Source organism: Cinclus cinclus, chromosome 1, assembly GCF_963662255.1.
Source record: "Cinclus cinclus chromosome 1, bCinCin1.1, whole genome shotgun sequence".
Classification (NCBI taxonomy): Eukaryota; Metazoa; Chordata; class Aves; order Passeriformes; family Cinclidae; genus Cinclus; species Cinclus cinclus.
Window position 1 is genome coordinate 134,498,636 of NC_085046.1, and position 69,154 is coordinate 134,567,789.

The following is a 69,154-nucleotide window of genomic DNA, read 5'->3' on the forward strand; positions in this document are numbered from 1 at the left end:
GTGGTGTCCTGCTGATCTCTCAGCTCTTTCTCAGCAGTCTGGGCTCAGGTTGCACAGTGGGACATGGCTGAGCTGGCCCTGCTGTGCCCAGAGCAGACTGGCTGCTGGGTGCCAGGCTCCTGGATACCACTTTGAGTTTGCCTGAGCTTTGGACACTGGGCTGTAGTGCCACATCCACCAGAGCTGCATTCACATTGCCACTACGGTCCCGTGCCTACAGTGAGTTCCACGCTGGGAACAGGAGCCCTTAGATGTGGCTGGAGCTGTGGCTCCATGGCCTTTGGGCTGGTGGATTGAGTTCAAAGGAGACAAGGAGGAGGGGGAGGTCTTTTGCATAGGATAAAAAGGATTTATTACTTTGGAGAATCTGGGGGGCAAAAGACAAAAATGGAGAAGGTGCAACAACTTAAATATGGGGGAGGTTCAAGGGGAAGGTACAAATTCTTAGCAAATTGGAGAAATTCTGAGGACAGATAAAGGGTGGGGTTTACAAAGGCATTGTCCAAGGAGAGAGATAGGGGGGAAACTGGGTGACATGGACTAATGAGACATCCAGTTTTAGGGGATTTACAAAGAGAAATTCCAAGCAGGGTGCTGGCACAAAGCAGGATTGACAGATTGTTTAGGATCGATTGACGAGGTAGGTGGGAGCATATAATTTTGGACTAAACCATTAGCTTGGGCAATAACAGAACATACCATTAAAAAGAAACACACTGCAACATGGGAGGAGACACCTCCTGCCTCACTGTGTGCCTCCAGAATGCTGAGCACTGAGCTGTGTGGTCTGATGGAGCCTTGACAGAGCCCAGACAGCTCCTCCTTGCTGCACTCCTGGGGTTGCCAAATATCCCCACAGGTTTCTGCCCACTGATGGGGAAATACCAGCACTGTGCTGTCACCATGCTGTGAGAGCCAAAGTCACCATTTATTTCCCACCGTGGTCATACCTGAGCTGTAAAGGACATGACTCTCACTGGGTCACCCCACAAATTGAAGATCACGGCCCTGAACCCTCTGTGGCTGCTGAGTGCCAGGTGTCATGCATGTGACTGACTCCTGTCATTGCCTTTTTCAGTTATATTTCTGGATGGTTCTTCTCTTCACTTTCCTGCACACTTGCATGGAAAGACAAAATCACCTCCAGGAATCAGACATTAGATCTGGGAGATGTAGTCCACTTGTACATTCAGTACAGACAAACCTAAAAGTACTAATTATAGAACGAAGGAATTTAAAGGGAAAGTGAGATAATAGACTACCCTGGTGGGAAGCCCAGCTGAAAATCAGAGGCTGCTAAGGAGAGAAATAAAGAAATCACCAAGGAGATTTTAAGCAAGGGATTTAAAGGACAGAGAATAGCTCAGAAATAAAAGGGGACTGCAGCATAATATGAGTAAATAATAACTTGACCCATAAAGTTGGGGAGGGGGTGGTTATACCATATCTGAAAACAAAAATTACTCTTAGCTGTTGGAATACACATAAAACTATGGATGAAAGAAGAAAGTGAAGGCTGCAGTTTCTGACAAGGCAAGGACACACCGTCTTCAGTAATATATATATTGCTGGTGACAGAATGAGGTTTTATAGAAATTATCAGGAATAGTACACAGGGATTATATATTATCAGCATGAGTTAAAGAGTTTCTTCAACAGAAGCATCAATGATGTGTGTTCACATTAGAGAGGTAATGCTGATAATTTATGGAATTTGCCTGTATTAAAAAGACTAAACATAAAAAAATAGTAAAACCTTCTTCTCTTTGTAGTGTTTTACGTTCACATACTATAAAGTACATTAAAAAAAGCTGAAATTAGTATTCCCATTTTAAAGGCAAAGAAGCTGAAACATGGGAAACTTGTGTAACTTGTTACAATCCAGGCAACACAGAACCAAAATCAAGGCACCAAAATTAAGATGAAAGAATTGGGCCTTGAGCCTTGTTCCTCATTCCACCTGTTTTAGCTAACAGCAAAAGGCAAGCAGTGACTTAGGAGGGAACTCAGTTCTTTTCTTCATACCTGAGGGGAGAACCACTGGCATGAGGGAGGAGAGACTTAGAACTATCTTAAGCTCATGAATCATCAGAGCATATGTCAGGAAGGTGGGATTTTGAAGCAGAGGTGGGGTCCATGCTGATTGCTGGTGGTGGCATTTGTATCTAAATTAGCAGCCACAGCAGTCCACGTTTGACAGCATTCAAGGCAAAGCTCTCCTCCTTCTTCTTCTCTTCCACAGTCCTTAAGCTGACTATCATGGTGAATTTGTGTGGAAGAAAGCCTTGCCCATGTGTCTAGTCCTGGTCCCATCACAATCACTACAGAATTTTTGCAATCAGCTTTAAACAGTCCAGGATTCCTTACTGTCCTTTCTCATCTCTTAAAAATATTGAGGTTCCTTCTAGAACAGCCTCTGCAAGGAGTTGTAAAAAAACCCTGGTGGAATACAACACGCTAAAACCTGTGGTAAATAAACAAAATGGGGAAAGTAAGACTAATCACTGTAATACAGGCCCTGACAGATCTTTCAGATTCTTCCAAAGGGCAACACTTCTTCTACAATACTGAAGAACAGTGAACTAAGTGCTACAAAATAAACTGCAAGAAGCTATCCTTCTACAGGGCCACGTGCATTCTATCTATGCATTTTCCTCTCTGACATCCAGTGATTCGGTCCTGTTTACTTTCCAAGGGAGTGTGATCAGACTGAAACTGGAAGGAAAAATATTTGATCGTTTTAAACAGTCAAACCTTTAAAGTTCAGCCTGTCCCCTGAATTTTGAGAATGCAACTAGAGGTTTTTAAACAAGACCTCTATTGATGTCAGTGGCAGGCATTGCAGACCAAGCACCACAGAGCAATAAACATTTAATTAATCAGATATGGTCAAGGCTTTTAAAATTCTTTTTCTTGTCACATAGGCACTGTTCATATTCCTAAAGAAGTTCTACTTGCTGTCCTCCTTTGGTAGCCTTGGAAGAAGGAGCAACATTTCTTCTTAAGGCTGAGCTTAACAGAGGTATCTGGAATCAATAGTGGAAAATAAAACATGACCTGATGGTTTTGGTTTTATTTCAGTTAGGAGGCATGAAAGGAAATATGATGTCATGCTCTATATTAAACCAGCTCTCTGAAAGCTTTTAATTGCAGTGTGTTTTGAAGCTGTATATTCAAAGAGTGATGGCACACTGTGTTGGCTCCTTCACAAACAGAAGTCTTAGAGAGTCACGTGCTGCTAAAGAAAATGTTTTACACTTTTCTGTTCTTGACACATCAGAGTCAGTTTTTTATCTGGTTACTGTTATGCATGTAACAGAACTGCAGTGATAGTAAAGTCTGTGACATGCAGGCAGGACTGCGGGCACAGTATGAAAAAAAAAAAGGCAGTCTCTTACTTGAGCAGTTGAAGAGCTCCTAATACATAATTTATGGGAAATCAATATTTTTTTGTAATAAATACATACACATGTCTACCTATCCATTCAGGAAAACAAAGATGTCTCTATTCCACTGTTGGTGAAAAGCAGAAAGCAAGACCATAGAGGCCTTAGATCACATTAGCTAATTATCAAATCTTCCTCTGGCAGTGTCTGGGGAGCCAGCACAGATGGGTTGGTTTTGCAGGAAGGTTGGCTCTTGAAAAGAGGAAGATCATTTTTAGCTTGTGGCAAAGCCTTGGTTCCTGAGCAAACAGGTCTCCATTACAGAGCCCTGAATGCTCTCGCCATTGCAATGGGGTTTATCCCCATGTGAGACAGGGCCACGTAGCTGAGTGTCTGGTGAGAAATGCCTTGGCATAAAACCTCCTTGAATGGGATCAGAACAGGAGTGTTGGTGTGGAGGAGCCTAGAAAAGGACTGTGGTGATCCAGGCACCCCTGGGGGAGTCCCTAGGGTTGATCAGGGCAGTACCTGATCAGGCTGAGCAGGCAGTTTGTGGGTGCAAAGAGATCCCTGCAGATAGATAGCTTCTCCTGGACAATGGGCATCTGGCAGGGGATGAGCAAGGAGGGAGAATTTGTTCTTACTATATGCTAAACATATTACTGTTTTGTCTTTCCTTTAATAAAGATTTGTTTGTTTGTACATTTTCTCAGAGTTCTCATGAGGGGGTAAGTCAGACCTAATGAGGGCATGGGGTTTTCTGGCACTTCTTGGGTGAGGGTTAAGCTTGGTTTAATCGTTTGCCTCAGGAGATATCAAATACATTGATGCTACTGGTTTCTGTTCTTATTAATCACCTGGCTGAGGATTATATGTACACATATTGAGGTAATAGGAGTTCTTTGGTTAATCTTACTTTGGAGGCATCCATGCATGTATACACACATAGGTACTCACAAATAGCTATGCGGAGTTTTTCCATGGAAAGTGGGAGGTTTGGAAATGAATTTCCACTCCTTTTACTCCTAGTGACACACTCTCCCCCACATGGTATTATACATAAAATGAACCATGGAGAGCTATTTTCCCAAGCAGACGGAAGTGATGTTTTTTTGAGGTGGATAGCTGCATTTCAAAGCCAGAAATCTGCATGGAAGATATTTGTGCAGTGCCATCTGGACAAATTTTTAATTAATGTGAAAAATGAAAAATTAACAGAGGGACTAACAGTTTCTTCATGTTCAAAGACATAATCCTGCAGGGAAAAAAAATACCCATGGTTATACTTCCAAAGGATTAATGAAGAGCATCTAACATGGGTATATAAAAATGAAATCAGACTAAGAAAAATATTTAAACATTTATGATTAGTTTTATTAATTGATTAATTTTATTAATTTATAACAATTTTATTTTCTTTAAGAAAAGATAGCAAGAAAGGATAATGGCAAGTAGATGAAGATACATTTGTGTGTATTCTGAATGAGGGATTCTTTCCATCTAATTAAATAATAATTATTACATTAGAGGAGGAAAGAGGAAGAGGAGTATCACTCTGTTTTGGGGCACATAACAGGAGTTTAGTTATCTGTCCATTTACATTGCAATCACCCTTTTGCTACCTGAGCATCAGATGGTAATAAAACATGGTAAAACTGGAGACTGAGTTTTCTGCCTGTCTTCTGAAGTTTTGAAATACAAAGTGTAAGAAATACAAAGTGTATTTAAATTACATTGCTTTGCAATCTTTGAGAAATATTGTCACTTTTTAACAACTGATCTGCTTCTTCATCTGATTTTCTGGTCATATTTTTAAACCAGTAGCATTTAAATCCCTATTTTTGGATGATAAGAGAAATCAAAGGGTACTTGTGACCATGAAAGATTTTACTCAATTTGTCTCAGAACAGATATATCCTTCTATATCCGTATATATATCCACATATACTTCTTGTCTGCTGAAACTTGTTTAATGAATTCCAATCTAAAAGGGTGTTTTTATATTCTGAATTAAAATTCAGTGGTTTTGTGCTACAAATCTGTCTTTTCCTTTTTTCTTCCTCACAATTTTCTGTAGCAATTTTATTAATATTGTAACAACTTTAAGATCTTGGAATAACATTGCAACTCCCAGTTAAACTGAAATGATACTTCTTCTGTTTTTTTTTTTTTTTTTTTATGTTAGAGGAGAAACAAGGAACTGGTAACTCTGCAAGTGTGAACCCAAAGGCGGAGGGAACATATGTCTCCCATGGGAGCAGGAGTGAACTGATTCAATGTGAGTAAAGGATGGTAAGATTTCAGCATAAGGCAACATCTCAACTTAAAGTGAATCACTCTCCAAGTTGACCAGAAGTTGGAGTAGAAGGAGAAAATATTATGAGCCTGATATTTAGGTTATCATGAAGATACTTCTTTACTCTGCACTAGCACCATTCTTTAAATTACTTAATAAGCACATGCATCTATGGCAGTCTAAATTTAGGAAATGTACTTAAAGCACCCAGACAATGAGTGTTCAGGAGAAAAATCTTAATTTATTTCTAACATTATTCAAGTTTGAAAATTACATTTTGTTTATTTAGCATGTTAAAACCCATGAAATGTTGTCTATGGATTAGTGCAAGATGTTCTGTGGCATCCAGAAGTTCCTACCTCCTTGGGGATCTTCATTCTGTGCAGATAGCTAAGACTATCTTCTATTTCCTGCTGAAATTTTCTGACTGTATCTTAAGCGTGGATTTTTCCCTGACTTGCTCTACTACTCAACCTCAAACTGATCTGGATCCAGTGGAGTCAGGTTTGGCATTCATCGGACTAAAAGTGGAGCTGGGGCACAGACTTCTACTTTGAACCAGCTGTCCTGATGAAGGTTGTAACTGGGAAGATCAACACAGTCAACAGAGTTAAGGATGAGGTTCATCTGACCAAGTCTAGGCACTTATTTTAGAATTAGGTGAATAGTGCACCTAACTGACTGTGATGGCTGCTCACGTTGCTCTGTCACACACTGTTGTTCTTACTGTAGACAGATGTGTTTAGATCAATCCCACCATAATTTGGTAGTTATAATTAATTTTCAGGGGATTATGGTAAAAATCTCATTTTATGAATACTGCCTGCCTCCTTGTCAGTAAACCTTCCCAAACCCCAGGCCTGATCTGGAGTGAGGTGGTTTCAGTTTCTCCATAGCTTGTCTTCTCTTTCTCATGGCTCACCGGTTTTCCCTGTTGCTCTTCCCTCTGCTTCTTCGGTGCTTCCCTCATACATTGACTATGACCTTACAACAGAGAAAAGAGAATGTTTTCACCTCTCTGAGCCACCACAACACAACAGATGTTTTGCTGAACTGAATCTATTTTGAGCCAATATCTGAAGCATTGCTCTGAGTAAGAGACCAGGTCTTCTTGTGAAACCCCACCTGGGGTAGTGCATACAGTTCTGGTGTCCCCCAGCATAGGAAGGACATGGAACTCTTGCAGCAAGTCCAGAGGAGGGCCACAAAGCTGCTTAGAACACTGAAGCACCTCTCCTATTTAGACAGGCTGGGAAAGCCTAGAGAAGAAAAGGTTGTGTGGGAACCTCACAGCACCTTCCAGAATCTGAAGGGGGTTTACAGTTGAGCTGGAGAGGAACTCTGTGCTCAGAACTGTAGTGACAGACAAGGAGTACTGGGTACAAAATGAAAGAGGGGAAGTTTAGGTTAGATACTAGGAAGAAATGTTTTACCTTGAGGGTGGTCAGACACCCCTCTGGGAATAGGTTGCCCAGAGATGTGGGTGCTCCAATCCTGTCACTGTTCAGAGCCAGGCTGGATAAGGCCTTGAGCAGCCTGGTCTAGTGGGAGGTGTCCCTGTCTATGGCAGGGAGTGTTGGGACTAGATGATCTTCAAGGTCATTTCCAATCCTTTAACATTCTATGATTCATTCTATGATTCAATGGTGAAATGGGTATGTGGCAGTTCCTCTACAATCTAGAATTATGCATAAAAAAATAGCAGTTTCACTGTTTTGCATTAGTGAATATCGACCAAGGACTTCTGTCCTACTCACTGCCTGTTGTTCCACTGTTGAGTTTGTAAATTCCTCAGGGCAAGTGTAGGGTTTGTGTTCATCATCACCTCATCATCCACATCCCCCTCTAAAAGATGTGTGGGTGGGTGAAAGACAGAAATTACCTGACTACTTTGCTTTCTCTCTCTCTAAATATATATATTTATTCGTTCGTATTTGATCCTTATTCTGCAGAGCATAGATGCAGCTAATAAGGATGTGAGCAATACTTTCACAAATTCACTTGTGACTATAAATTTGAATTATTTGCTATTACGACAAAAATGAGTGAATGGATTTTGTATGCAGGTGCAGAGATGCCATTCTGAGATGTGAGCATTAAACTATGGAGGTTGCCAATTAGACAAGGTGTTAAAACATATGTATAGTTGCCAGCATATGTATAGTCTTACTCTACTTATGTGTTTATAGTGCCTTTTGGATATGAGCCTAGAAATTACATTTCAAAGTAAACATACATTCTTATACTAAATTGCATTTCTGTTTAACAATATTTTTTTCTGCTTACATCTTTAGCTTTTTATTTTTTTTCCATAACAAAAATATACTTTGAATTATGAATATATATTGATGGTCCAGCATCACATAAAACTTACTTATTACCCAGGCCATACTGAAGCTTGGTCTGAGATTTTCTATATGTATGGACAAATGGTGATTCAGTCTAGATATATTGAAAACATGCAAGCCTCTTGCAAATTATATTGGGTAAGAATATGTAAAAAATTGTTTAAAATTAGTCTTGGAAAGTATAGATCGTGAAAGTACTTTGTTATAGATGATGTTACATCATAAATATTGGTGTACATTTAAATGCGCATTCACTTTCATGAAGGTATTGCAGGGATGATTTATGCATTTCTGGAAATGCAAACACTCTATTTTCTACCAGACTGGAGGTAATGCCAAATGCCTGCTCATTCCAATACATGCTGTTTGGATCTTTGTCTGCAGCAAAGCAGAAGCTTGATTTAACTTCTGTCTGCAGGGTCCATTCTAACACTGATTACTGGAGAAAATAGCCTTACTTTCAGTTGAATTTAACTTTGCAAATATTTCTTTGTAACTGGAAAGTAGAGGTGAGCAAGTAGTTACATTGTTCTCTTCTGCCACTCTACTCTGTGTAATGTTTATTCATTCTTCATTTAAGAATAAATTCTTCTGCTGTTGTGGAAAAATGCTGCTAAATAAAGCTTGTCTTGAGGCCATGAGGTTATCTGAATATTGTTTTGATGGTGCTGTTGTTCTCAGTCTTCATAAATTGTAGGAATTTATTTCTAAAATTGCAACCTGGAAAAAAAAATATAAAATTAAGCCACTATCTTTGATTTCTTCATTTTAGGTGATGCTTCTCTAGAAGCAGGAGATGTAATTTGGAGGAACACTTGAGGCTTCAGAAAATAATTTCCTGTAGAAACTTACAGAAATATTCATAATATATTTAGATAGATGGTAAAATATGCTTTTTCAAGCCTCTTAGAAAAAAGTTATTTTATATAAATTTTATTATATTTAATAATAAATCATTTGTTTAATGAAGGGCCTCTGGTGTTTTGATATTGTTAAGAAGAATATATTTTATAAGGGAGGGAAATTGTAACCATTCTGCAGTTAGAGTTTCATTGAGAACTCTGACCAGGTTTTTACCCTGCACAGAGAAGCATGGTGAAAGTAAAGTGGATAAATACTGAACAGTGAAGAAAGACAGCAGCCATACAGAGATACAGGGTTAAAATAGCTTCATGGTGATGTTCAAATACCTCTGAAGATGATGTTAAAGGAAAAGACAGAGTGAATCATTCGGGTATCTAAACACAGACTTCCAGTGTTGGTTTAGCTACCAAAGAGCAGTCATAAGAGCAAAACCCAAAGTGTCTAGAGCAACAGCTAGGTGTAACACCCTAATGTATCTAAAATGGCACTAGACATCCATCTGGCAACTGAATCCTACCCAGAGAGCCTACCTTGATTTGATAAACCATTCCAATACCAGTTTAGAGAACATATTTAAGTGGATAAAAGATCACATTTAACCTGAAGATCTCATTTGTTCAAGGTAAAAAGAAGTTCTTGAAATCTTGTGTCAAAATGATTATCATTGTCTGAAGAGCTGGAGGAAGTTTGGAGGCCACAAATCCAAAATATTAATTTAACCAGTGATGCAAGACATGCCTGGGGCCTTGATAGCATCTCCTTTCATTGTGACTGAGTGTCTAAACAGGCTCATATTCTGCTCACAGAGCAAAGGTCTTTTTCCTTGAAGAATTCTTAGTTGCTATCTTATAAAACAGGGAGAAAGAAAAACATGCTCAGAAATTATTGGGCAGCTTGGTAGACTGATGCAGTGAGAGATCAAATCATGCCTAAGAGAGAGGAATTAATTTAGCTGAAAGTTTGAACAGGTATGGAAAGTTCTGCTGCTGCTGGGTTTTTTGGATGAGTTTTTTAAATTGTGCTTTTAAATTCTTGTCCATGGCATTTAGAGCACTCACTGGATATCCTACAGCATGGAATTTTTAAATAGGAATAAGTAAACACTACCTTATTTGATGGAGCAAGGTGATTTTTCAATAAATATGAAAAAGCCATGTAAGTCATCTCACAAAATATCATGCTGGCCTCTTACGCTAAGGCAAGAAAAAAATTATTGCAGAATACCAATCTTAATGGTTACCATCTTCTAATAGATGGTAAATCCCAAATGATAAAATAATAAATTTTTACCCAAAACAAGGCACAACGCTCTAGGACAGCATGTGATGTTGAGGTCAGCCAGAAGCCAGATGTGAAGGTGTCCTTTCATTGTCAGTGTTGAAAAAGACTGGGAAAAAATCCCTGTTGGAGAAGATACACTGGATAGGCAAGACCACCTTTACTTGATGCAGAGAAATGTCCTTCCCTGGATCTGCATGGCTAAGAGAATCCCTGTGTGCTTCCAGGAAAAGAGAGAAGCCAGTGGATCTTTGGCAGTGGTGATCCAAAATCTGTGGCTTTGAAAACCTCTCTGGGGCTTAACTGATGGCACAGAAGTTCACCCAGGGCAAAGTTAGATTTTGTTGACTGGATACACCTCAGCTGGGCAGGTATGAGATGATGGGGGAAGGGGAGAATGGGAAAAAGTGGAGAAGGAAGCAATTCATATGAGTGCTGAAAGAATAAATATGAGGTAGACAGGAATGGTCTTTTCACCCTTACTGAGACCCTCACGTTTTACTCATTGCTGTCTGCATTTGACTTTAGGCCTGTGTCTGATATCAGCAGCACATTTCACAAAAGATCATCTTGCTTTGCTTTTCTACTCCTCTAAAAAGGAAGAATTAAATGTGAATGTGTATTTTAATATTATTTGGTCATTCCAATGCCACTACCAATTTAGATGCAGTATACATTGTCTTTTGTCATTTTTATGCGATGCTATTAATGTGTGGATTTCTGCTTGTAATTTATTTAGTATAATGAAGGCAAATCAGCACAGAAAAGCCCAAACAAATGACTAACAAAAATTTATATTCCAATTCTAATGTCTGTATTAATATAAATTCAAATTATTTCATTGCAGCTATTGAGTTATATGCCTACATCTATATATTAAGTGTTTGTTAGTAACCAATGATTCAACCACATTTTGATTTTCACATGCTTGTCCTCATCCTCTTTAAGCCTTTATAATGCCAATTATGTTTGTAACATGTAAGAGAATGTTATTCCACTGAAGAAGATATGTCGTTACTACCATTTAGTATTGCAATGGGTGTAGTTTTTCCAGTCCAGAAAATTTCATGTTGACATTTTTTTCAGGCAGCAAATTAATCAGACAGAAGATAGAGTGGAATTTAGGAAACCCAAAACCAAACATCTGCTAATGTTGTTATTGCCAGCTTCTAATTCAGTATTGACAAGAGTATGTTTTTCACAGTGGAAGATTTTATTTTCCAGTTGCTGGGTGCTCTGAATGAGCTCAGAATGAAAAGCTGAACATGCATTGTTGACATCCATTCTGTGCAATAGATGTGCTAAAATAGTGGTACTTCTTACCCCCAAATCCACCCCATTGCCTGAACATTGCTCCACTGATAAGCTTGTTGATACAAAGTGCAGAGTATGATTTTCCTCTCGGTCACAGGGTGACTTGCATTTGAAGTTTTTTAAAGATGTTATCTGTGCTGTGAAGCAATCCCAAGGTGTCACAGGAAAATTAGAGGTTGCTTTAGCAAAGTGAAGAGATTATTTGATCTACCTGCTCATTTTTCAATTTCTCAAGCACATTTGAGAATTAATAGCCTACTTTAAAGCTTGCAGCTTTTTTTTTCTTTTTTTTCATAGGGATTCTGAAAATGGGGTCTGTTCCTAAGACTTCTGTACAATGACATCATAGACTAACTTTCTTCTAATGGTTTGAGGATCCTAAGCACACACAGGCTCAGGTACTTTCTTGAGTCTTTTTCCCCTGCCTGCAAGTACCTCCTCAGAGTGAATCAGAAAGTACAAGTGTTTTTGTGGGGTTTCAGCTGGCTTTATCTGGTCTCTATTCTCCCTGTTGTGCCTGGTGGACACCACTGTGATTTTACTGTGTGCCTGAGCTCTGCCAGGAGCACCCCTTGCTATTTGCTGGGGAAAAGGTGCAGCACATGCAACTGTACAGATCTGTGGTGTTGAGCAAGGACAATCTGAAGTGGAAAAGAAAGCCACAATATTGTTCAACGTTGTCATGGGACAGTTCATGTTGGATTAACTGGAGAGGAAGAGAATTGCTTAGTCTAAATTTATAAGGAGCACAAAATAATAGGACAGCTGGAGATATAGGGCATTCTAGATGACAGTGCCATTTTGAACACATGCTACAGTTATTTCTGCCTTTTTGAGTACACTCATGCAAGCCTCAGAAGGGACAATGTTTAGAAATTCACTTACACTGGGGTGAGGTGGAGTTATGACCATGTCACTCTTCGGCTCCTGCACAGTGCCCCATGTAATCTTCACACAAATGTTCTGCAGGGACAGGGCTCTGGTACCGCTGCAGCAGCAGCAGCAGCAGCAGCTCTGGTGTCCAGGGACTCAGTAAGCACCTGGTAAGGCAGCATCACCATGCCATTTATGGAAGGGGTTTTTTCAACATATATATGGAAGATATGTACAACATGTTGGACAGTACCACTACATTTAGGCCTGAAGTTAATGGGGGCTGTCATGGCTCAGTGCCTCTGAAAAGAAGCAGGTTGAGGAAGCTAATGATGGGCTGTGGTACTAGGTAATTTAAAAAAACTAGCCCTGTTTGAAATAGCCTTTGTTACTTATGTAAGTGTCCAGGCAATGTGTACAGGCAATGAAAATATTGCAAAATGCAGCAAATAAAGATAAATGCTGAAAATACTACATATATTAGTTAATATAGTAAGTAAAAATAATAATCAGCATATTTATTAGTTAAAATTTTGCATTTCTTACTAAATACTATATAGTTTTTATCCTAGAAAATACTAAATACCAGTCTTTTTACTGCTAAAGCAGTGGGCAGGCAAACCTAGGCAGGACTGTGGCTGACCAGCTCGGAATGGCAGTGGGAAGGTGGAGCTGCACAGCCCAAGAAACCTCCGTGAGGAGAGCAGAATGCTGCACAGTACCATCCCCGGACTGTATCTGCAGGGAAGGATTTTCCCAGCCTTCATATCCTGGAATCAGTCACTCCCAGCCATCGTCTCCTTGAATCCCTGCTCCTCCCGTGGGCTGTGCCAACCCCAGCGTGCCATCTGGTGCTGACTCTGTGCCACCATGGCAAGTCTGCTCCCAGGGCTGGAGGAGTTTTCTTATCCCCAGTCCATCTCAAGGAATTCTGCCATTTAAAATTATTTAAAGCAGATGATGACCAGATAAAAACCAAGGGTGGGAGGCTTTTAACATTGCACGCTAAAACTGTGCAGTGATTTGTGTGAGCCAGTACCAGACCAGTGCTCCCACTGGCACTGCCTGAGACTGGCAAGGGACTGCAGAGACCTCTACAGTGGCCAGGGACCAGCAGCAGCTGCAGCAGAGATGGACTCTCCTCTTGCCTCCAGGCAGAACTGAAAAACTACTTTTGTCTCAGAGGATGACATGGCTTCATTAGTCAGTGTCCAGAGTAAAATGGTAATGCAGGACTATTTGGAAACATGTAAGAAGCATTGCCTGCTTCATGTGTTTAATGTATGAAGAAACTATCCATGATTTATTTAAGATTCTGGCTTCTTTTTAATTTTGTTTTCAATTAGTTTGCTTCATGAGTACTTATAAATAGATTTTCCCTGAAAAATGTAATGACTTCAAGTGAGTAATAGGTAGTTCAGTGAAAAACAAAAAGAATGGTGCCTTCCAATAATAAATTGGTAATGAAATTCTTCTATTAAAATCAGATATGAGACATGATTTATATGTATTGCCACCATTCCTAAAAGAATATTCTTATCCTTTCTCCTGAAAACCTTCAGACTAATGGCATGGTGTCCAAATGCAAACTTTACAGTCATTGCAAAAGGGAATCAGAGGTAGTTCTAGCCTTTTTTATATTTCCAGATAAAAATCTTATTAAAAAAGAAAAAAGAAGAAGACTATACAGAATCATAGAATAGTTTGAACTGGAAGGGACTTTTAAAAGTAATCAAGTAATCTAGTTCCAATCCCCCTGCAATGAAATCAAGATCTTAGTGTAATCTGCTGAAATTATACATACATACATACATATATATATATATATATATATATATATATATATGCATATGTTTCTTCAGGCAAAATCTACAGCTAAGTTAAAGGGTTTTTTGGGATGAGAAGTATTTTTATCATAGAAAATTGTGAAATAACACTTGTCTTTTTGTAAAAAAAAAACAAAACAGAAAGACAAATTGTCACAGCTAAAGATTATGTGCTGTAGCTGGGTAAGTTATTCATTTATAAGTGACAGCCTTCAGATGGTTTTAGATTCTTCAGAGAGCCCACCTGGTACTTAAATTCTCTCTTAAGGTAAAATTTTAACACTTTTTCATCAAGGTTCTTACATTCTGGCAGCCAGAGATAGACATAAAAAGCCAAGTAAAAAACCAAAAAAACATCCAACAATTGCTAAAAATTTACTAAATTGCCTAAGTTACATAGATGTTACGTGACTGAATTAGCTGAACACCACTGAAGTTAAAAACATAATTAACTGAGGAGTTTATTGACAAAATCTTTCTGTGCTACAGAAAACCTCGGAAGTGCTGGAATTGGTTTAATTGCTTGAGGTACCTTAAAGGGAGCAGGTCTTAGCCGCAGCTTTTAATTTCAGAGCTAATTGAGCAAAGGATACCAAGAGGCCTGTATTGCCCTTCAAATTGTCTACTTGTCTTATTCAAACTTATTTCACATGCTGATTTTCTGGCATGGCCAAGCTTAGACCCATCTGCTAGAGTGCCATTGTGACTCTTCACATCATAAACCAATGCAGCAGTTGCAGATGAGCAAAGCACCAAGCCCACTTCAATATATGTTTCTGGGATAAATGTGCAAAACATGCATATACAATCCTGTCTGGAGCAACGAGCTGCAAATTTTGCCTATGTGCTTCCTGAAAAGGGCCACAGCAGGAGCATTTGGCCTCATACCATTAGTGAACAGTTCTATCCTTAGCTGCCTTTGCTGCACATTTCTAGTTTGGGGTTTTCACGGAAAAGAATCAGTTCTCTGAATGCACACATTTGTTTGGGAGCTCAGCCCTCTGCACAACCACTCTCTGAAACAACTAGAAATAAATGAATTTTCAATGCACTTTTCAGTACAGTCTTTCTTTGTCACTCTGCAGGATCACTTAGAATAGCAAAGTTTTGACATTTTTGTCAAAATCAGAAAATGCCAAAACATGACTATCACATGTTCAGGATGACTCATGCCCAAATCCACGACTTCCAGCCCCAGCTACAGCAGAAAGTTCCTTCTTCCGTATTTTCTCTCTCTCCTGTCCTCCTAGAAAAAAGGCAAACAGTACTATTTTTCTTCTCTTCCTCTCCATCTACCCAATATAAATGACCATTACACAAATGCCCCTGATCAATATTTCACCAACACAAAAACAGGAGTTCAAGAATTCTGAATAAACTAGCATAAAGACAAATGAATAAAAAAAATAAAACTGATTATCCTGAAATGCTCCATGGAAAAAAATTTAAAATAAGGAGATGGAAATAATTCAAATGGCAAGGAGAAAAGTCTATCTGTTAACTAGTTCAGAGATTATTTCATCAAACTCCAAATCTGTATATGAAAACCCATTCTGAAGCAGCTCCTAAGATGGACATTTAAGTAAAAAAGGCTCTTCAGATAACCCCTTCAAGGCTAACTACTTTCTATCTGATTCTAAAGGAAAAGATTGGCATCAGGGCTGGTCAATATGCACCCAAGATGGCAGTTTAAAATGTGTGTGAAAAACCCTGTGACAGAAAGGATGCCAGTGGATAGAACAGGGAAAGAAGCTAATGTATTTTTGCCTAAATACCATGCTTGGGTGATATAGTCCTGTTTCGTATCCTCAGTTCCTTTTGCTTGTCATGGGGATATTCTGTGGCTTGCTGCAATGAGTATCTTCCAAGAGGAAAGGATTGCCACCCCACCCAGGGACTGTGATATAGGCTGTGCAGCACATGGTATGGGGTGTCCCCAGAATCAATAGATGATGCAGTAATATGGCAGAAATTCATGAGAATAAGCAGAATCCAACTCCTATGACATCTACAATCCCAGTTTTCCTAAATAAAACAGTATAAGACGGATAGAAAATGTGATCAGGCTTCAAATATGTTTTCTGTGAGGGCCAGGAGGAATGATTCTGATAAGAGGGGAAAATAGAAAGGATGTTTTTCTGAGGTATTTATTATACTTAAATATGCACAGAGATAAAGTAGTCCTGAAGAAGTAGAGGGTTTTTTTTTTTTAATTTATTTCAGCATATTTCAGCATCTGACTAAACTCACCAAGCGTCCCAAAATACCCTTCCAGACCCATATAATTGGCAGTAGGGTGGCTTCAGATATACCAATTGAAAGACAGTGAAGTTCAACATTTTCATTAGGAATCATTTGTCTACATGAGAAAAGAAACATTAAGAGAGCTGGTCTGAGCTATGCACTGTAGTTCAGGCCCTGACATTATTCACTGTCCATGCCTATTCCAGTTGCCGGGGTCCTAATGGCACAACAAACCAATTAGTGTCATGTTAGTGAAAAAAGAGATAAAGTCAACACAGAATATAGGATTGGATCACCTTTGTGCTTGTGATGTGTGAATACAGTTCATTTTTTGCAGAAGTCGTGCAGTGTTGTTTGTGCTCGCCCATGGCTGCCACATTCAGTTCAAACACCTGCTCCTTCTAAGGCACGATGATCAGCAAAGGTTCATTAACTGAAGATATCGCTGACGACCACAGAAGAGGCTGTTACTGTCTCAGGCTTTAGCCTGGGACGTGCCTCATCGGACTGTGACCTCTTTAGCTCAAATGAGCCATTTTTGATGCTCAGGCTGGTTGGTATAGCCTAAGCAGGGGGACAAGGGCTCACACTGAGAGGTTAATAAGCCCAGCACAGAGCATAAGGCCAGTGCTCTTCTCCTCCTGATCCCATCACCACCTCCACGACCCAGCTCAAGGAGTACAACCTTTATGTAATATGTGGAACTTAGGATTGGAAACAGCCTCCAAAGAGGGACATTTAGAAAACTTGCACATGACAAGGCAGAAAAGTTCCGAGGCTTCTCATAAATTCTGCCAATTGCCCAGACTATCTCTCTAAGGAAGACTTTGAAATCCATGCTAGGTTTTCATCCTGAGCAGAACAATACTTCTTCGCAGCATGTTCTGGCTCTGGGGAAAAATACATTTATATTTACTGAACACTAAGAAGCATTTAGCTAGCTTAAATGATATGAAAGAGAAAGATGTATTTATGCCCCAAGGTTTTACTTCTCTTAATGTAAGACTTGTATTAAAAACACTCTTCACATTTAGAAACCTGACAGTTGCCTGCATTTTGGCCCAGGGATTCACAGCTTGGGGGTCTGTAATGCGCTGGGGAACAGGAGATATGCAGCAAATTGTGCCTTTCTTTCCTGATGATCAGCACTTGCACAGAGAGCAAGGAAGGGTAGTTGTTTTTTGGTTTTTTTTTCCTGAAATTTTATCTCCTTGCAGTTTCCCAAGGCCCATAAAAATAATGATGAAGAGATCAGCAATCCAGTTACAATGGACTTAGTTTTGGGTTTTTTTTTTCCAGTGAGGGAGCCTCTGGCCCTTTGTATTTTAAAAAATAGAAGAGCAAAAATATTAAAAAGGTACAGTTAAAATGAAAATATGCAAAATAAAATAGAGCTTGTCATTTAACTCCTGGAGTTTATTATACTTAGAGTGATCTTGAACATATTTTCGTCTCCCTTGGGTCTCACTAGTATCCACATAATGGAGAGAAAAAAATAAATGATTCCTGCAACTTTTAAAGTGCCTCAAATTTGCTGTGACTTTTGCAAAAATGAGGAAACTAATAATCATCAAACACCAAGAGATGAGTTACATTACCCCCATCTGTCTACTACTACTCCTATGTGAAGAAACTGTGTAGCATGTGGTAACTTCAGCTAGTCTTTGTTATGCTTGCTTTATTTACATACAAATTTATGGTTTCTTTTCTTCTGCTTTTTTTTTTTGTCATCATCTCTCCTCAGATTAGGCAAGTTGAGAAATAGAAATGATGTTGCACTACAGATATTGCTATCATAAATGAAACCTGCGGTGAACTCCACCTTCTTATTTCAGATTGGACATGGAAAATTAATTACATCTCTTCCCCTTTCCCTGTAACAGTACTTTTCCACCTGTGATGGATGATGCATGCCCAGATATTTTAGTGGAACACATGAAATCAAGAACAGAAATTATTTTAAGAGCAAATATTAAACAAAGATAATAGTGTAACAAATGTTTTCTCTTTAGAGGGGCTTAGCCTTTCACTTCTGAATGTGAAAATGTTAACTTGCTGTAGTGATTCATGCCCTTGTTTTTTGGACTGATGCATGGGCTACAATCTTATTCAGAGGTTTCTCTATGAGGAAATAAGATCTACTGCTGAGTTGATATCAAAACTTGAAGTAATAGGGTACACAATTTGTCTAACCATCCTGTACAATTACTTGGGGTTTGGTAGCCTTAAAGTGCCCTAGAAAGAGAAAAAAAATATAAATACAGAGTGGAAGAATTCTTCCTACCATTAACAGTAAGTTTAATTCCCTCCAGCTAGTCCAGGTCATCTCTGGTATGGATTTGTCTGATGACTAAAGAGTTGTTACCATTATGTTGTCCCAAGGATTGTTCCCAATTTGGAATTTCAGAGTCTTCGTGGGTCATCAGATATGACTGTGGATGTATTTGCACCAAGCTTACATCTTTTGCCTCTCTGCACCTCTCTGAATGTCACCCTCTTTCCTTCTCCGATTAAATTTTTTAGGACAGCATCTCTCATTTGAGTGAGCATTGTTGAAACCTACAAGAAGGTCCTTTCTTTTATAGCAGCAATAGAACACAAATACAGAAACACACTGCAGCATGAGATTACTGTTGTTCTATTTCTCACATTCCTATTGAGCCCTCTAACTATTGCTTGGAACAACAATTTGTTTTAACACCTTCCTTGTTGCTGTTTTAACATTTTCACCTCTAATATTTGAGTAATAAAAATTCTCTCACAATTGTAGTTGATCATGGCTTTTGAGCTCTCTCTTGTCTTATTATTCTATCTGTTAATTATAGATATATATTGAAACTATAGGTTTCCATGTCAACAAGGTTTCTTTCTTTCCATCCAGCAAGTGAGCTCTTCTTGAAAGCTGTCCAGCTGGCTTTGGGTTTTTTACCTTGGACTGAGTTTGTGGTGAAAGTAAAAGGCTTGTATTCCTTTTTAACTGTTTGTGTGGAGGTGGGCTGCATTATAATGAATGTGGGAATATTACTTTATATTAAATATTTGTAATAAGCTGAGGCAAAGGCAGCATCTTTCAGCTTGGCTGTCCTTGGCTTCAAGTATTTTGTGTACCACTGTAGTAGGGAAAAGAGGAGCAATCTCACACTCAGGAGTGTGTGTGGGGAGCTGTAACTATGACTAGGTTCTTCATAAAAAGTGAGATGCATATAGAGAGAGGGTTCAACAAATCTGTCCTCTCTGGTTTATGTAATTCTAAAATTTTTGAACCATCTGTGCCATAAGAAATGTTCTCCATTCCAGAAACAAAACTTTAAAAATACCAAAAGAGTGGTGGAATAAAAAGAAAAAATATACTTGGAAACAAAAACTACACTCAGAAACATTTCTTAGGCTATTTTCCTGAGTTTGGCAGTTCTTGAAAGAAGCCTGTTTCCAGACAATGTCAGATCAGGGATTTCCAATCAGAAAAATATTTGTTCTATTCTCAGTCAGATGGTTTATTAAGACAGAAAGGTGGCTGGCAAGTTAGAGACCAAGGCTGAGGTTGGTCAGAGCTGGGGCTAAGGTGGTTTGGTGGGGCAGCAGATCATGCTGGGGATCCTCTTTGGTACCAGAGCTCATCTCCAGCTCCCACTGACTGTGGAGACAAGGAACACCTGGGCAGCAGAACCCAGTGGGAAGGGCTAGGATGGAAAGTGTGTGGTGTCACCACCTAGCAATGTGAAGGGTGACACTCAAGCTAAGAAAAATAAAGTTTTAATCATTCTGCAGCCTTTTGATTAGATCAATTTTATTATATTTATAAAATGCAATCTCTGTGTCCCACAACACCTGTACATATGTAGTTAATGATACAGGCTTTGCCAAGCATCCAAGTGAAAGGCAGTGAAAGTGTGGGGCTTTCAAAAGTATGCCTCCTCCTGCTCAGGGTGAAATGTTTCATTCCTGCCTAAAGGAATAAAGAGAATTAATAGATTAGCTCTCATAAATGCAGGATGAAACCCACGAATAAACTCTATGCCAATGCATTTGTATGAACAACTAATGTAGTTGCAAGCAAAACACATCACAAATTAGAAGTGAAGGGCTTACAAGGATATTCATAAATGTAAATAACTGTAGAAAAAAATTTAAATCTTTCAGAAACACAACTGAGGAAATGAAAAGATACAAGTAATTCAAACAAGCATCAAAGGCCTGAATTTCTGAGGAGCTGGTGCTAATGAAGAAACAATTGTCTTCACAGAGCAGCCATGTTAATGAACTGTGCTTTACAAATGATAATGAGGTATTTTTTATGAATGCCTAATAAAAACAAAACTGGTGAGACAATGAATAATAATGAATAATAATGAAAACTGAAAATCCCTTAGAAATTAAAGGAATTGTGAACAAATATGCTTATGCTGTACTGAGAGCAATAATTACTTATGCACTCTTTGCATTTTCAAAAGCAAGAAATACAAAGTCCTAATTCTCCACAGTATTTAAAAACAAGTTTAAAGCAGAGCAGCAGATTAAATTTGGGTGCTAGCAGGCGGAATGACTTGGTATCCATGGAGAGTAACATATATCCATAGATAACCAAATGCAAGATCTGATGAAGGAGCATGATGTATGGTTGCTATACTGGACCACATGGGAAGCCAGGGGGCAAATACACTGTGTGTGTGGCTGGCACTGGGCAGGTCTGCCCCAAAAGTTTGGTAATCACAACTGCTGCAGATAGATGCTGCAGACAAGGGTATGAAGTGGTTTGAAAACTCCCAAAATACAACATGGTGTTTCCAGTCAAGAGGTCTACCAGACTACTCTGCTCTGAGCACAGGTAGGATCATACAGACTCCTGCTCACAGACTATAGATTTTATGGACAAAAGCTAGGGATTTAGGAAATATTAAAACTTCATTTAAAATTTGTTAAGATTAAAGTATTTTGCAGTGCATTCAAATATATTTTGTGAGCATCTGTAAGCATGGGAGCAGTTACCTGGCATTTTTTTCCCAGAGTGACATTCAGCTGTATTAATGTCCTTGCACTGTTAAGGCTTCCTATTTTCGAACTTATAGTAAAAATATTGTTCCTTACATCAATGTTGGTGCCAAGCACTCCTTAAAAATAAAATACAGCTTATCAAATCAAAACCTCAGAGAAAATAAGGCCAGAGACTTGCTGAGCTACCACCAGGTGTCAGAGTCTGCCAGTGCTGGTTTCACAACAGCTGCTGCAGCTGGAAATAAGGCAGGGGGGGAAAAGGAGAGGGAAGTGGCTGTGGTGGAGGATTCGGGAGTGGAGGGCGGTTCTTTGCAGTCTTTTCTGTAAACCTACTGTTTTCTAGACAGAGGTGTAGGGTAGATACTGAGGCACTCAATATTCTTTCTTAAACACTGAAACCTCTTACATGGGAATAACCTTATATGAATTGTTATGGCTACCAAAGTAGAAACAAATATATTTACCAGTGAAATGTAAAAAAATGTATCATATTAGTGTGGAATTTAAAATTAGTATCTTTGTGGGAAGCCACTAAGCTTTTTTCTCTTGGTGCTGAATCACATTATTTTTCTCCAAAAATCTCTGTTTTTTTCTAGAATTTTTTTCCCCTGTTATCTTGCAATATGGTTTTGAAAGTCTATTTAATCACAAATTTTTACTCATCTATATGTTATATATACATAGATGTTAAAAAGATGTTAAAAATAAACATATATATATATATATATATATATATATATATATATATATGTTAAAAAGATTAAAATAATATTCTACCTCTTCTTCCTCTGAGCACCTTTTCTGCAGAAGAGAGCAGTGCTCTCTCTCTGGGCCCATTTCTATTTCTCCAGCACAGCATCTATCCTGTGCTGAGGAATGTAGAACTCAGCCTGTGGGCAGAGCTGTTGCAGCAGCAGAGTCCTCGAGCCTCAGGAGGAGATGTAGGTACTTCTGCTGGCTTAGAGGGAGAAATTTGTTCCACCCAGAGGATGACATGCTCACCTTAGAAGAGAAGGATGAAGCACTAAAAGAACACTTCTTTCCAGAACACCTTGGCATGGACTCATCCAGCTGTAGGGATTCCTGTTGGCCACAGGTGCTACCAGCCTCTCTCAGCATGTGATAAACTGCAGGACCACACTTAGAACCCAGCAGGCACAGGCCCATGTCTTACTAGAGATGAGAAAGTTTAAACTTGACCATCTTCTTTATCAGCTGTTTATGTTCTCTGCTGTCCTGGAGTCACAGGTTTTGGTGTCTCCAGCAGTGAGCTTTTTAACTTTTTTTTTTTTTGCATCTTATCTAGGCCATTTGTTGGTGGTGTTTAAGTGATCGACAGGGAAATGTTGTTATCTAGGAAATAATGTAAACTTTTTTTGTCCTGTACTTAGGTATAGCTTCTTTATGAAGACAATGAGGGTATTGAGTATGTTGACAGCTACTGTTACTCTAAAGTCAATATATACCCTTTGTCACATCACTAAAATATTTGTTTGTCCCAGATGTTGCTCTCAGCCATTTATGCTTTAAATTTGTCAAAAAAAAAAAGAAAGAAAAAAGTGAGTATAATTCTGAGCTTCTTCTCAGCCTTCCAGCTGCATGAGCAGCCACCCATTGTGTTCTTTGTTAAAATCATATTGGATTGTGGTGGGGTGAGGGGGCATTTTTCATTTGAATCTAATGAAACCATCCTATTAGATACTCACTTTTCAGTCTGAGGGCAGCCTGGAAATGAATAGATGAGACTAATGGAATTCTAATGGCCTGTAAAAATGAACCTTCTATTGTGGTATTTTAAAGTTCTAAGTGTGTTCTCTTGCTTCTCTCGCTGTCTGAGTGCAGAATATGGGCACAGTCCTTCAACATGTCTAGTGAATTTGTTTTTGTTTTCTCAGTGTATATAATGCAGGTGCCTTTAGTCAGACTGCATTCATGTAAGTTGGTAAGCAAATAAATGGAAATATATTTAAGGCACATGTTTACACTCTGAGAAGTTTTTATGGCAGTCGGATGACTAGCAGAAACCAAGAATATAATTGCTAATTACCTGTGTGTGCTTATGCTTAGGATGAGTAAACAGGACTTGGCACATGCTCACTATATGCCCAAAAAAGGAATACATGTGACATTTTAGATGTTGACAGCTTAAAAAATAGAGCAGGGTAGCCAAGAATTATAGTGTGACTTCAGTTATTTAATTTATTGACTGACTTGTCTAATGCCAAACTGAAGCAGTAAAGCACTTAGCTGAAATAAGACAGATGGTCAGTGAATCAACATTTCTGTGGAGAGTGGTGCTTTTATCCATTTTTTCAATTCTCCTAGTTTTATTATCGCAGTATTGATCCAAACATTGGATTTTGCATCAATTTACATTGCCTGATATATGGTCAGGATAAGAATAAATGTAATCTTTCTCCAAGAAAGATGCAATTTTAATAAGCCTTCTGGAGAAAACACATATGGCAATTTTCATGGAAAAATAGAGGTCAACCCACAGTTAAATACATATTTAAATCTCTTAAATGCATTATTCTGCATACACATTTCTGTTACGTTGCCTTTAAAAACATTTTGATCCTTGTTGCTTAGGAAGATACCAGTGATCCATAATGCAGAACCTCCTGTTTTGAGTTCCACTGTACTAAATGGTATTAAAGAGGTACTGTTGCTAGTCCTGTTTTACAATTTTTCAAAAACAAAGTGTTTTAGGCTTTGGAGATCTTTTTCACTGTCACAATGAAACATTTGTATTTTTGTGAACCAGCAGCTTTTAAGATGAAAAATGTTGCAACTACATTTTTGTGACCATGTTTACTGCCCAAGTGAGTCAGTCTCTGCATTTTCCTGGTTCAAATGAGTAGGTAAGATCAAATAGGTTTTTGTTTGTTTTTTTTTTTTTTTTAATTGTCCTCCACATCCTGTATCTGTGTTCTGGGGCAGTAGAGGCCATTTGTGTAAAATGGGAGATTTGGATGCCTATGGCAGCTGGTGGGAGTGCACCTGCACCAGCGGCTCCCCTCAGCCATGCCTGAAATGGGCATTCCTCACCAGGCAGAGACCAGTCATGGCCTGTGACAGCACACCATGATATTTATGCAGTGGGTTTTACTGCAGTTTTTATCTTATCTGTGTCATCTGTAGGCACGATGGTTCCCAGTGTGGGCTGCTCTATGAGGCAGCTCAGGCAGGGATCCTCAGTGACTTCAGTTTTTGTCCCCCAACTTCTATTCTCTTACATAATATAAGCAACATTCTCGGGTTTTATTTGTTTTACTTGCTCCATATTTTCTTTTTTGCAAGTTATTTTTGGTCAGAAAAGTGAAAAAATGGATGCCAGAGTACAGCATGGTAATTGCAGTGAACTGCAACTCACCCCCAGGGCTTTCACTGGGGTGTAAGGAGAGTGGGACTGAGTTATATGCAAGTTATATGGCACTGCAATGGTTTTATGCCAACACCATTCTTGTGCTCAACTGCTGCCATTTGGTTTAGTCTCATTTAATAAAAAAGAATTAAAACCCCAACTTTTTTAAGAATAAGCAACTCTCCTTTACTCTGAATTTTTGACAGAATATCAAGGCTACCCTACAATACAGGTCTTTTGCTTTCAAGATATCCAAGCAGTTGAACCTCTTTGTTAAAAAAACCCAAAAGTTGCAGAGAAGGTAAGATATTCTTAAATCATCCTGGAAGTAAATTTTTATGAGCAGTTTTTGCAGATAATGAGAGTTTATGTGGGTTAAGGGTTGATTTGACAACTTCGTGGAAATGAAGTCCTTTGGTGTTTCCTAAATGCACAAAAATTACAAGTCTTGTGAAATTCATGAGCTGCAAATGACTGGAGAAGACCTGTAATTCTTGTTCTTGTGCTTTTGCCTAGACACCCATTTCTCACTTGAGATAGATAGATTCAGTATGTTTGTTCCTATGTTCTAGCACTAAGAACTATTTGTAGAACCACACCAAGACAGAGGCAGGACTTTAGTCCAGAGCATGAAGCACAATGTCCTAAACCATCATAAGGGAGTGTGGTAGGACACAGTTTCATAGACTCAGAATTTATTTCTGTTGGAAGAGATTTTAAAGGTCATCTTAATTCCATGTAGGGACACCTTCCCTGAGACCAGATTGCTCAAAGCCCCATCCCATCAAAGCCCAGCCTTGAACATGTCCAGAGATGGGGCATCTACAGGTTCTCTGGGCACCTTGGTCCAGTGTCTCACCTCACTCACAGCAGAGAATTTCTCTGGTATACCTAATCTAAACCTGCCCTATTTCTGTTTAAAATCATTACCCCTTGTACTGTCACTACACTCCCTGATGAAGAGTCTATCCCAATCTTCCCCATAGTCTCCCTCTAAGTACTGAAAGGCTTTAGAAAGGCGTTTTAAGGATTCTCCACAGCTGTTTCTTCTCTGGGCTGAACAACCCCAGTGTCTCAGCCTGTCCTCACAGGAGAGGTGCTCCATCCCTCTGATCTGCATTGTGACCCCCCTCTGGACTTCCTGCAGCAGGACAACATCCTTGTGCTGAGCACCCCATAGTGGACACAAAACTCCAGGTGGGGTCTCAGAAGAGCAGAGCAAAGGGACAGAATCCCCTCCCTTGACCTCCTGCCCACACTGCTTTTGATGCAGCCCAGGATATGGTTGGCTTTCTGGGCTGCAGCACACATTGATGGGTCATGCTGAGCTTCCCATCAATCAGCACTTCTGAGGCTTTCTCCTCAGGACTGCTCCCAGTCACTGAGTCCCTTAGTTTGTACTGGTACTGGGGACTGGTGCCTCCAAGGTGCCAGACCTTGCTCTCAGCCTTGTTGGACTCCATGAGGTTCACACAGGTCTGCCTCTCCAGCCTGTCGAGGTCCCTCTGGATGGCATCCTGTCCCTCTGTTATCAACAGCACCTCCTGGTTCGGCGTCATCCGCAAAGTTGTTGAGTGTCTCTCTATCCCACGGCCCATGTCCCTGACAAAGAGTGAAATAATGCTGGTCCCAGTAGCAGCCCCTGAGGGACACCACTCATCACTGGTCTCCACACAGACAGGGAGCCATGGACTGGCACTCTGCCAGTGGGATCTCCCACCAATTCCTCATCCTAAGGGTGGTCCACCTGTCAAATCTATCTCCATTTTAGAGACTGTGCAGGACAGTATCAAATGCTTTGCACAAGTCAGATTTCCAGACACTTTGTTGCTTGGCTCAGAATTAAGAAGTTGCTGTATTGTGTGGTGGTGGTGGTGTTCAATATACACACACTAAAAAGAAAAAATACCCCTGAAAATTCCTGCTCAAATCCAAACCCAACAGTGGTCTTCTTAAGAAAAACAATTTTACACATTCCCAAGTTAAGGCATTTTCATGTAAAACTAACTTTTGTCTCTGTGCTGAGCTTCAGAAGGTATGAACAAACAGATTTTGGTTGTGTAACTCCACAAAGTATCAAAAGCAACTCTCCTCAGTGTAAGAGTGATGAGATAGTGCTAGAACTGTTGTTTATGCAACAGACTATGTCTCTGCTTTGACTAAAGTTTCCTGAATTGAAACTCAAGTAAAACAATAGCAGTTATTTAAAAATGAGTGTACTCTCAAGTTTTCTGAGAAACAATCCCAACTGCATGCACAAAGTAATGGCAACAAAAATTCCCTCCCCCTTGGCCTAAATAATCTTGTTTTCCTTTCCATTCCTCTCTAAAAGAAGAAAAGGAATTCTAAAATAATTTAAATTTTGCCTTCACTAATATCCATTATTACAATTTAGATAATTCATTTTTCCTGGTAATTTTTCTTTGCTTGCAATTTTTCTTAGTAGAAAATTTTTGAGGTTCAGAAAGCATTTGATTTTCATGTTCCTCCTCTGGCCAATAGATGGGACTCTTACCTCTGATATCCCTTCCTCTCTTTGATCTTATTGCATAGATAATAATGCAAAAACCATTATTGAAATCTGAAACATGAGAGATATATTTGATCTCTAAAAAATGCATCAACAAGGGACCTCTGCAGCTGTTGACATCTCAAATAAGCCAGAGATGCAGGAGATTTGAGATAGCAGAACTTGAGGTAAGAGCAGGTTTATATTTCAGACAAAATGTTTCATTTACAAATTAAAAATGCTTATTGTCTGGAGGCTTTTTCCTCTGAGGAAGGATGCATATTGTAAGAGCCAGGTAACATAATAAATAAAAACAAAACCACCAAACAGGTCAATTTAATTAGGGGGGTTAGTCATGGCTGTGTTCCTGTTGCCTTCTACTCTCAGACACAAACCTGACACACAAATTCCTACAACACATTAGGAGCTGGCCTGCTTTGGAATAGCAAAACTGGATTTTGGATTGGAAAGTACTGCTTTGGTTGATAGATAGTTCCAAGGTGAAATGGATCATGGAAATGGCCATTTCCTCTTATTTCTGATGAAATGCAGGTGGCTTTCAGCCTAACTGGAAATGCACCAGCTCCCATGGTAGACCTGAGGATTCCTGTGTTCCTGCTTTCCTGGCTGAGAAGTTATTGGTGGAAATACTGGAATATTATCAGTGACATTTGGAGTCAGTGTCCTAAACTTAATGGCAGAAAGTCTGGGACTTCTTTGTGGCTGTTGTGGTGTGTGGATAATTCTTTTGCAGACAGTCAGGGAGCTGAATGCCTGGAAGACCTATTGCAGTTAACACTGTGTTCAGAGATTGGCCTTCCAGATTTAATTTTCACTGCTTTTCCTTTTTCCAGTGAAATGCTTTGATTAACTCGTCTTTCTAGGATTTGTAATATGAAGTCCTAAAGCAGAACTGCAGTGTCTCACAGTGGAATGCATTTTATTTTCTAGCCCTCAAGATGGCTGTGAGATGGTGAGCAGTGTCTTCTTCAAGGCTGTGTTGCTCTCTGCTGCTCTTGTTGCAGCATTGTCCCTGCACATTTCCTTTTACAGTCTCCCATGTGTTCTGTTCCCCTGTGGAACCTTGGGGGATGCTCAGCAAAGGCCTGGAAAACACCACACATTGTGACACAAAGGTGAGCATATGCAGAGTGTATCTGCAACAAACACACAGCACTGCCACGAGGGGCATTTGCCCAGAACTGGTCACAGGAATGGGGACGATGCCATCAGGCCCCAGCTGATGGTGTTGATGTGTGAGATGGCCATCAGTCAGATTAAGCAGCAACCAGGGAATTGTGCATGGCTTCTGACACAGGGGAATCACACAGAAAAGAGATATGAAAGGCACGTAAAAAAGCTGTGACAGAGCTGGGTTTGACACAACCAGAAGCTGCCCCACCAATGTCGCCACCTCTGCCCATGCCAGACAGAGCATCATTCCTGAGGGTACTGGGGGTGCCTGTGTCCAGCTGGCAAGGGAGAGGACAGCAGCACTCTGGACAGTGCATACCTGCAGCATGAAAGCCTGAAAACAAGGGGTGCTGGCATTTCTGTATTTATTAGCATTTCATTAAGTGCCTAGGATTGTGGATATTACTGATGTCATCCTAGTTTTACAGGAGACTGTCAGGAGGCTTTGCCTCAGTGTGTGCCTGGCTGGACCTTGTGCTTTGAACGCCCACAGGCAGCTGGAGAGCAGTAGCTGCACTCTTGGAGTGTGTCTCAGCTTTCATTTCATCCAGATGGAAGCAGTTTCACACAGAAAGAACTCAGCACTCCAAAACTGTTCCCAAAGCATGGAAAACAGGGGCAAAGAAGTGTTGCTGACTCACCAAGCAGAGTGCTAGGGCAGTGTGCCCCCAGCTGAGCAGGATATGTTCCCATCACAAGGATGTCTTGCCTCCAGGTCAGAGGCACGAATGACCTGCGGAAGTGGGGCACTGAAAACTCTGGTGCTGAGCTGCCTGAAACCAGCACAGCTTTTCAGGTGGTGTGTCTGACTCTCACATCCATGTTTCACTAGCAAAATGAATAATGATGTCATATTTTCATTCTGCTCTGTAATAAAAATCTCAAATAAACTTGATGTGTATTCTAATTTATTAGAATTTTATCTATTGTTTTTTAAGCTAAAAGCAGTCCTATTTTTTATTATAGATATTTCAGATCTCAAAAGGCAGGGAGGAGAATGTGTTTGCTACAAAATATGGCAATCCTTTATTGAGCCTTTGTCACTTTGTAGCCCCCCAGGTTTTTTTTTGTCATAATAAAGTATGTCACCTTATCGTATCTTTGTGCAATAAATAAGCTATTGCAGTTCTACACTACAGCAAACCTGTCAGCTGGTAATATGAAATATTAATATTATTTTTTGTTTTACAGTCTCAAGAGACTTTCCTTTGAAGCAATCAAACTGCACCACCTGCAAGCTGTCAGGTGTGCCATTAGTCAAAGGGCTTTTGGCAAGTTGTGCAGCATCCCTCTCAAAGCACATGAAAAAGAGTGGAGGTTGATTGTCTACTGGTTAAAAAGGGGAAATAGGGGAAGGGAGAAAGGAATTTATTGATCATGTTGAAGTTCTGCAAACAAAATGTGTCATTCTCTTTAACAAAGACTTTCATTTGTTCCTAGGCTGTCGGCAGGCTGGCCAGACTGCTGAGTCAGACCAAATGTCATCTCAAATGATTAAGAGTTGTGTTTCCCTTTGCAATGCTCTCTAACTGTTGTTTGCACAAAACTTTGCTTGGGACTTGCTTTACTGAGCAAATGTGAGAGTGTATGTTCTCTACAGGCCAGCTCAATGTGCAGCACCTAAGTATTACAGAGCATGTTCAGGTAGCATACACGTCTCTGTTGTCCCTGTTGGGTAGCACACCTATCTGTGTTGTGGAGGAAATGTGCTTCCAGCTCACAGAAACACCTTCTTCTCTTACAACATTTTGTCTAAATTATTTCATTCATTTTTGAACCAAGCCAACGAGGTTACAGAATACTGAGTTTTCCTGAATCTTTAAGTTGCTGTTAAATATTTTTTTGTGTGTCCTAAATGATGGATTTGTTTCTCACCTCCTACTTGCCTCCCCTGCTTTCCCTAAAACATGATGAAATTGGTGACCTGAACATTTAAAGAGATGAGGGCAAATATCTCCTTATGTTTGGCATGATTAACCTCTGTCTTCAGAAACGGAAGAGAACATTACTTCAAACACTACAGGTGTACTTTGAAAAGAGCAGAACAATTTAAATGCCTTGTAGCTTCACAGACAAATCCAATTTATTGAGAGTAGTCTGTCATTATACTTTAAAATGCTGCATGGCTATATTGGAAGACAAGAAGCAATAGAGTTTCCTCTAGAGAGAGAACCGTCCAATATATCAGTGATTTTTCCATTATACTTTCTCCAAAGTATAAGTGTTAGTGTTGATAGCTTGAAGCTCAGTTTATTGAAAGAATAATCTGAAATGTAAGGAAAACCAGTTGTGCTTTTCATGGCAACTTGAAACCATAATGAGATGCTTCTGACCAATGATGCACCTGTGTGTGCTCCTTTTCTGGCCTCCATGCCTGAGAATGATGAGTAAGAGCCTCATTAAACTGCTTGGAGTCTGTGGCTTTTTGCATGAGGGGTTACTTCTGTACTGTAGCTGTGATGAGGGCCAGAGTCTGGCACCCCAGAATTCAGGCAGGCTGCACTGCTTATCATCCTCTTGATTCTCTGTGCCCTTTGCCTGCTTCCAAGGGCTCCACAATAATCTTTGGTGCACAGAATGTGAGGACATTTTACAGTGTTTTGTATTCCTGGGGAAATGTGAGCGCTAGGTCAAATGATTCTTTCAGCTCCCTCTGGCTAGATATATTGATTTAAGTGTAGCCCATTAATGTAATAATTATGAATTCATGATCCAGTGTTTGGTCTCCTGTATAGAATAGTTACTGTTTCATAATGGCTTTTGTTGTTTTCAAGTACACTTAAAACCCTCTGTGCTATCTGCTAGAATGGATGACCTTCTTTGGCTCCAAGTTCAGGCAAATTATATAGCCAAACACTTCTACCCCAATTCTCCAAAAATTATAAGAGCTGAATCAATGAAGCAAAGACAACAGAAATGCCAAATAAACTAAGGACCCAGGATGACCTTACAAAAAAACTGAAGCTGATAGGTTTAATCCAGGATAGCAAAATACTTTGGCAGCTTTATTTTTGGGAGCTAGAAGGGACTGCTGTTTCACCATGCTCTGGTGGTGAGGTATGCAAGGATGTGCTTCCAAGAGAATGACCACATTTGGTAGGAAGAGAGGGCTGAATTGCCCACCTCTACAGGCTACAGTGGCTGGTGATAACATATCCAAGAAAAGTAAAACTGAAAAGGATGAGAGCTGCTTTTCTGCAGATTAAGACCCACTGGTCAGGGCAGACTATTAAATATGTCTGTAGGGATTTGGTCTTCACCAAGAAAAGGCCACCCACTCTCCCAGGTTCCCTCATCTTTAGCAATTTAGAATGAAGGAGAAGCAGATTGACTTCTGCTTGCCCTAGGCCAGCAGGGAGGAGCAGCAGCAGGTGGAGGCCACCTTGTCTGGCTGAGCCTCTGCAGCTGGTAGATCCAGCATGGGGAGGCCCTGTGGGAAGCAGGATGGCAACTGAGCACTGTGCTTGCCACACTCTTCCAGCCCAGGAGAGAAAGGTATGATGAAGAGCATAGGGTAGGAATCAGACTTGGTTGAATGCAGAAGAACAGTAGGGAAAGTGGTTTCCAAAACCAGCCAGCCAACTTCTCTTCTGACAGTGGAAATAGGAGATCGCTTGACCTGCAGCCTGCTGGGGCTGATGTGCGCCCAGTGTGCACACACCTGCATGGTTTGCTGCACCCTAAGGGGTCACTGGAAGGAAGGTGAGACTCAAAAACACTGAGAATTCTTGCAGACAAATGAACTAACAAGAAATTGATTCACCTGCAATGCAGAAATATTCTTCTCCTTTTTCTTTTTATCCACTTGCTAAACAAACCAGCAGTATAAAATTGCTTTGGAAGATGAATGTGTTGTTATCAGTTCCACACAGCTGTAGCTTTAAGGAGAGAAAACTCCCTGAAGCTTTCAAAACTGGAAGTGCAATATATGGTGGAGGAACATATTGCAGAAGGTGGACATCCTGGTGTGGGTCTCTACCTTGACCTCATGAAAAGTCCTTTCATTGCAAGCCAATCCAAGAACTGGCAACAGTTTCACTGAGCTGGACTAGAAAGGACTGTCGGTATCACAATATCTGCTACACAATTTTCTTACACAGATAAGTGCCAGGTCTTTGGGATGGAAAGAATTGACTTCTTTTTCAAGAGAGGGGAACAGAACAGCTTTACATTTTCACATTTTTAAGATAAAGAAAATATGTGGTCCTTTCCACTTTCCGAAACATATTTAGTTTAATTAAGAAATTTCTTGCACTTTATCTTCCATTCATTAGATTAACTCTTAGAGCAACCTCTCTCATTCTTGGGGCTATACTAACAAAGAGTAAGGGTGAATTCCTGCCAGACACTGGTCGAGAGAGGCAACAGAGACAAAAAGTAGGACATATATATCCTCAGTTACATCAATATCCTCAGTTACAGCTGGGTACCAAGGCACAGAACAGCTAAGTCATTTACTCAGGTCATGATTGGTGTGGATTAACATTTCTTGATTTGGTTCCACTCTTACTCCAGTGCTTTGTACTTTGGCATTATGTACATATTGACAAAAATGCTATTTTAAATTAATTTAGTATGATGAATGCATAATTGTAAGATTTGGGACCAGGAGTATTATTATTACCAGATAATTTTTTTCCTATTGATATGTTGTAATGGGACATAGACCTTAGCAGTCATACATGTGTCAGATATTATCACAAAAACTGCTTTTGTGATTGGTACCATGCTCCTTAGAGCACGGAAAAGTATTTCAGCCACAGCTATATTTTTCCTAGGAAGCAGAACATTATAATGAATGTGTCTGTCTTATCCTCCTGTGAAAAATCAGTATTATATAAAACAGGGACATATAGTATCTATTAAAAACAACAGTTCTTTTTAGAAAAAAAAATTATTACTTAGGTGGATTTTCAAAAGTGTCTTGCTAAGGCAAAAAAAAAAACTAAAATAGCCAAAGCTATTTAAATATTCAAAACCAGTGTTCACAATCTCTTCTGAGTTACATAAGAGAGCACACTAAGAGAAAGAAAGCACAATTTATTCAAGAAAAAACTTTTTGTCATTTTTTCCCCTACTTTTTTTTTCCTTTTCAATATCTTTTTCAGTACTTCTTCTGATACTGAGTTGAATGCTGATGAGTCAATACTTGAAATAAATATATATGACCAAGATTAAGTACTTGAAATTTGTCACCACCTCTGGCTTTCCTGGCTGGAAGCTGAAAAGTTTAGCAAGGTCTGTGGGGTTTTTTGATGACTTATAAAAAAATCAAGGTCTCACGGAATGGCAGCACAGCCTTCAGGGGTATCAGCTCCCAATTTCATAACATCAGCAAACTTCCTGAGGGTACCTTCTTTTTGTTTGTCTCTCTTGTGTACTCACAAGTTAAAAATAATAACACCAAATCAGGAAAAAAGTCTCTAAAATCATTATATTGGCAGTGGAGCCAGAAGCAGATTAAATACCTTAAATGAGCACGTGAAATACCTTAAATGTGTTCCAATTTATTTAGTATCTCACTTTTTTTTCCTTCTATGTTAGATGATTAAATAAATTATGAATATGTGGCTTCAGACACAAACTTGTTTTCATGCATTGGTCATTAAATAATTGAGGTCTGCCATGAGAAAAAAAATAATGTGTTCTTTCAGGCTCTTTTCAATTATGCACATCATCAAGATAGCAGGAATGGAATCTAAGTTTGAAGGCTCTGAGCTGGCTACTCACATTCATGAGGCAGATTTGGGAAGTATAATCGCTCATTTTATGTTTTGTTTCAGTGGTCAGGAAGAGTTAAGCAAGGGAAAGAAGGATGTAAGGTACAGGGAGCAAGTGTGGTGCTAAAAGTCTGTCAGATGGCTAACAGAAGGCAAGAGAAAAAGGAATGGCTGTTCAGTGTCTCTCCTGCAAAGAGAATTGGATGAAGCAAGAAGCTGGAAAATTAAAACCAGGAGTGTGGACATATTTATTTTCACTATGGTCTGAATTAGTATGGCTGTCTTATAACCTATTTCAACATAAAGCATCCAAGCCCAATTTCAACTTTTAAAGTGTATCAGGAGGAACTATTTCCTAGTAAGGTAAAGGTCCTGTAAATCAGACAGAAGGCCAACCATGTCCTGGGCTGCATCCAAAGCAGCATGGTCAGCAGGGTGAGGGAGGGGATTCTGCCCCTCTGCTCTGATATGACCCCATCTGGAGTTTTGTGACCAGCTCTGGGCTCCCCAGCATAAGAAGGACATGGACCTGATGGAGCATGTCCAGAGGAGGGACATGAAGATGGTCGCAGGGCTGGAGCACCTCTGCTATGAGGAAAGGCTGAGAGTTGGTGTTGCTCAGCTTGGAGAAGGGAATCAAAATTCCATGACAAAAGACGTCTACTTCACAATATATGAGTAAATTTCAAATCTTCCACAAGATATTTCCTCCACAAAGGAAATCAGAATTGTTTTGTTTGGGGCAAATGATTGAGGAAGTCATTGCTTCCTTTCATCAAAGTGACACAGCACATGGAAAAATATCAACATTAACGTAAATTCATATGTTATTCCTTGTTCTTCTTTGAAGATTTTGTGTCATTCATATTTTTCTTTGAATGACATTTTACTTGTCTGAGGTTTTTGGATGCATTAATATCAAGTCTGATATTACTGCCTTTTAGCCCAAAAGACCTCTATTCTGTTTTGGGAAAATAACAAACTAAAAACTGTCAGCACTGACTCTGCTTAAAAATCCTGATTACTCCTGATCCTTACAAGATGAGGATCAATGGATTTCATCAATAGTTGATGACAGCTGAATGCCATTAGTTTTGGATATAGAAACTAAAGCTTCCACTAGAGCAAGAAGCAGCTATTTCCCTCAATTAAGGGGTAATATGTGATAGAACTGCACAAAAAACATCCTTTAACTCTGGTTAAAGATTTAAACATTCCCCTTGTTACTTCCATTTTGCCTCATAAATAGACTGCTGACAGCAAAACCCTCTTCTCCTCAAAGTCAAGTGGAGGAGGGACTAAATTCTTTGGATCTTAGGGAAAGGGCAAGACCTAGTGTTACAGTTAGTGAGTTAAGAAGAGGCAGTAAGCAGAAAATTGGTGTGTCTGTCTCCCTTGGGGCTGTTTTTTATTATGAATTTCTGCAGTCCATATGATTAGAAGGCACATGGAGAAATTAATATATCTGTAAAGAGGTTCAATCCAGCTCTCCAACATGAGCCCTGGCCACAGTCTTCCAGCACATTTTTACGTTATTTTTTGTTTAGAAGAAATAAGCATTTTTTGACTGATAAATGTGTCATTGAAGTGTTTCCAAACCCTTTAATACGCAGCAAAAAAAGTCACAACAGCTATTCCTTGCATTTTGACAGGTTTCTTATTTTGTTAGCAGGCTGTGCTTATCCCATAAAGAAGAGGTATTTTAGAAGGACATCCCTTCATTTGTGACTCATTCTGCACAGTAGTATCTTCAGTAACTTGAGGCTGATAAAATATTCTATTTCCCTTTCATGCCTCCAGGACTTTTTTTCCTTTTCAGAACTGTTTTTGGTTTTTTGTTTTTTGGGTTTTTTTTTTTTTTTCTCTAAACCCATGAACCCTACTTTTGTTGTTCAGATGGGTTTTTTGCCTTGATGTGGGAACTGCTGTCTGTTCAACCACTACTGCCTCTTTCCTCTCCTGCATTTTTGGACTGACTGCAATCTTCAGTGCAATGCCATGGAGGATGTCTGCTGTAGAACCTTAGTCTGCCTTTTGTCTTATTTGCTTTGAGAGCATCAGAAGTACCTGCATTTCCTAGGCATGAGGTGTTGATGAAGACTGATGAGAGCAAATCTACAAATTATATTCTGAAAACTTCTCTGGAGTTACTGTCAATTGATTCTGATACCTCCTTTTTGTACTCAAACAAAGGCCTCTCTTAATCTACTTATTTTTGCACTATAAACGTCATGAAATAGACTTTGCTGAAGATTTTTAGTAGCCATTTAAATTCCTCTGAAACGATTTTACACTTTGGTCTGAAATTACCCTTTCCAGATAATTTGTTCTATGAAAGTAATGATATGTTTACCATAACTGGCTTGCTAAATAAGTGTTGAGTCCCTATGATTAATGTGCTTATTCTTGTCAGCAGAATGAAGCTGTAGACTATGCAAATATATCAGACATGCCACGGAGCAATTTCTAGAGCCTTCTGGAAATCCCTTTGGTGCAGTCATGACCTGCCCAGAGGATTTCATCTACGTTTATCCCTTTTCTCATGCAAGTGATGATATTTGCAGTTCTAAGTTACTGAACGTTGTGATTTAGGCATGGTGTTCTCCAATTTAGTACTCCTGCTAAAAACACACCACCACTCACAACCCCCCTCCAACGGGAGGCACAAAAAGCAGAGATCACGGGTTGATATAAGAACACTTTACTGGAAACAGCAACGAGAGAAGAAAACAAACAGTAACAGCAACAATATTAATAACAAAAGCATACAAAAGAGTGATTCCCATGCAAAAACACTCACCGTGAACCCCAAGACAATGAACAAATGGTGAACAGCTTCCCATCACCCACCACATTTTTCTCTATTGAAAGCCACACTTTTCTTCTTGGAAGCCAGGCAGTCCCTTGACTCCTGGAAATGATGTGAGTGCTATGGAATAACTCCTGGCTGCACACACACAGGTCTGGGCTCCTCCCCCTCACGGCTACTGCTAAATAGATACCTCTGTCCTGGATGGAACCAGGACACTGTCTTGGCTTTGCAAGGCAATATTTTGGTAACTGGGGGGCCTTTTGACAATGGAGGGGACTACAAGAGTCGCTTCTGTGGGAGGTGTTGGAAGCTTCCCCCATATCTGGCAGAGCTGCTGCTGGCTGAGCCCGTGGGTGTGGGTGGCAGCACCTCTGGGGCAACATATTTAATGAGGGAAAGAAAGAGTAACTGAAAGAGAGGAGTGCAAGAAGCCTGCAGATGTGATTCAGGGTAGAAGAAGGTGGAGGAGGGACTCCAGGCACCAGAGCAGAGGTTCCCCTGCAGCCTGTGGTGCAGACCATGGTGAGGCAGCTGTGCCCCTGCAGCCCTTGGAGGTGCACACTAGAGCAGAGATCCACCTGTGGTCCATGGAGGACCCCGTGCTGGAGCAAGTGGATGCCTGGAGGAGACTGTGACCCTGTGAGAAGCTCATGTTGGAGCAGATTTGCTGGCAGGATTTGTGACCCCATGGGTGACACATGCTGGAACAGCCTGTTCCTGAAGGGAACCCCAGGGGAGCAACCCATGCTGGAGCAGTTTGTGAAGAACTGCAGACTGTGAGAAGTATTCATGTTGAAGAGGCTTGTGGTGGACCATTTCCTGTTAGAGGAACTTCCTGCAGGAGCGGGGGAAGAGAGTGAGGAGTCCTGTGCCAAGATCAATGGTCTCTTCATGTTCCTTGTCTCTGTGACCAAGATTGGTCCTGGGGTGCTCACCATGGCTTTGGGACAAGGACTTTTGGAGCAGTACATTTGCTGAGAGGGACTAGCACACAAACTGCTTGCTAGAGGTTTCCCAGTGTCAGCCTTCCTATTCACCACAAGCTCATCATAATTTGGACCAAACTTTTGTGGAGATGTGACAAGGGAAAAGCGCCCAAGCCCTTTGCTTCTTTCATCACTACAGATTCCCAGCAAAAGTAAAGGGTCACAGAAATTCAGATGTGTGAAGGTTGCCGGCTCTGCTCCAGCTCCGAGCAGCTTTCAAAGTCACACCCCAGCAGCACTGTGCGCAGTTACGCATCCACACAGAGTTCATCTTTATTTTGAATCTTTTTGGTGGCTTCTATAGATTTTAACTACTCTTTGTCTGGTGTTCAAACAATGGTTTAAAAAGAATTCCTGCAGTTCTTGCTATAACTTCAACCATAATAAAATCTTGATGTAAAGAAAAATGGCTGTTTCTTTTGTCTATGGGCTCAGAAAACTGAATGACACTTCTGGAAAGAGACAATGCCTTGTTTCAAACAGACTGATTCATTGTGAATGAGGAGAGCTTCCCAGCTCTGCAGGGCCAAGTAGGGTGTCCTTGATCTCCATCACCATCAGAACTGACAGGGGAATTCTGACAGATAGCTGCTGCATTTTTAAAATAAGAGATGTGGTGCCTAAAACTATTTTATCTCTGTTCACATCCACTTCTGTCTCAACCTTGAATATGCTGCCTCAAAGCACCTGAATTTTTCAGTTCTGCTGTTGTGAAAATGCCTTGTGAAGCAAGATTAAAGCTTCTGGAACCTGCTGTCTACAGCCTCTACAAATTGCAGAGGATGCAGGTTTCAATGTATTACAGGTACTTAGAAAATCCACAGAGCCTCCATGGGCCTTAGCTGTATGTATTTCACTATTTAATATAATTTCAGCTGTGATAAAATGATCTGGCCACTAATGCTGTGTTGTCAAGGAGATTATTTGACCTGTGTCAGATGAGTGTTCACTGTGAGGAAAGAAAAAAGCTCAGCATAAACAATTCATTTTAAAAGAGCATCCATGAATAATCATTGACACTGTACAAAACGCAGTACACATTAATTCCTTCTTTCTATCTTCATGAAAATCAATTATCTTACTTGGAGTTTTACAGTGCCCAAACTGGATGGGGTTTGACCTAGAGAAGATATCTGAGAAAGTGTTCTAGGCTTTTTATGGCTGTCAGGGAGCAAAAGATGGGAAACAAATTGTGACTGCAATAACAACATAAGAGAATTTATGAGAATGATGTGTTATAAGAACAGTCCAGTTAGAAAGAAAATATTTCTCATGCCTAAGAATAACAGGATAGAAAGTCCTTCTTTGTCTTTTTTGCGCAGTTGGGATCTGATTTGATGTCTTCTTGAGTCAATGATGAAAGCTCCCTCATTTTGGGTCCAGTCTGTGTAGAAACAGAATCCTGACCAAAAAGAGTAACAAAGAAGAGCCATCCAAGAAAACAATTCTTTTAAATTTGTAAAAAGAACAGGCTGTACATGCTCTCAGCATAACGTATCCATTTTGAGGCTTTATAGAAAATTATGAAAAGGACAGGTAAAGTGAGACTGGAAGTATCTCAGCTCTGCCCAACAATAGCCACTGTTTTGACATGGTCAGCCACCCTATGCTTCTCCTGATCTACAAGGAAATGCAAAACCACTTTGAGACACTGATTTTCCTACGGAAATTGTGAAAATTGCAAACAGATTGCAAACAGTGGTTGCAGGCAGGTGAAAACAAGGCTTAGAGAAACAAGCCACAACATCTGAAGCAAAGCTAGGCCTTCATTTTCAAAGCAAGAATTTTCCCAGGCATGATATAAAATTTATTGAAATAATTAGCAACCAGCTCTACAACCAACTGATATCGTCCAACTTTACAAAGTCACTATTTTGTTACTTTACCAAGACTTAACATCTCCAACTGAATTGGACTTTATGGGCTGTGGCTGCATGTGCCCTTCTCATGTAATGAAGCTGTGACAGGACATGCAATTCAAAATGCATTTCCCTAGTTACCCAGTTACAATTAAAATTGCCATCCCATAAAAGATCATGACTTAAAACTGTGGTGTCAGAACTGGAATGGTCAATAAGAAATACTCCTGTACATCCTGCCGTGTTGGGAGTACTTGCTGAGATAAACTGTCATATTTTTTATGCACTTTCCATCCACACAGCCATCCCACTGTTCAAGCTTCAGGGTGAATCACTGAATTAGTTTTTCACCTAGTTGTCAGAAAGGCAGTAAAAAAGAGCCTTTTTTTAAAAAAATAGGGCTATATTTTAAAGTGTTGGCATTCTAGGGTATAATTCCCAATGCTTTTTTTTTTTTTTTAACTGAAAGTCCTTTGCATAGGATTTGGGCTAACTGTAATTGCCCAAGTAAAATGTGAGCAGTAAATGGATGTAAAATGAGATCAATTTGATCTGATTTAGTCTGTGTTATATTTTGCTTTTATGAAGCTTGGACACCTATTTGTAATGATAAGACATCAAACAATAGTGAATCCCAAATGAAACCCAGTATATGCTGACAGAGACATGGAGACATGAAGAAACACTTTGTTCAGTGTGTGTTATGAATGCCCATTTTTCTTTTCTGAATTCATCATGTTTCCAGACATCTTCTGATGCATATGTAGCAGACAAATAGCTTATTTGCTTTGAAACAGTTCTTAAGTATCTGTTGCTAGGGTAAAGGTACCTTTTTCAGATATATTTGTAAGGATGGAAGCTTTCTCCCTCCTTGGTTTTTCAAAACCAGTTTTAAAATGAGAGTCTTGTCGTCAGCACACAAAGGGATGTGCACAGCATTGAATTAAAAATCACAAGCCTTAGAATGTTGTTAGGTCTGATGTGGTATATCTTCATTGCAACATGCAGCCTAGTACTGACCCAGCCAAATGTATATATTCAACCATCCTAATTTTTAAACTTAATTTTAAATATTTAGGGCCTCAGGACCTTAGGTGTTGAATTAATACTGCTTTTACATTCATTCTCTGTTTTACCTTGTCGGGATCCATGTGCTTTGGTGCTGTTCCCTCCAAAGAGCTGTGTGAGCCCTACCCTGGACACCACTTTAACAAATGGTGTTTATGCCACCTCTCCTCAAACTCAAGTGCAATGCTAGTTCTTGTGCAGCCATTTCAAGGTTTCCTACCACCTTTATGAGCAGATTCCATCAAAAAGTATTACAGTGAACTGAAGGACTATATATTTTTCCATAATAACCTTTGCAACAGTGTAAAATGCAAAAGAAGACCAACAACTCCTATGATTGCAAATGGCCATGGCAACTAACCAGCTGGTTGAAGAACTGTATATGTGGCAACTTGAAAAAAAAATACTATTTTAGTCCAAGCTAAAGAAAAAAGGGCTCGTGTCTTTGTGGTGTCCAGTTTTGTGAGTGTGAAGTGATGATAAGTTTCACACGAGCTGTTTGAAATTGGCTAAAAGAGCTTTGTTTCTTGGGGTGTTAAATGAAGACATAAATATAAACAACTCACATTCCACGTCAACATTCTTGTGCTGCCTCATATCAGGGCTAGCTGCACAAGCAATGACTGTTGGGGCCAAGAGTCACAAATTCTCACCTTTTCTTAGCAATGCTTATTCTGAGACATATTTTGTCCATGTTTACTTTAAGTTCTGGGCTTCTGAACTGCTTGCTTATATGAACTATATTTCACATTTTGTGGTTTGTGTTAGGTAAGGGTAGTTTTTTCTTGTTGAATGTAATTTTCCATGGTCTTTGCATCTTCTGTCTGTGTGTTAACAGGGATGTCACTTAACTGACTTACTAAAGTAAAAAATTACCAAGCCTTGTGACCAAGCTGTGACTTAACTGTTCTTTGGCAATTACATGAAAAATAACAAGAGACTGACAAAACCTCAGAAGTTTATCCATCCAGATTTATAAAAAAACCTTACCACTCTGCTTGTGGTGCTCCGCTATGTCAGACTTCCCACTATACATGTAATGGAGTCAGGTTCTTCCCTGCTCCAACTTGCTCTGCAGCCAAACACAGGCTCTGGCACAGCATCCCAGTCCCTGGGTGCCAGGGATACACAAGAGCCTTTTACAGCATCTCCCTTTAGAGCCATGGAACCAGACAGGTGGGAAGCCACCACTGGAAATCAATTAGTCCTACCTCCTGAGCAAAGCATTCACAGGTGTATCAGGCTGCTCAGGGCCTTGCCTAGGCAAGTTCTGAAATCCTCCAGAGTCTCCAAATCACTCATCCAAGCAGTTTTCCATGAACCTGAAGGGCAGTGTTACAGTGGCTAAACAGCTCAATCTCACCCAGTACCACTGACTTGCTATTGATTTTGAGGAGCTCAACTTCCATCCTCTCATTTTAGGTGGAATGCTGAGGACTGACCTCCATATGACTGTGGACTCTGTTTCTTGAGGCTGATCAGGCTTCCAGATCTTTCTCCATCATCCTTTGTGAAGGGGTGGGTCTGCAAGTATGGATGGGGTGAGTAGGGGGAAGGAAATTGTCCCCAGCCCCTGGGAGACCCATGGAAGGTCCTGCTGGCTTTGTGCAGGAAATCAGCAAGAAGGTGTTGTGTCCTTCAGTTCACTCACAGCTTGGTCTCGTTCCAGTGCTGCTGTCAAGACCCAGTCCCAGCCCAAGTTAGCCTTTTGTCCTTTTCTTGGTTTTTGCTTGTTTTAATTTTGGGGGGTTGGGGAGGGGGGGGGGGTGCTTTTATGTGTGTGTGGCATGGGTGGTGGTAGTGGGTATTTTTTGTTTTTTCTTTTCCTAGTCTATTTTTTGAGTTATGTGACTTTCTTAACCCTCCTATGTCTCTTTAAAAATAGCCTTCAGCTGTATTTCCTTCCATGCTGCTTATCCCCCACAGCTTTTCCTCTCAGATTTCCTTAGCCTCCCTTTCCTTATTTAGCATCCACTTCTGGTGCTGGTCCAAAGCTTCTTCAGAAGGCAGTGAGGATCCCCCTAAACAGCCAGGCTGTTCTTGAAATTGCCTTAGTTTAGTAGCTGATGTCAGACTGAGGTGTCCATGGGGAACCAGGCGAGGGCTGGGCACTTCTGGGCTGCACCCGTGGGACAGCTGTGCACTGTGTCCCTCACTGTGTCCTTCACTCTGTTCCCATCGTGTCCCCCACGCTGTGTCCCCACTGTGTCCTTCACTCTGTTCCCACTGTGTCCCATTGTGTCCCTCACTGTGTCCCCCACTGTCCCTCACTGTCTTTCACTCTGTTCCCACTGTGTTCCACACTGTGTCCCTCATTTTGTCCTGCACCATGTCCCCATTGTGTCCCCACTCTGTCCCACACTGCCAGCCTGCAGCCCGGAGCAGGCAGGCATGAGCAGGGTGTGGAGCAAAGCACTCCTCTTGCAGTCCTTTCCCATCTGTAAAACATTTCCAGATTTCCTCAAGGGCCAGCGAGAGGAAAAGCAGGAGAAGATGGAGTGCTGGATTATACAAAAGCACAAGAGAACAGGAGTCTCTGGCATGATGGGGAGATCAGGATCCTTCCAGCCCTGCTCCAAGGGCTTCTGCTGGGCTTCACACAGGGCTCTACAGTAAAAGCCTGTGCTGGTGCTCTGCCAGCAATTTAGATGATCAGCCAGGCACAAGATTAACATTTCTTTCAGACTATTACATCCATTAGCACTGCTACTTGTGTTCTCACTGTTTTTTGAGTCCTTCTTCCTTGTTTTATTCCATTTCCACCTTTCTCTCTGCCCCCGGGAACAGCATTAACCCTTTTAGACGCCACACATGAAGCAACAATCTGCAGTGTGAAGCATTCCTCCTGTGATATGTCATACCTTCTGAACCTGTTCTTGATGGTTGCTTTTTCTCAGTAAAGCCATTCATGCTCCCAAGATACTGGCAAATAGTAGGAACTGCTGTTTACATGCTCTCATGACCTCATTCATCAAATGTGCACAGTGTGCAAGTACAAAACAGCATCAGGGAGAGAATCTATGCTTCCCTGTTACCGCCCTGTTTGTATTTAGGGAGAGTTGGTTTTTGTCTGTAGTTCTAACATAAATTTTTGTAACAGCTGGTAACAGCTCATTACTAACATACAACAGCTGAGACTGGTAGTTCACCTTGAAGATAAAACCAAAAGATAACAGGAAACAAATGAGGAACAGCTCCACTGAACTCTTAAATCTCCATACATTATAAAATTACTGGAATGGCTGCTAGGGGTTGCAGTGATGCTCATTCGTTTCAGTGACTGAGCTCTGGATTAACCTTTCTTTACTCTCTGTCCCATTTGAAATGTTTTGCTGGGTTTAAGCTACGCCTGAGGCACCAACACCCCAGTATGCAACAGATCACTTTGGAAACAAAAGGTAGAGAGCACTATAGTCAGCTAAACCTCCACAGGGTGTGACACCAGGCTGAAGTCAGCTCAGGCTTTTTTGCCCACTGTTTTCACTGTCTTCAGCTTTGCAGCTGAATAGGTGAGACCCCCATGCACCTGTTACAGCTTTGACCGTGTCACATCGGGGGGTTGATGGGGTGGATGTGGGTGAAACCATGACAGACTTCTCCCTTCCTGCTCCTGCCTGCTGAGCTGAGAGCAGCTGGAGGAGAGGGACAGGACAGGTCTCCCTCCAGCTGTGAACGTGTATCTGACAGTGCAGCCTCTGATCCTCCCTGCTAAGGTGATTGTGAAAAATGTTCACAAAATGTAATAGGCTTGTAGAGATAAGGGCAAGGGGAAAAACCTCATGGAATTATGTGTTGCACTAAACACAGTTATAAAGGGGTTTACGGAGAAAGAAGGATGGGGGGGAACAGAGGGAAGGAGCTGTGTGTGCTAGGAAATTGTCTTTCAAACTATGCTATCCATTAACAAAAACATATTTTTACAGTCTGATAAATTAATGTATCAACACTTAATTATTAATTAATAACATATAAATAGATCTAATACATCCATAAACAATGGTCTTGCATTCTCCTAATGAAGATATTTACTTTGCATAAAGGATATTATTATAGCAGTGGTGTAATACAATGAATGAAAGCTATTTTCATATGTTAGCTACATGTTCACCACTCATTCCCAATACAATTGCAGCAGAAATGAATGAAGTCCAAAAGGACCAAACTTGCCACTTTTTCCACTGCTGAATTCTAAGCAATAAAAGATTAAAAGAGAACAAAATCAAATCTCCAGGAAGGAAACAGCATTTCTTGGGCTTTGTCCCAGAGAATTACTGCTTGAGTAGGTTTGATTCAGACCTATTTGCTCATCTCTAATTAATAACTTCAGTCATATTTTCCTCTGATCATCTGATATCATTCGGGTGGTTTTAATCAGCTGCTTCACATGGATAAGTCACTGCATTGCCCTTAAGATTGCACATCTCATTATATTTATCAAACCTACACTTAAAAAATCAAGGGAGCAATTGTCACAGCAGCAAGAAAAAGTAGCTGAAGTGCAGAAATGCATCTTTTGGGTAAATTCTCTGGTGTCTAACAAGGTACAAATTCTGGTCCAAGTATATATTTTATGATTTGTGTAATGTTTTTTCCCTGCATTTGTTTTCTGTTCCCCTTACTCCAAACTTACTCCATTCCAGATGTATCTGTAATCTTTTGTCCTTTATGTACTTACTTGTAATATTTGCCAGCCTTTATGTATTTGAGAGTGATAACTGTCTGTCAAATGTATCAGAAGTTCATTAAAGCCTCTGAGAATGACTGAGGTTTAACAAAGGAACAGAAGAGTCACAAGCCTCGCTCCTTTCTCATACCAGGACGAAAATCAGCAGGTTAAGTTCTAATTTGGAACAGGCTCAAGAGAAGGCATTCCTGCATCTTTTGCAATGGACTCATCCTAATTTTAACAACCACTTTCTGGCTCTACTCTAGTGCATTTCCAATTCTGTTTGTTCTACTTTTAAATATAAATGAGTAAGTGATTTTGTGATTCACTGTTTGCATTAAAGAGCAATCATGCCCAGAAAGATTAATTGAAGTAAAATAAAAACAGCTGTTTTCAAAACTTTTATGAAGCTCAGAAGTTATGACCAAATAGATTTACATTTTCAGCTGTGGAACATGATTCTTTTCTGAATTACTAAAAATTATTCAACATTTTGAAATGACAATATGCAACTGCTGATTTTTCTTTTTCTTCCCAACAAAAGTACTTTACTAGAATTTAAAAAAATATGGATGTCGTTTCAGTCATCCTGGTTGTATTTGTTTCTGCACAAAACATTCTTAGAGATCACTTTACTCAGCTGTAGCAGTAGTTCTGTGCCCTTCCAGCAATGCTCACATCTGCCGATAGAAGTGGTGTGTGCAAGACATCAGGGTATAAAACAATTTTTCACTGCCTTTGCATAGTGGGTCACACAACATGAGGCCAAGGATGTACAAGAGCATATTGTATTTTTATGTTTTTACTAACAGCTTTCAGTCTGCTCCATGTTGTATTCAAACAACCAGCCACCCCAACCAACCATCTCAGACTGACAGAAACATTTCCTAAGGCTTTTTGCCATGTTCCAGCAAAGACACTGCTGGCATCACAACTCCCAACCTCCACTTGGGGGTCTCACATCTTCTATCATGGTTACAGGGATCAACAGTGAATAGCGGAGCACACCTGGTTAGTCAAACGCCAGATGCTTGCAAACATTTTGGTATCATTCAGTTTTCATTGCTGGTTAGGAAGAAATTACCAACCTGTACATCAGTTAGGGATCTGGACCCAGAAGGCTCACACTGATCTGATGTTCTCCCTCCATACCTGGGGAGCTGTTGGACTGTGCTTGGTCTGGAATCATCCTGCTAATGCATGAGTTAGGAGTTGCTGTCCCTGACATTATCTTTCTATTACTTTTTTCCTAAGATTTTGTTGAGTTATTAATTCATAAAAAAAAAAGTGCTTAGCTGCCAATAGGTTTGCAATACCAAGTAAGTCAATCTCCTTGCCAGCTCCCAGATTATCATGCTGAACCCACTGAGAATCTCATTACAGATATGACAAATTGTCGATGATCAAGGTACTCAGGTAAGACGAGTAATTTTTACAGCTAGGAAGAATTTGCATTAAACATTATCAAAAATATAGTATCCCAATGAGTGAATTAATATCCTTGTGTTGTATTTCTTCTGGGCATAAAAAGTTGGTATTGGGCTGAGTTATGACAACTCTTTCTACTAAAAATTTAAATTAATATCCTGAAATTCTGTCTGATCATGCATTACTTTATCCCCTAGAATAATAGACAAGCAACTATATTCTTTATGAAATATCTCTACTCAGGGTCATGGTAGAATTAGTATTTATTTTCCTGTCTTGAGACTCTCTAGAGACACAAACAGATGACAGAAAGTTGGTTTTACATAGGAACTAGGAAGTTCTGTCCTTGAAGTAAAACTATGGGATTTGTGAGATCTAAAACTCATAACCACCAAAGACAAGAGCTCTGTTTTGATCTTTTAGGCAGTTACATTTTTCATTTGTTTCAAATATTGGATCTCTTGTATAGGCAATTGGTGTTAATGCCTACAGCATAGAATCTGAACCTTAAAGAATGAGATTCCAGCATAATTTTAAAATAATTTTATTTTTATTATGAATTTGGAATTATAGTCTAAATTTTTTCCATAAATCACAGAAGACTTTCCATGGTGGTTTTTTTTTTTTTTTTAAAGAGGGGCAACAGTTTTAACCCAAAGTACATATATTAAATAAATCTTTATTAATAGTTAATAGTTATTAATAGTTATGTTTAAAGGATTAAAAGATATTATATAAGCTAGAAGAATGCCCAGCTTCTGCTGATACATTTTGGATGAAAGTTGGGTTTCACACCAGCTTCACATCAACCTTATTCATACTGATGATTGCATGGCTTGGGGTCAGATGAGCAGCTTCTACAGAACTGGGTACTCACTTGCTCCTGCCAAAGTGAACCACTCTGTGGTTTTCCCTATTGAACTACACCTCCTCTTTCTTCAGACCATCCTTCAGTGATAATTACAGCTTAGCTGACAGTCCCTTAAGAAGTGAAGGGAATGCAAATAATTAAGCAATAAAAAAATCATAAACACAGCCTTCCTTGCCCATTTTTAAGTTTTGTTTTGGGTGATCATTTTTACTTATTCAGGCAAATTTCCTGCTCTTTCATAATGCTTTTTTACACTTTATCCCTACCCAAGCTGATAGAAATTAGAGAAAAAAAAGAGCAGCCCTCTTGAAGTTCTTCCAGCCTCCTTTGCCACATGATCCCAGATCTGTCTCAACAAACCATAGTATCCAGTGACTTTGCTAACAGGCAAGAGATAAACCAAATTTCCCATGTGAGCCAGCTGATTGCTTAAATCCATTTTTCATACTTTGTGTAACAACTGTGTTTTCAGAACAAGTAAGTTAAAGATTCCTTAGCACTTGCCTTGAGCCAATACCAGTCTAAGATGAAGACTAAAAGAAAAGAAATATGATACAGAACCCCTCACCTTTGAAACACAATTTAGACTCTCATGAAGATTAAAAGCCCTTAAATCAAATAGCACTTTTTGTTAGACATGGTTATGATCCCCACCTCATCATAAGTCCTAAACCTCTTAGGCATGTCTGGAAAACCCACCTGGGTTTGCAGCAGTAGTTCAGTGTTCTCCATTGACAGACAACAAAAAATAAGTTAGAAAGAAGGATCGCTGCCTTGGGTAATGAGATTTATCTCACAGAAGATATGTTTGGTTCCCTCACAATCTTTACTTACAAAAGGCTATTCCAGGTGCAGGTTTCTCCCACAAACCAAACACTTATCCACAGTTTCACTACATCAGCACAGAAACACACAGCTATGAGGCACAGCAGGGGTAGCACAATAAATTTTGGTTGACCACAGTTACTACAGTATTTAACCATGTCAAGTGTAAATCTCCCAAACACATTTGGAGCTGATGATGCCAGTAGCTAGTTACAAACTTGAAAAGCCAGCCTCTGGATGGCATTAAAGCAATTACTAGTAATAGCTTCTGTTCTCAAAAAATGCAGCCTTGGAAATATTTGTTCAGCAGTAAGTGCTCTGTGCTCCATCAGAGGTGGACACAGAGTAAATAACCCAACTTAGCTGTGATTTTTTAATGAACCCTGAGTACAGGAGGTAATAGACTATGAAATTGCCCTTTTTTTTGGAATTGTTTATCAAAACATAAAAGGGCCACTGGGGAAGTGATCTGAGTTAGAAAAACAGAATTAAAAATAATTTATAATTAGTGGAGTAAGCTGTTTCTAATGATTCACTGTTCCACTTCAGTGTGCACTTAACATTATCAGACAGTTTGTTATGGGTTAGTTGTGACTCAAGTGACCAGAGACACATCTTAATTGAGACAAATGGGAAAACAATTTGGACAAGGATACTGTTGGCTAAGTGTACCTAGAACAGGTGGTGTCAACATGCCTTCCCCTCTCTCTCCTACCCCAACAGCTGTACTAACAGAAATGCATTGGCAAACGTGAGCACATTTCTGGGGCTTGTTTCACTGCTTCTTGTCGCTGACTTGCAAACTTTGTCTGTCCTCACTTCTGCAGGCAACATCAACTGATGCTGGACCAGCAAGTACCAACAACAGGTACCAACAGGTATAAAATGGAGTAACAGATATGCAGTAAAAGTTTCCCAGCAATCTGGTCCATCTGCTGTCAAAATTTTCCTGGCACAGCTGCTGAGCCTGCATGTATTCATGCTGAATTGCTTTTGAAACTAGCCAGCGAATTTTGAGAATTGCATTAACACAGTGTCAGCTGGGAGGAAAGATTGGTCTTTTACTGATTCCCAGATTCAGCATCTGATCTCTGACTGATAATCATGTTGAAAGGATAATTTGAATGTATCAGGTAAAGTGCATATGATGTTTCAGTGAAATCCATAGCACCAGATGCTCTAAATACATAGAATATGTATTTCCAGTCTTGAAATTCCTTCTGCAATTAGTGCAAGTTTTACAGAAACATTGTAGGTTGTAGAAGTATTTTATTAAAAGAAAAGAGAAATGTTTCCTTATGTTAATCCTGACAGTATGCTAATGTTTCAGTATGTTAGTACTAATGGTATTTTCATAAAATGCTTTGATAAAATACTTAAAATTTTTGTTTTGATAAAATCCTCTGAATGCCTGTTGTAGATTTACTTCCTTATAGTCATACAGCAATAACTCCATACCTTTTTCACTACCAGAATGCAACACTTGATAAAACATCATAAAAAGTGACCAAGACAATACAGTCTATCCTATCTTTGACCAGACCAGTAGCAGATGCAGAAGAATGAGGTAAGCATTATATTATATCAGATAATACATGTCTTGTACATCTTCCAGAGCTCAAATATTTCAAAGTCCTGGTCTTTTAAATATTCCGCAGATTCTCTGCATGCCATGTCCTCAGCCATTGGTTCCTGTACTGCAAACACACACATGCTCTCAGATGTGCTAATTCTCAGGCCGAATCAGAGCATACACTTTGCCTACATAAGCTTTCAGGATTCACAGGAACATGAGCAGCAACACTTCATGGTGCAATGGTGTGACAGAAAGGCATCAATCACCTCCTAAAGAGAAATCACTCTATGGAGGTGCCAAAAATTCTTAATTCAGCTGAGGTCCCTGAGGACTGAGGAGTTTATCCACAAATGCACTCAGTTTCCTGGTTTGGATCTTTGATTTGATGCCCTGCTGGGTTTGATGCCTGTGGGTCCGTGCTCAGTGCTGACACTGACTCTGTGATCTCTCAGTCCTGGGCTCCCTCCTGGTGCATTTTATGATATGAGCTTGAACATCTGGGGCTACCCCCACTATTGTCACACAGCTTTAAAAGCATGAGTTCCTAAGGGGAAATCTGTGCATTTTGAAGGACAAAATGTTGTGGAGTGCAAAGGGACTGGAAGGGATGTTTCTTATGATACCTGAGCATTACACTAGTTCTGACCTTCTTCTTTCAGCTGTGTCCAAAATAACAGGATCTGCAGATGGTATGGAGCACAAGATTATATGTTTCTGCTGATACACTGTTGGTCAAGTAATCAGCAACCTGAATTTTTCCACAGGCCACTGCAAGACTACTAGCAAAACAATCTAGTTCTTTTCACCACTCTTTCCTAATCTATTAAACAGGAAAAATTATATTTGCTTTACTTCGTTAGGTAATTTTAGATCTACAGATAAAAAGTATGTGATCAGGAATGTGAAAAGACAAATGGAAAAAAATGACCGGAAAACTTAACTGAGTGGCTTCAAATCTCTGAAATGGTTTGAATCTGATTTTCAGCTCTGATTCAGGTGATAGACTCAGTTTTTCACCACCTGTCATTTAATTCTACTTAAAATCCCATGTGCCAGTGCTAAACACTACAGACTATTTTGAAATCCACGATGCCTTTCTTCAGTTGCACAACACTTTATTTTGTTGAACCCTTCCTGAGCAAAGAGCAAAAACTATTGCCCTAAATGCAGAAAAATAAGGGATTTAAAGACAAATTCGCCCTTCAAACTTTTAACACAATAATGTAAGGAGAAGCGGTGGGCTGAGGGACTGTGATTGGGAGTTAACAAGGGCACTTCCACGGAGCCTCTCAGAAGGGTTTGCTATTGTTTCTGTCACTAAGGCGTTTAGATAGCAAGTGAGACAGGAAAGTGCTCTCTCCACGTGCAGCTGGGCTACTGAATTGGCAGGGTTTCATCTGCACTGTTATTCATCTGCACTGTTAAACAGTTATTTTCACCAGTCTTTGGTTTTACACAGCCTGACTGACTGCCGAGGTGTTTTTTCAGCCAGAGGAGAACGCACATTGAGGAAAAGAGTGGTAGATTAGTGACACTGCCGTGTGTTGTGTGCATGCGTGTGACTGGTCTCGTTAAGAAGCAATTTGTGTTGCGATCATTTTATTGCTGTTCTGCTGCAATTCAGAAAATATTTGAAAGGACTCAGGAGTGATGACAGCTGTAGCGATAGAGGTTTTGAACAGGATTTTCTATTAAATAAAAAAGCCCCCTACTTTCTTCCCCTGCTATTTTCAAAAGCTGGGATGCATTTGTTTCTGTAAAGCCCTGAAGGGACTGTTAGAGCTCCTCGCAAAGCAGAGGCAGGGGTAAATCGCCCTTTCTTTCACAACGGCATGGCGGCAGACAGAATTTTAAAAATCAGGGCAGTTTTGTTGCCAGTCAGCTGTCCTTTTTTTGCCGGTGTGGATCAACGCGATCGATGCCGTCACGCTATCTGTTCGAGAGCAGGGGGAGAGCAGGGTGAAGCAGGAGAACCCCTCGCACCCTGCGGTTTCAGCCGCCGCTGCTGTCCCCACCCTCGGAGCCCGCGGGGCTGGAGCGGCTCGGCCCGGGCGGTGCTCGCAGCTGGCAGCCAGCCCCTCCTCCACAGGCCGGGACCTCAGCAGAGCCTCCTCAGCCCACCTGCGAGAAAACAGCCTTTTAGCCTGTGCAACTGAGTTGGAGTCCAGAGGGATTAACCCATGCGATAGTTGACTTTACGAAGGCTGAAAGCGCAGGTGCTTTAGGGGGAGTGGAGGACGGTGCAGGAATGGGACCGTGACTACCTGGAGAACGTGTTCTGGGGCTGCAGCTCTCCCAGAGTGGAGCACTCCGCTCCGCTGACCCTTCTGCAGGGGACCATGGAGAGCAGAGTGCTCGGCAGAAGCAGCAGTGGGCTGGTGGAGATGGAGAATGGCACAGGAGACGAGCAGAACCGGACTGGGCTGCCGCTATCGAGCCAGGAGGTCATTACAGCTGAATACCAAGTGGTAACAATCCTCTTAGTCCTCCTCATCTGCGGCCTGGGCATCGTGGGCAACACCATGGTGGTTTTGGTGGTCCTCAGAACCAAGCACATGAGAACTCCCACTAACTGCTATCTGGTGAGTCTGGCCGTGGCAGATCTCACGGTGCTTGTGGCTGCAGGACTACCCAACATCACAGAGAGCCTGTACAGATCCTGGGTGTATGGCTACGTCGGGTGTCTCTGCATCACTTATCTCCAGTACCTGGGAATCAACGCTTCTTCTTTTTCCATCGCTGCCTTCACCATTGAGAGGTACATAGCTATCTGCCACCCAATCAAAGCTCAATTTCTATGCACTTTTTCAAGAGCCAAAAAGATCATTATTTTTGTTTGGGCTTTCACCTCCATATACTGTATGCTCTGGTTTTTCTTGCTAGACCTTAATACAGTAGCCTACAAAGAGACTACGGTTGTGTCCTGTGGCTACAAGGTCTCCAGGAGCTATTACTCTCCTATCTACATGATGGACTTTGGCATATTTTATGTTGTGCCGATGGTATTGGCGACTGTCCTCTATGGCCTGATTGCTAGAATATTGTTCCTGAACCCCATCCCTTCAGACCCAAAAGAAAACTCTAAGACCTGGAGGAATTATGTGGCTCACCAAAGCAAGCCTGTGAATTCCAAGATGACTAACAGGAGTTTCAATAGCACTATTGCTTCTCGAAGGCAGGTAGGAACAACTATTTGAAATGGCTTTCTGAAACCTAAATCACTTGTTTTAAAGCTCACTTGTCTGAAGCTGTGGAAGGAGGTAAAATATATTCTTCCTTTTTGCTAAGTAGTCAAGTTTAAAATCAGTGATACACATATACATCAAAATACATATCTTTTCTTGCTTGTACATTATTACCTAATGCAAGCACTGAAAAAAGAGTATTTTGTTTCCTATATCAAAAAACAACTAGGAAGTGCCAATTAGGAATGAAACATTTTTAACTATAATTTCTTTAAATTACAGCTTGTTAGTAATCTTTTCAAATATACAAGATGACTCTTGACTTATTTTTGAGATTTAAAGGGAAGGAACTAGCCTGGGAGTTTGGGACACTTGAGGTTGAATCGGAAGTGTTTAATGTTGGTTTTCTTTGTTCATTAATTAGTAGAAGATAATCTCTTCGAGTTCTAAATATGACTTTATACTTGATTACATGTTCTTAGTATCACTTGAAAAACAAATTTTTACATTGAACACTGATGAATATGGACTGTTACATTATGAAACCAGAAAGTGAAGATTACAATATGATATCTTTTATGTCTTGTAAAGACAGCAAGACTTTCTCTAAAAGCCTAAGCAACCTGATTGCTTTAAGCAGCCTCATTATAAGTAAATCTAGAATTTGCATATAGTACAACACAGAATGCAAACCAAGGACAGTGTGGCATAATTAGTAATTTTTTTCTTTTTTTTTTTTTTGTATAATAGCAGTGTGCAAAAGATAAGCAGTGGTGTAAAATGAAAAAAAAAAAAGTGCATATTAAAAAAAAAATCTAGAATCTCAACAGTTGGTAAGACACAGAAGGGAACATTTCCTGCCATGCTGACAAGGACGTGTATAGCTGACAATACAGTCTGGCCTGACAGTGAGTCCAGCTGAAGTGTAAAAACTCTGTGTCTACTCAGATCTGTGTTTGCATTACAGGGACTGAATAGTGTACAATATCCAGCATGTGATCTGTAGAAAAAGTGACTGAAAATATGGTGTGCACTTCCTACATCTGTAGCAGTTCTCATATTTTTCCTAGAATATTTCTATAAAATTAAATACATGTACGTTTCTGTAGTGGGGTTGGCTCTAGCAGAGAATGGGAGAGAAAATAGGAAGTGCTCCTGTTTTTCATGATCCAAAACAAGGACAGGCAGACAAACTATCAGTTATTGTCATGGGCAGTGCAGACTTGACTTGGGGACAATTAATATTGCCAATTTATTGCCCACTGTTATAGCCACAAACTACACTCAGTCCCTGCCCTGCAGCAGCCAGCAGTGTGGGGCCAGTGCTGCAGTCAGGTTGCAGAGGATGTCTCCAGTCACTCCTTCCTTCTCACCTTTTTCCTGTTTCAGTGTGGGTCCTGCAGCCCACTGATCCCAGAGTAATTATTTTCTTTTCCATTCATAATATGAATACTGAATTACATATTTGCATGTAGGTTTCATACTGCCCCCAAAGGAATTCCTACTTTCCTCCAATATCAAGAGGACTGAGAAAAATAAATGCAGCCTTACATAGCAAACATATTGGTTCATACTTGAGATGGAATCCATCTGATTTAACAGTATGTGTGTCTCACAAAGTTAGTTGATTAGTCCAGCCAAATCATCGAGGTTATCATGGCTATCATGGTCAGTTATAATAGATAGATTGCCCCTTAGAGAAGGTCCTGTCTTAGAAAGTGTTGCAGCCTGTGATGACCTGCTCACCAGAGAAATCCCTCTGTTCTCTCACAGCACAGCAGCCGCAGATTCCAGCTTGCAGGGCAAGATAAGTTTTGCACAGCTTACATGAAATCCTCAATCTTATCACTTGGTTTCACTTGTGGTGTTAGTATATCAAGACATTAATCCTTCTATTTATTTAATCCTTCTCCTCCATTGCACAACTTATTTTTGATTATGAAATCATGTACTGATAGATACAATCTCTGTGTGTTGCAATGAACACGACCAGGCACAAGAAGAAAGTTGTTACTGTGTGGCTTTAAAACACCGGAGTGACTATTGCTTTTACCTATGAGTGTTAGAAAGATTAATACTCAAAGGAGAGGGAAGCAATACTAAACTGTTTGTACCAGGATAATAAAAGTGTTTAATAAAAACACTTCCTTAGAATTTTTGGAGCAGGAAGGAAAGGAGGATACTAGCTAAAATATAGAGACTCTGTTTAGTAAAATATATTTTAAATATTTTTAGAACATCATCACAAATAAAAAGATAAGGCTTGAAGAATGTTTATATGCAGCCAGGACTATATTCAATCTCAAGCACTTTGTTATCATTCAAACTACACTTGAAACTTGGACTAAGCTGAAGTTGCTCAAAGTCTTTTTACCATGTTTTCACTCTCCCTAAGAATAATTTGTACCCTGAGCATAGGACATACAGTGCACAAGAAAAGAGCAATCAGTGTCTGCTTGCCTTCACCCGAGCATTGAATTCAGGATGTACAGCTGCTGCTTTCATGTAGCTTCGGTGTATGTTTACAGGTTATAAAAAAATAAGTACTTTTAAAATTGTCCTCATAGCACTCCACTGATGTCAATTAGCCTCCTCCCAATATATGTTTAGTTCTGTTTCATATTAAGTGATTTGGAAAAGAATATGGCATTTTACTTAAACAAAGAGCACTGAACTTTCCTCTAAAAGATATGTTTTTGGTGGGCATAAGAATACAACTTTGGCCTCAGTCATGTATTTAGGTAACAGGTTCACCTACAAAGCAAAGCCCTGAGTAGTGCCCCACTGTGCAGTGGGGTGACAACCCATTCTGGGACAAAGTAAGCCTTGCCAGAGCACCTCCTTGGACCTGCTGCCATTGGCACAGAGGTCATGGTCTGAGGTAGCTGAGCACAAAGAACCACTCCAGAGCCATCTTAAGAAGATTTACCAATGAGAAAATAACTACCTGCACTCAGGGCCTCATCGCATGTCTCAGAGACAACCACAACTGGTCAGATGGATCAGGAAACTGAATTTGTGACAGGCAATAGAGATCTTGTGAGAGATGTGTTATTTTAGGCAGCTTTGAAAGGATATGTACTGCAGACCATTTATAGTGAATTCTCCTCCTTGCCCTGCACGGACTCAACCACCAAGAGATGCCACCGGAGAGATGCCACCCATGGGTTCTGCCTCTTCTCTTGCACTGAATGTAGACTCTGTGGAGGCATGTGAGTACACGAGTTGGTTCGTTGACCTGAGCAAAATGAAAGCCAGCTCTACAGAGTTCTTAGTTTTCAGCAGTAGAAGCTTATGGTGTTAGAAAGACAATGCACATCCAAATGCCAATATACAGAAATTCAGCTAATAATTTGCATGCTACATATATACATACAAACATACATATATTATATATATATATATATATTTGCAGTGTATGGGATACAGTCACTTGAGGAGTAACAGTCTGTTTTCATTGCTGTACGGCGTTAATTGTCTGACTCTGAATTACACCTTCCTTGACAGTAACAATTTACTTCTAGTCCAGATTCAAGCTGAGAGCTGCAACAGTGCAAATAATCCTCTGAGCAATTTTTCCTGAAAGAAATGTAAATTGCCAATGATAGGTGCCATAATGGACTGCTCTGCTGAGCTTTTGGTAGCAAAATACTCTGATGCCTGTGTAGACTGTTATGCACTGAATTGCCTGAGCTGATGGAATACATCTGTTGGTTTGGTTCTGTCCCATTGTTCACCCAGGCTCCACAACTGGTGGCTTTCTTCCTTTAAATGTGGATTATTTTCTACAGTGAATGATTGTTCTCCACTGAATGGATTTGCTGTTTGAAGGCACAGGCTGGAGCTGAACTGGAGGGGTGAGAGCCAGAATGGGTCAGTACTGGGTCAACTCTCTCCTTGCCACCATGTTCACAGGAATGGCCCTTTCAGAAGTGGAGATAAGGAGAGATCATCCTTTGAGTTACCTGGAACATTCACATTTGTATTTTGCTCTATAACAATAACTGTGCACAGAAAATTAGAAAAAAAAACAGCCTAGAAGTCATAATGAAATGTTATCAGTCAAATGACAAAAAAGGAGATAGTATTTGTCAGTCTTATTTTATACTTCTGCTGAACACAGATGTATAGAAATCAAAAGTAAAGGTGAGGGGAGGAGAACTATTAGATAAAATTCCAGCCTTTGAATATGTGTATTTAAAGACTGATAAATATTTAAAGATATATCTATTTGTGGAGTAACTTTGATTTTCATCACATTCTTTATTATAATGCCTATAACAAATCAAACAAATTGGCTTAAAAGTGTCTTTCTAGATAGGAGAAAATACATTCATTAGGTAATGTGATGGCAGGTTTCTATATAATGAGTTTATCTGGTCAGAAGACAGGAGAATTATATACTCACTCACAGCTTCAAACTAAAACCCACTTCTAAAACTATTGTGTTTGTGAGTGATCTTGGTGGAGTTATCTCCTCTTGAAACTATTATCAATCTACAATCAAAAGAAGCAGTTGTAGCTCATCAAAATGTGTTGCTAATAATTTCAATTTCATACAGTTAACCAAGTAATGTCCTGACTTCCATGAGGCTGTGCCACTGTATTGTCCCATGTCACATTTCTGTGTACTTTCTACTTGCTTTATTAGTATCTTTTAAACTTTCTTTAATGTAGAGACTATTGAATACTGTCTATACTAGAATTAAATTATTTACAAAGGAAAGGCTAGTTTTTAAGTGGGTTTAAATAATTTTTTAATATTTATTATTCACTTCATTTCAGCTACCCTGGGTATTCCCAGAGGTTGCTCTTTTCTTTTTTCAAAAGAAAATTACATAATAGGATAAAATTCTTATAACAATCAAGTTTTATTGATGATCATTTTTTCCTGGCTCTGTAAGCTTTATTTGACTTTTCAGATTAAACATCAAATAATGAAGGTCTAATTAATTATTGAGGATTTGAGGAATAGAAATTAATCTTATTGTTCTCCTTTTTTTTCCTTATATTTGGCTTTGGGAAATTGTTTTAGGCTGACTGTTAAACCCGATAACTGAAAAAAGGCTTCATGTTCAATTACTCTACAAGCTATACTAGTCTAAAGGAAGAGATCTAATGTGTTTGGAAAAAAAAATACTTTCTATCCTTTTTTCCCATTTGAATCAACACTGTCTTCCAGCATAAGAAGTGGAAATGTCTAAGGTCCACAACAGTGTAATCGGGAAAGACCATTTGAAACCAAGGTTTTTGTATTTCCTACTGTAGAAAACCTTTCTGAATCAAATATTAATCATAAATTCCTGCTGAAGGATCTGTCCAGAGGTTTGGTTTGGCCCTAGAGGTGTAAGAATGAATATGTTCATTCCAAGGGTGGTTGTGACCTCTGTCCCTCTTGTGTCTCCCTCTGTGTTCCCTCAGGTTACCAAGATGCTGGCCGTGGTTGTGATCCTGTTTGCATTCCTGTGGATGCCCTACCGCACCCTGGTTGTGGTCAATTCCTTTCTCTCCAGACCCTTCCAAGAAAACTGGTTCCTGCTATTTTGCAGAATCTGTATTTATTTAAATAGTGCTATCAATCCTGTAATTTATAATCTCATGTCCCAGAAATTCAGAGCAGCCTTCAGGAAACTGTGCAACTACCAGCAGAAAGAGGAGAAGAAACCTGCCAGTTACAGCATGGCCCTGAATTATAACGTCATCAAGGATTCTGATCATTTCAGCACCGAGCTAGAAGATATTACCAATACCTACCTATCCTCTGCAAAACTGTCCATTGGTGATACGTGTTTGTTATCCAAGGTAACAGTTAATACGTTTCAATGTCTGCTGTGGAGTCCTCCAGAGGCAGAGCATGGGCATGGGGCTGTGCTGGGGCAGCTTTCAGCCAGGGCAGGACCACAGAGGGCTGGGAGAGGCTGACAGTGACAGGACATGCACCAAGCAGGGAATGGCAGGGAGGGAGGGACAGCTGCCTGGCTCTGGAAGGTTGTGCTTTCAAAGTGCCTTGTGCCAAGCAGGATGGCACTTGGAGGATCTGAAACATGGGGAAGGATGGGGAGAAACAATCACATTAATCCTTCTCTTCTGAGGAATAGTGGGCTCTAATGGAGCATCAGAAAGGGGTTCTCAGGCATGGTGCCTCATATACGCATCTGGCAGGAGGGTGATGTTGGTGTCTGAGCTCAGTGATTCCTCTGGGCATGCTCTGGCTGCCTGCAGGGAGAGCAGTGGGGCATTTTCTTCCCTTGCCCCATGACTCCAGCTGGGGCTCAACTAGCCTGGTGCCACCACACAGCTGGTGCTGAGGAGAGGCTGCCCCACACACCTGCACTCTCATTCTGACACTGCTGAAAGCCCCCTGCATTCCTGTGCTACCTGCAAGCATACCTGTGTGTAGCACATCTCTTTAACCCAGTTCTCATGATGATGAACATTACTGTTTACATGATGCTCTTTTACACAACACTACCTAAATGCTGCTTGTGAACCCATATATTTTAGATCTTAAAAATATAAATGATCTATAGAGAGGCTTAATTTTCATTTGGTTTTGCAGATGATAGGAGGGTGTAAAAATATTTTTTCTCTGCTTCTTCTCATTTTCAGGCCTGAGGCCCACCTTGTTCTGAGTATGCAGCCATATAAGACGTTTGGATTCTCTGTTCTCACCAATTTTATGAATTGTGAGGACCTTTCTGCACACAGAATTTCAGAAGCTACCATAATTCTTTACATAACTGCCTCTGCTCTGCAAGAAAATGCAGCATCTTGGGGAGTGAAAAGAGTGTATTATTGAGGCTAACTGAATGAAGTAGTTAACACAACCTCACTCTAGGCAGGTGAGTTGGCTTCAGTAGAATACCTAAATCCTTCTTCCCATTAACTGAAGAGTGATCTGTGGTCTCAGAATGAGCAAGGCTTGCCAGGACATGTCCATGGACACAGAGTGGGGCAGTGGATGATACTCCCTCTGAAGGTGAGGGGTGAGGAGAGCAGCTGCTCTAATGTGTGACTGCACTGGACAGTACCCAGGGGACCTTCCAACAGCAGCCAAAAATTCCTGCTACTAGCAGTAATTACCTGTCAGTGCATCCCACTTCCAGGCAAATCTCATTGCAGCCATCAAAGCACACTTCAATAAACAAGTATCTGATGGCAAAGAGCACTAAATCTTTCTTTTCTTTGGTTTATTTTTTATCTTGAGGACCATGAAATAGGGAAGACCATTCAATGAATTTGCAGCAGGGAGAAAGCAAATTAAAAAGTCAGTAAGAATACTTTAAGTAATTTAAAATATCTTTTTATTTTTCAGCAATCAGTTTTATAGATGTACCGCTTTAAATGTAAGTCTCAGCTATTACTGAATCCTGTTGGAACTTGACAGATATTGAAGAGTATGCAACAGGCTTTTACCAGCTCCTTTTATCTTGGTTCAATATCAATTGTGTTTAAGAGGACTAGAGGGGTTTTAGAGCTTTAATATTGATAATATCTAGGGAAAAAAGCAAAATTCAGAGAAAAAAAATGACACTTTAAAAATGCTTTGTCTCAAAGTTTATCTGTTAGAATACTTTAGGACATAAAGTGTTGTCAGAAGAGAAATCATCATGGCTTTTTACTTGCCAGCATAGCCCCTTTCCTGCTCTTCCCACACAGGCCCATGATAAGCAGCCTGGGGCCGTAGTCTCCCTGAGGTAGCTGCAGACAAAATATCATGTATTGCTTTGGCTTTGTTCTAGACCAGCTCTTGTTCTTGCTAGAAGTACATTTTCTCACTTCTGTGTGGTAGAAGCTCAGGAAAGTGCCTGCATATTCCTGATCATCATGAACACTTTGCACAGCTTTTGTACATGACATTTAAAAACCTGTAAGAAAAACAATTCACAGAATCACAGAGTAGGCTGATTTGGAAGGGACCCAGAAGGATCATCGAGTCCTGCTCCCAGCCCTGCACAGCCCCATCCCCAAGAGTCACACACTTGCCCAGCATGGGTGAAAGAGGTAGCCCCTACAGCATTGTGAGGCTTTCCTATCCAGTATTCTTTTGCCTACACAGCCTTTTCCCTAATTCAATGCACTTTCACTGATATTCAACTGTATTTGCAAACTTAAAGAGAACTAAAAATACCCTGATACGCCTTAGATTTTAATTTTAAAACTATGAACCTGTGTCTGCTGCATCCAAAGGACTATTGGGCATTCTCTAAATGGCAAGGAGGAAGCAAACAAATTGCCCAGTGAGGTTGTGGAATCTCCCTCACTGGACATAACCAGGAACCATCTGGACTCAGGCTGTGCCATGTGCCCTGAGATGACCCATCTTGGACCAGATGACCCACTGTTGTCCCTTCCAACCTCACTCACTCTGCGATTCTGTGATTTTGCAAACAGTCTGGATCCTGCTCTGTCTCCTTGCTTTAACTCTTGTTTTGCTTTTGAAGAGCTCCACAGGCACTTTCCAGCTTGGCAGAGTGATGGCAGGGCATGGAAGGGACCAACAGCAAGGAGGTTTTAACCAGCAGTGTAGGTGTTGACAAAATTCCAGAACCTGGCAGAGCTTTGTCTGGAGCAGAGCCAGCAGCAGGACCCATGCAGGCCAGGTTGCAATCTTTCCCAAATCCTCTGCATTTTCCAGCTTGCCAGGTTGTCTATGTGAGCAGCACAGGCCACCAGGCAGGCACATGCAGTGGGGTCTACGTCTGTGCAGATGTCTGAACCCCCACAGGACTGGAAGGGCAACATCCAGAGTGCTTTTGAAATAATGAGGAAGAACTAAAATGACAGAGTCATATACCAGCTAAGTAAGCAAAGTTGGCTAGGGCTCAAGAGTCAGAGAGAAGGATACCAATGTATTCACAAATTAGTACCTAGCAAGTACTGAATTTGTTATGTATACAATTGTATTGTATTGTATACGTTGTCATCAATACAATTCTGTAGCTGTGACACACACTTTGGGCAAACCTTCCCTCTGTAGAGCTTGATGTGAAAATAGGGAGTTCCATTGCATTTTACTGCTTGCACTTGCTTAGAGCTGCAGTTTGCCATCATAAGGGAAAGTCAAGGAGAGATACCACAACCTGTTTAACATTTCTTCCAAAGCACCTGACACAGAGAAATTAAATTATCTGTGAACCTTACACAGGAATTTACGGCTGCTTAGCCAAGAGACATTGAAAGTAAAGGCAAGTTCCTGTGTCTGACTGAGACACATCTTTGACTTTGCAAACTCTTCTGATGAAGCCAGCACTGCTTGCAGCTGCTGGGAGCTGATTCCTGGTCTGAGCTGGAGGGAGAGGCTGCAGAGGCAGCCACCAGTGGAGCTGATGCCTGGAAATCCTTTTGCTCTTCACATGCTGTTTTCAGTCGGGCATCTGTTCAGTGCTGTTAGAGAAGGCTCTCCTTTCCAGAATTTCTCAAGAGGTGCTAGAACTAGTTGCTTTTCTTACTTAAAAACCAAGATGTACAGAACTAGAAGCAGGCAAAAAGAGCATTTCATGGAAACCTGGCTGTCTGGTGGGGAGCACAACTGGCTGGCCAAAAACTGTTTATATAATAGCAGTAATACAAACTTACACTTCTATCTCAACACTTTCAGAGCACAGACTGAATTACGTCTTTTATAGACCAACAGTACCAGAAGTGAATTCTCTGCTTTATTTGCCTTTTTGTTAAAAAAAGTAACTGTCTGCTTTCTCAGCCTCTGCTCCACCAGATGCTCAGGTGAGGTATTTAAGTTCGTATTCTTTGTGATGTTTCATCAAGGGCTAAAATCTATGTAGGTGACTTTGTATCCACCATCACAGTGAATAACAAAAATGAAAATAAATTATTTCTTTCTGATATTTATTTGAGCATAGATGATTGCAAAATTGTGTGCAAAACTGCAATATTAAAAATTGCATATTTAAGTTAAGGTGTGATTTTAACTGATAATGTGATGTGACTGTATCTTTATAGATGTTAGTTGTGAAATCTATGTTAATTTTATACTGATATACAGCTAACACTAGAGAACTTCTTCAGACATTGTGCTAATGTGACTGTTTCTGTTCTCTCTTCTCTTTAGAACAGCAATCAATCTTTTTTCTTGTACTCAGATGTTGGAAATCATATATGTGAGCATGTGTTTTCTTAAACATTATATGGTTTTAAATTTACTGATAATTATATCAATTTTTTTTTTTGCTAGAAGTGAAAGTATCTGGATGTCAGCTACTGACTGCAGTAACTATATTTGTATATTTATTTTGTGAATAGCTAATTCCTTTGCAACATTTAGTCTGAAAGAATTGTCTGATTGGTCACAATATTGAAATCCATTGCTATATCCTTATATAACATCTTTCACGTGAGGCATTGCATTCTTATTGGACTTTCACTTAGAAGTTTGTCCAGAAGATAACAGAAGAGGTGCTGCTTTCACATTTGGCTTGGGGAGCTGTGCTGCTTCCTTTCTGAAATGCTGTGGTTTCAGAACCTTCAGTGAAGATAAATTGTGCAGCTGAGAAAGGTCAGGTGTATTTGTAACACACTTTGGTTCAAATTATCTTATGACCTCTTTGAGTTCAGAGTAAAGGATATATCAAAGGAGCTCCATTGTGCTGTGAAAGAGTTTATGATGCTCCTGTGGAAATGGATGACACAAGTCAAATGATAAAGATCTCACTAGCATCCCTTCCAAAACAATTATCCAGCAAAATGGACTGAAGGACTGATTCTGCTCAGGAGCTGCTGCAGTACCTCCCCAGCTACGCAGTGAAGGCTTGGATCAGTCACTTTGGAAGTGGACTATTTTGTTTTTTTTAAAAAAAAGCTATTCTAAAAATAAATAAATAAATCACACACATACACCCCAGATCTGAGCATTGTTACCTTGGAAAAAAATATTATTTCAACTATGTGAAAAGATAAATTGTTCTTTCAACAGTGCTGTCTGTGTTTATTCATTTCTCTGCTACGTGTGTTTCTTTTGTTGCAAAAGCTGTTTCTTTTGCTACAAATTGCTGTGAAATTTGAAAATTATCTTTCTGTATTTCATATCTTCTTCAGACAGAACTGTTTCTTTGCTCTTTTGTTCTTTTCAATAAGAGTTTGTTTTCTCATGATTCTTTCATTACTCTTGGGATACAGTGATAAAGCAAATGCCAGTGAATTGGCTCAGTCAAAGTGATTTGGACTCCTGAATTCATTAATTTGGGAGCTGAATCTTGGAAATTTGAATTCTAACAAACTGTGTAAGAGCAACTGGTTTAGAGGGAATTTCTTCTTCATCTACCCAGAAGAGTTTTTGTTTCATTCTGTCACTACATGTGGTTTATATATTTGTATATTATAAATATTGTGTAATTGCTCAGAGAAATGTACTATTGATAAATGTAAAACAATTTTTCTTCAAAAGAAGCATTACATACTTCTTGGATGCATGCTACTGTGGGGATTAATTTGTAATGGATTTTTGTTGCTACTCTAATAAAATGTTGAGGAAGATTATACTGTAATTTAAATTTTTTAACAACCCCTTGAACACACACATTTTGTCTTGCTGTCCCTGGAAATGGACAGAAAATGTGACAACATGACAACATCCTTTTTCATCTGTAGGGGAATGAGATCCCAAAAAATGCAATCTCTTTTTCCTGAAGAAAGAGCAGTGTGCCAGTAGTCTAGCAGTAGTTCCACTGTTAAATGGGAGGGGATGCATATAAATCCATCTCTGTTACAAAGGTTATTTATATATTTTACATTAGACAGCAGTAAACAAAATAAACAAATAATAAAGGAGGAAAACCCCCACGTCCTGGGAGTAGGGGAAGAGACCAGAAGCCACTTAGTTCTATGGTCACTACAGTCAGCATAGTTGATTCCTGTACTCCATGGGTACTGCTTGGCTTTGCTGGTGATGTCAGCCCTTGTGCTTGAGCCCAACCTCAAGAGGATGAGTGGAATTACTTGATCTGCTCTGATTTTCTTCAAGGTAATGCACAGGAAAATCAAGTCTCCTGAGGATTGGGATATACAGAAAGGATAACTCACTAGAGCTAGAGTAAAACCCAATTCATGCCTCTCATTTCTTAGGTAAATGCTCTACCATTAGTCATAAAGACAGAGGGCTCAGTCTCCAGTCAGGTCTTGCAGACTTTTGTGAATCCCAGGCAGTAGGTTTCTTAATCTCTTCATTTGTACCCAACTCATGTTGTCTGCATGGGGCTGGATAACCCCATACACTGGCAGGTGGTGGGGGCTGACCTCAGAGCAGCTCTGGGGACATGAGGCACTGTGGATCCTGGTGAACAGATTGACCACGAGGCAGCAGAGATGGCCGGGAGCCTCCTGGCTGTACTAGACAGAACACTGTCAGCAGGCCAGGGAAGGTGATCCTTCCCCTCTGCTCAACTTTGGTGAAATACATCTGGGATACTGTGCTGGGGCCTCTCAGAACCTGAGAGACATGGACATGCTGGGATGAGTCTAGTGCAGGTCCACAGAGGTAATGAAGAAACTGCAGCATCTGACATATGAGAAGAGGCTGAGAGAGCTGGGATTTTTCAACCTGGAGGAGAGCAGGTCCAGGGAATCTTACCAGCATGTATAAATACCTGGTAGAGAGAAGCTTCAAGGCTTATTTCAGTGATGCTCAGTGTGTGGGCAAGAGGCAATGGGCACAAATTGAAATACAGTAAGTTTCACTTAAACATTAGGAAAACTCACTTTAGCTGTGAGTGTGGTCAAAAACTGGAGTAGAGGTCCCAGAGATATTATGAAGTCAAGCTTAAGTTCTTCCCTACAAACTTGACTCTTTCAGTTTTCCCTAACAGCTCTAGATTTTATCAACTGTTTATTTTCTACCAATAAGATGAACTATTTGTTTGGTGAACATGCATAATTGTCCTAGTCTTCCTGCATTTTTCTTACTGCAAGTGAAAGAGTTCATTTTTCTGCTTGTTTTGAGAGTTTCTATGAAGTTTATAATACGTGTGCTCTTATTGATGGTTTGATGTATAGAGTTAAGCAGGGCACTGCAGAGGGCACATCCTGGTCCCAGCTGAAGGTGCTCGGCTGCTGCTGGGAGGAAAAGCTCATGGGGCAGGGCACTGGTGTCTGGCAGAGCATCAGCCCAAAGCAGGGCCCAGAGGGCTCAGCATCCTTCAGCCATGTGGAAGTCTATGTCTTACTACAGCTCACTGAGCTTCCCTCCTGAAACAGTTGTGCTTACACCTACCACTGGATGCTGCTTCCAAAAGCAATACTGTGGTATCATACAACACCCAACACTCTACAGAAATGCACTGGGACAGCACCTATTACACCTGCCAGATGGGCCATTCCTCTTCCATCAGAACTCCTCAAGTCTCTTCAGGCTTATGCTGGCATTTTGAGTCACTCTTAGCATTTGATTTCAGTGGGGAAATATTAAAGGAAAACAAAGTTGTATCTGTGTTGAGAGAGCTGTAGCCTGAGTGAATGACACTCCATCAGACAGAGAGGTATCTCTGCACTGCACACATTTTGGATCCAAACAGGCAGAAGAGAAAAAGTCTTGGTCTGCCAAGGCCAAAGCATGGGACAGAAAACAAAATTCAAGAAACAATGGAAAATAATAACAATCTCATATGATAAACTTGTATTTTTGTGTAGAGGAGATAAATGCTCCTTCTCATTGTTAACAACCATTTATATCCTACAGCTTGGATATATACAAATAGAGAATAATGAAAATAAGATTATAGTAATAGACTTTCACCTGAAATCTTCACTTAACTTGTAACTTCTAATAAAATAAACCTCAGAAAACACCTAGCGTCTAAAATAAGTGTCACTCATATGACAAGTAGGATTTTCGAGATGAGCTTTAGCTGTGATGGGCATACCTTGAGCTTATATTAATTTCAGAATGTAATTATGCAACTCTTCTGCCAGCTCCACAGCAGAAAGAGGTCCTGTAGAATGGATCAAATCCCTGTTGATCACAAACAGGTTTATCTTTCAAGTTATATTCAATAACTCTATGAAAGAAAACAAACAATAACACAATGCAGCTCCCAGTGTCTGGGGAGAGACAGCAAATTGGGATAACAGATTTGTCTCATATGCCACTGATTTATATCTGAAATACAGCAAAGCACATGTAGAAGGTGATTTTGGAAAGATATAGGGTATCTTGAAAGGGAGGCTGTATTATGTTCAAGCAGACATTGTCATTCAGAAGAACAATGGGCAGAAATTACAAAGGGTTAATAAGTTATTTAGCACATAAGACACACATTTAGGAAGGAAATAGGAAATGACAGCTCTGATGGGAGGAAGTGTCTTCAAAAATTGACTCTTTATAATGTAAACATGACATTTTAAAATGTATCCTACCCTGTTTATGCAGAACAATTAAAAGAGTGAACAAGGCTGTGAGAGGATACAGTGGATGTGTGGGAGAGGCAGATGGCCATGTCTACCGCAGTGAGAACAGGTTACTCTAACTTTTTAGAGATCATGTCTAGTAACGAGTTGTACATCAAAGAAACTTCACAAGCTGTTGCTGTTTCTCCAAAATAGCATGTGACAAGATGCTTGAAAGAGACTGTTGTGTCTGCTGCACTAGAAAACATAAGGGACCGTGGACTGAGCTTGCATAATGAGACTGCATTTTTCTAAATTATAAATCTAGTTTCTTTTCCCCAGTGATATGACATTCTGGACTGTCAGGCTGAAGTTCAATAGGCTACTTTTATTATGACTTGTTAAAATAAATATTTTGGTGCTAAGGAATACTGTTCTGCAGGTGATAAATTGCCTGTAGTGAATAGTAGGGAATGAAGCAGCAGCTCAGATTGGGCACTGCCCTGCTGCCACTGACACTGTCAAGATGCTGTTCAGTCCCTGGAGCACATCTAGTCCCCAGGAAAGTGACATTCTCACAGGGAGGTAGCCTGGCCTGGAAATATTCCAAATAAGCACTTTGGGTGTTGCCACCCTCTTTGTGAGGGCAAAAGAATTTATATGATGCAGACACAGACCATGTGGTGCCTGCTGGGTCTGGAGCTGGCAAGCAGATGGTGGTCTAGTTTGAGTGTTAGCATAGGCACAGCCACTCTATCTCATTGCAGCTAAATTACTTTACTATTCTTTATTTATGGCTCCTCTTGTCCAAAGGTTTCCACCCAGTCTCCATAACACAGTTAAATGCAGAGCAGTTGTTTTGCTCTCTGCCAGCAGTTTCATCCTTCACTTCCAGATAAGAAACTGACTTAGGCACTGGAAAGAGTGTCTCCTGCCTGGAATGTTAGGATAGGATATAAAAGATACTACTTCTGTCTAAAAGTATTATTCTTCTATTATAAACAAGAATAAGAAAATAAACCTTACTATAATATGGAATTATGTTTTTCAGAGAGAAAGTGTTTTATAATGTTTGCAGGTTGTGGTTTTTTTCACCAGAGGCTAGTGAAAGGATGATAGAAAAGAGTATTACAGTGCAAAGAAAGACCAACTGGACATGGTTAAAAAACAGTATGGAAGGGGTAAATAACATCCAATTACAGCACTAAATAATTACAGTTTTGTAAGGGCCTTTCTCAAAGATTCTGTCTATGTGCTGAAGTGCTATTAAAATTCTCTCTACCACCAAATTCATCAAAGACAAATACACTCTTGGTGACCTCTGTGTGCT

General features: G+C 40.1%; 1 protein-coding gene across 1 annotated transcript; it reads left to right on the forward strand.

Annotated features, from left to right (window-relative positions):
- Positions 1-52,686: 52,686 nt before the first annotated feature.
- Positions 52,687-60,119, forward strand: TRHR (thyrotropin releasing hormone receptor). Its single transcript, XM_062514905.1, has 3 exons — positions 52,687-53,481; positions 58,909-59,311; positions 60,097-60,119. Exons 1-3 carry the CDS (start codon positions 52,687-52,689, stop codon positions 60,117-60,119), a joined length of 1,221 nt encoding a protein of 406 aa, XP_062370889.1.
- Positions 60,120-69,154: the final 9,035 nt, after the last annotated feature.

Coding starts and splice junctions, on each gene's coding strand:
- TRHR (XM_062514905.1), top strand. CDS start 52,687: ATGGAGAATGGCACAGGAGACGAGCAGAACCGGACTGGGCTGCCGCTA. Junction 53,482..58,908: donor CTATTGCTTCTCGAAGGCAG/GTAGGAACAACT, acceptor GTGTTCCCTCAG/GTTACCAAGATGCTGGCCGT. Junction 59,312..60,096: donor AACAGTTAATACGTTTCAAT/GTCTGCTGTGGA, acceptor TCTCATTTTCAG/GCCTGAGGCCCACCTTGTTC.